Raw genomic sequence first — 72,089 nt, forward strand, 5'->3', positions numbered from 1 at the left:
CCAAATGAATGCTTGGTTTCTAATCCATTCAAATGTCAAGCAGAATTTGGGTTTTTTGTTTCCTTTTAGCAGGATATCTAACAAAACTATCTCCTCATGCCTCCCATCATTAGGACATCCAAAACCATAGATTTTTTTAAACTAAGGTTTTCTTTTAAAATATATATATATAAATAACCCTCAGTGATAGTCCTAAAGTCCCTTTCCTGTCTCCCTTACTTGCATTTCTCAGTTTCCCTAGGACAAACCTCAAAATATCTCTTACCCTCAGACAGCTGATATTATTTTGTCCCTTCCCCAACACCTCTCAACACTTGTCAAGGGGACTAACTTAACCCTCTGTCTCTACTTTTCAGCTATCCTCACTCTTTTCCTTCCTCAGATTTTTACATCATAAAAATCCCAGGTGTCAGCCAGAACAAGAGCTGGGCTCTCTTTGAAAAGCAGGGAAGTCTATGAACCCTCTCAAAATGAACCTCTCCCCCCTACAGAAGAAACGTTTGTGCCAGGCATCAAGCTAGACCTTTGAGATACAATAGATCTTGTTCTACTAGCGGAATGATTAAAGTGTTGTCATTATTACCTAGACCAGGGGTTGGCAAGCTATAGTCTGCAGTTCATATCCATGCCACCTGCTTTTCTGTGGCCTTCAAGCTAAGAATCATTTTTACCTTTAGAATGGTTGGGTGGGGGGATCAAAAGAAGAATACTTAGTGATGCAAAAATTACATTAAATTCAAACCTCAGAGTTTATAAATAAGGTTTTGCTGGAATACAGCCATACTCATTTGTTGACATGTTGCCTGTGCCCGCTTTCATGCTACAAGAGCAGAAATGAATAGCTGCCACAGACACCTTATGGCCTGAAAAGCCAAAGAAATTCTCTACCTAGGTCTTAACTGTAAAAGTGTGCTGGTGCCTGGTTCAGATGTTGAATGAGTGTTTTCAAGCACCTACAGTGTGCCAGGCACTAAAATTATAGAGAGGAAAGGCAATCAACAAGAAATCAAGAAAAAGAAATTTTAAATCGTGTTATTCTGAATCTTGCAGACGTGGGGTCCCATCTCAGTTCTATTGACCTTCAATATGATTCTTGACCTCATTTTCCTCATCTATAAAACAGGGCTGTGGATTGCCCACTTCACATGGATATGTGGATATTGAATGAGACAGCCCCTGCCAAGTGCCACAAAAAAGAGAAAGGAGATCCACAGATAGCGTTTCCTTTTTGACTCTCCATCTTTTGCCACGTACACCAGGAAAGCAGGCAAGAATGAGTGAGTGAGGTCATATCCTCCTTGTCTAAATGTTTTCTTGTTAGGAAACATCTTTCTTCTTAACATCCCTTCCTACATGAAAAATCCCCGTCAGAGGAATATTAAAAGGCCCTAACCTACAGTTAGATGGAAGGCAAGACTGTGATCTCACAGCTAAATCATTTCAGTCTGCTCTATACAGATCTAGTATCAGCCCCCCTCAAAAAAAAATAATAATAATATGAAAGTTGGAAAGTGGAAAACTTCATCCTCTGGAGTTTTCAAAAACTAATTCAGTTGTAATCACAAAAGATTGAAACGAGGATTCATGACACATTTCTCTTCCTCCTGGGCAGATGAATCTATGACTTGCATTTGATTTTAAATGTGATTCTCCTGCATCTTCAGTGGGTTTGATTGATAGAGCACACGAGGCCACTCAGTAAAATGATACAGTGGAGATCAGAGCATGAAAGATAATTTTCGCTGAAATGTCTGTAGCCGACGGTGAGTTATAAGCCTTTGTCTCCCACTTTATGGAACACAATTTCACTTAAAGCCGAAATCTGTCACTTCAGCATTGTTTATCGAAATGCATCCCATAACGTGGCCCCCTGAAGAACGGTGTCAAGTCAAAAGGTAGAAAATCAAATGGGTACAAACATCCCAGGACAAAATAAAGTAAGGGGAATGGCTTTCTATCTGCATAAATATTATCCACCAGTGATGCATCTGGGACAAGAAATGAAGTCATTCATCTGCAAGGTAAATACGTGGTATTGTCAGAGGTGCCTGACACAGCCCTATAAACACAGTGAGTTCTACTTGGCAGCTCATACATCTCTATTTGATAACTTCGCTTTATTCATGGGCCCACAAGGAGAGTCACAACTGGGTTTCTATCTCTGCCCAACTTTTTTTTTTTACCTTCCTTTTTGTTTTTTGTTTGTTTTCACGTTCATCCACACCTTTAGTGCATCGTGATTGAGGATCTACCCTGTAGAACGTACAAAGTTATCTGGAAGGCAAGAAAGCAGATGACCGGGACCTTCTTAAAGGAGGTCTTTGGTTCAAGTGCAAACACTCCTATTTTTCAGCAGTAGGACCTTGAATAAAAGACGCTTCACCTCTCTGTACTTCAGTTTCCCCATTACAAAACAGAGGGCAGATGAGACCACAGATGTGGAAGCACTTTGTATACCACTGAGTGCCTCACAAATGAAGGCCTAAGGACAGTCTCATTCTAGGCACTGCCACTGATTTAGGAGGCCTCAGTTGTCATTGATTCCATGAGGGTGTCTCTATAGCTAAAGGTTGCTGGTCTCAGCAGAAAGGATTTCATGAGAAAATGAGTCCATCCAAGTGCAACTCCTCAGCCACTGAATCTGTGACTATTGGGACAGTTGCTTTTGAGATTCCTGGGCTGCCTAGCTTGTTTAGAATGCCATATCCTGGAACCTTCCCAGCCTCTGGCCTCACCAGTCACCACCCCCCTCAAGCTTTTCCTTCATCTGTTAGATGCTGCTATTGCTTACCTAAGAAAGAGCCCCCTTCTTCTTTGTTAAAGGAACTCCAATTTTTAGGTGCTGAACAGTAACATGATTCAGGAGAAGTCAGGTTCTTTTTGTCCCCAGGGGGAAAATAGTGACTGATTCAAACCAGCCATGGAGTGACCTGTCTAGTGATAGCTTTAGGAATAGGCATGCCAACCACCTTGACCAATGAGAGCTGATGGGACGTGTGCTGGGAGCTTTGGGGAGATCTCTCTTTGCTGTTAAAAAGGAATAGAGTGGAGACACGCTTTCTCTTGTCTTTAGAACCGTTGTGTGAGGCTGTGTTGTCTGGCATTGTGGCAACCATCTTGTGAACATTAAGGACTAGGTCAGAGGCCACACTCTACCAGTCAGAGCAGAAAGATGGCAAGAGTCCAGGTCTTTGATGATGTAACTGAACTAGAATGTTGTACTATCCCAGAACTAACAACAGTGAGGAGTCATTCCCATCCCTAGACCTGAAGTCAAAGGAGAGGAAACAGTTATGGGGCTCAAGGGGAGGTGCTACAGCTGTCAGAGAGAGAGTTGTCTAATAGGAGCTGTATGGTCCTCAACAGAGAGAGGCAGCCAACCCACGGCAACTCAACTGGGAAGATCCCGAGGAATAAATACACCAACCTCTCTCTCCTCCCACCTTCCACTGTCCTATGAGGGTCCTCCATTGGCCAAGCCCAAACAGCCACAAGGAAGTGAGGGAGCCCAGGTGATACAGTCCATGGAGGGCAAGCTTCCTGGGGTACAGCAGGAGTAGGGACATGGAAAGTCAATCTGGAGAGGAAAATGTAAAACATCCAGCCCAGATACTATCCAGAGAGAGGATAGAGAGAGAGCTCCTAGACCTAAAGGAGATAAAACTCTTTGGAAAGTTAATCCCACCCCACTGCCACCAGCATCATCAACCAGCAGCAGGCTTACCCCAAACTCTAGGGTGTCTCCTCCATCTATACAAGTTTCCACCATTATTTTGCTCATAAGGGAAACTGGTCTCCAAAGCCCAGAGTAATCATAGAGCCTAGAAATCTTGGGGCCTTCTGGCTCTGAAGCAGATTCATATCAATGTCAGAAATCTGGACCCCAAACAGACAACATGGTAAGCTTCCCCAACAGAATTGGAGGGTCTCCTCCTTTTCACCCCCAGAAAAAGCAGCAAACACATTTATTATTCACTGTGGCCCCTTTGCTTCAAACTGGGAGGTAGCAATTACTTTTAAAAGTTTAGTGTCATCCAATATCACGGTCTCTTCTTTCTGCACAGGAATCAGAAGCTCATTCATTCATTTCTGGGCAGGAAACATGGACTCGAGCACCCCTTCTTCTCATTTTGTGTCCACTAAGCCCTTAGGAAGTCACTTATGGCTTGTCAATTTTTAAACAGTTCAAGGTGAGGAGAAAAATTTACAAGTGATATGGAGTAAAAATGCAATGTTTTTTATCGATGACATATGCAAGTAAAGTGCTTGACAGTGCCCAACATGGAAAAAAACATCCAATAAATGCCAGCCATCACTGTTTACTTTATAATTCTTGTTGATTGTGGCCATTTCTTGAGCATTTACTATGGGCTGGGTATGTTGTGGACACGATCCTCACTGTAACTCTGTTCCATATCTATGGTATTTTCTGCCTTGTCATCTCTTTTCTAAGGACTGCCTGACACCTGCCCTGACTGATTTGACCCACAGACAGACACATCACCCAAACTGGGCAAAGGAGTTCTGTGGGGTTTTGGACCTTAGAACCAAGAGAATGGGATCTATCTCCCTCCTGTCACTGAACCAATAAGTTATAACACTTTAAATTTGTTTCATGGAGAAATGTTGTTCTACACAAGAGATACAAAACAATCCTGGAGAAGTGTCAATCCTAAAGCCAGTGTTCCATGGCTTGGTGGCTGTCCTGCCCTTCTGTGGCCTCTTATTCTTATGCACTGCCCGTTATCCTCCCAATAAATTCCTCCTTTGCAGTTAAGATATCTTAAGTTAGGCTTTGGCACTTGCAACCACAAACATTCCAAATAAGTCAAACCTCTTGAGACAGGTATAAATATCCCTACTATGCAGATGAGAACATTAAGGCTCAAAAAAACAGTGAAATAAGTAATCTGTCCAAAATTTCCCAGGTAGTATATGATAAAAGCTAGCATCTAGATGGACCCAGGATTGTGTGGTTCCAGTGCAGACTCACTGTGCCCCATCATATCAGTTATCTTCAGAATGGACTGACTTAGCTATGCCTTTCCAGCATGAAATTTAAAAAAAAAAAAAAAACAAAGAGGTAAGGGAGAGGCACCCAGTATAGATAGGTTTGCACTCAACTGGGTTGAACTGAACAGAGTTAAATCGACTGTGTTTCCATGAATTTAAGCTATAGGCTTTTTCACATTCCATCATTTCTAAAACATATTCATCTTACAATCAATGTGAGCATTTAATGTAGTGTTCCCTTTTCCCCAAAGAGCTGTCATCAAATCAGTGATCTAACTTACAATCACTGGTACCTTATAAACAAATAACAAAACACTGTCACCTTGGGAAGGCACCCACTCATTCCAGTGATGCTGCCACTGTTGAAAATCCTCCTGGAATCCTTCGGGACTGCATTACTTACATGTTCCCATTGACTCAGCTCATTTTGCAGGGAAAGAGACTCCAGTGGCCAAGTGCCCATCTTGTTACCACTCTCTTCTTAAAAGAAAATTTGAATTTTGTAACCTTGGCAAACTCAAGCACACACTAGTCTCACTTATAAATACCAAATTTAAAAACCATTTAAATGTGGAAGGTTGCCTTAGTCCTAAGTAAAACAGTCCTTGGATGTGCACTTCATCAACTCATTGGAACTGAAGGATTTCACTTTTGAACCAGTTCAGGTTCAACCACCATTGGCCAACAACTCACACAGGCTGCTGCTGGTGGATTGGGGGATGGGCAGAAAACGTGGGACTTGGTACTATCCCTATGGAAGGGTATTTAACAATATCATCATCACAAATGTTTATACCCTTTGGACCAAGAAATTTCACCCTATAGAAATAGATGTTAAAAGTGTACTTGCACACATGTGTACAAGATTATTCACAAAAACACTGTACTATCAAAACACTGGAAATGCCATCAATAAGGAACTGGGTACACAAATTATAGTGTAGCCAGTCGATGGAATACTACTCAGCTGTAAAAACAAAAACAAAAACAAAAACAAAAAACAAAACAGAGAATTCTCTAGACTATTTTTTAGTTATCTCCAAAAAATATCATATTGGGGAAAGCAAGCTACAGAAGAGTATTGTAGCAGACTGTTTTGAGTAAAGGGGGAAAGAAGAATTTGTAATTCCATTTGCTGGCATTCACATATATAAATTTTAGAAAGAACCTAAGGAACTCTTGAGAGTGGAATATATTGGTTATCTATTGCTGTTGAACAAATTACCTACAACATTGCAATTGAAAACAACAAATGTTATCTAATGGTAGCTGTGGATCTGGAGCCACAAACAGCTGAGCTGGTGGTTCTGGCTCAGGGTCTCTTGTGAGGCTGCAGGTAAGATGTCGGCCAGGACTACAGTGATCTGAAGGTTGTCTGGGTCTGAGAGATAAGCTTCTGAGCTCACTCGTGGCTGTTGGCAGGTTGTAGTTCCTCACTGGCAATTAGCTGAACACCCTCAATTCCTCCCCACATGGGTCTCTGCCTAGGGTGCCTGAGTGTTCTCACAATATGGCAGCTGGCTTTCTCCAGAGCAATGGCTGAGAGAGAGAGAGAGAGAGAGAGAGAGAGAGATGAGGGGGAAGAAGGGAGGGAGAGAGAGCGACGAAGAGGGAGAAGGAAGGGAGAGATGGAAAGAGAGAGATGAGGAAAGAAAGGAAAGGGAGAGAGATGGAGGGAGGAGGGAAAGGGGAAGAAAGAGAGAGAGAGAGAGAGAGAGTCTGTCCAGAGAGAGAAGAAGACCTCAACACAGAAGGTGCAGTTTTTTATAGCCTAATAATCTTGGAAGTGACATGCCATCACTTCTGCAGCACTAGTTACAAACGCCAACCCTGTCACAATGTAAGAGAGGAAGACACAAGTGTGTGAATGCCAGTAGGCAGGGATCACTGAGGCCATCTTGGAAGCTGGCTCTCTCAGGGGAGCACTGAGCAGATGAGGGACAGGGATAGGAGACAGATTTTTACTGTACTTTTAATATCATTTTATTTTTAAATTTTAAACTGTATTTACTACTCATAACATTGGGATTTAAAAGTGCAGGGGAGGGGAAAGAATGCCCTCAGGCACAACCAGCAGCTGAGATCAGAGTTTGAGACTCCCTCTAAGAAAGCCATGTTTCTCAAACTGGGGCACAGGTACCCCCAGAGGTACCCTACTATATCCCTGGGACAAGCAAAGCTATGCAGTACAAACATGACCATCTTCCTAGAGCATCAGTATTCTTTACTCCGTAAGTAATTTAAAACAGGGCACAAGGTAGAATGCGGGATTCACAAATATCTAAGATAAAACATGAGACTTCAAAGGCATTTTCACCCTTGGTGAGATTGTTTCAGGCTATACTCCGCGGAGCTTGAATGCATTCTCCTTTCCTCTGAGGGGGAGTCTGTTAAAAGTTTTAAAAACACTGCTTTGGGCTAATTGCTCTCCAGAATAGCACAAGAAAATCACTCTCATTACCATGAGGTAAATTTCATTTCAACAGAAATTACAATAACAAGCTTCATCATCTGCCATTGTCACCTGAGTTGGCCACAAGTGACTTCCAACTGTTCTTTAAAAATCCAATCCACCCTCAGAGGACCAACATGCTCTTAATTCTACAGATTACAGGTAAAAGAGGTTGCCCATGTTCTTAGCTTCAGGGGCAGCATCAGTATAAGGCACATACTCCCAACAATGACTACTTGGAAGTGGCAATTCTCAAGTGAAGTCATCAGCTTTGCTTTATTTACTTAATACAGCTCATGCCCAGCAAATGGCATTTGGTTTCCTTGCTATTTCTCCATTTGGTACTTTTACTTCTCTCCCAGGCTCTCCCCCTCAAACTCAAAGTGAATCATGCTGTCCTCTGAACACATGGATGGTAAAGTGCTGAAGACCCTGGGGTCTGGTGTCTGATGGTCTGAGTCCAAACCCTAGCTTCCCTACTCAGTTCCTCTGTGACCTTGGGCAAGTCCTTACCCTCTCTGAGCATGTTTCTCCTCCACCAGGAGAAAAATGAAAATAAAAGTATGCATGAGATCCAGGCTGGACTCAGCATAGAGCAGCCATTCAATAAATATTAGCTATCATCATCATCATCATCACAGAGAAGACTCCTGATAAGTTAATTCTCATTAAGCAATTAATGTCAACAATAGTAATGACTTCTGACCAACCAGCCCAATGGCTGACAAGAGACTGATAAAACTTTACATTTTTTTTCTTTATAATTCCCTAGAATCCCAATTTTCTAGAGTAAACAAGTATTAACTTTTGTGAGCAGACAGAAAGCTTGCATTAGCTCTCTGCCTACTCATCCTGAATCCCAGCAATTGGCCACTGATTTTTGGTTTAGCTGTTCCACCTTTAGAACATGGCTGATTACTTCAACTAAAGACAGAATCTCTCATTTTTGTTTTGCCTTAATTTTATATGTAAAAAAAAAAAAAGTAAAGTGAATACATACCCTCCAGACAACATGTAACTTCCTATGCTCAAGAGAAAAGAATATTAGAAATGTTTCCTCTAATTCAAATTCTTCCACTGTCTCCCATCTGTCTACCCTGGGCTCCAACATTCTGGAGAAAAACCATAAGTACCTCACTTTGTGCTTTCCCTCTGGACAATCAAGAGCAGAAGTGGGGGAGGGGTAGCCCTGATAATGTCAAAGGATGGGAGAAATCAGGCTAAATTAAGGAAGTGTAAATTCTGGGGCACGTTTTACAATCCCATTAGTTATAAGCACATGAGGATTTCAAATCAAGAAGCATCCACATGCATACCCTCAGATTATTTAAGAGATAAGGCATATCCAAAATTAGCATATAGATCAGAGGCATGCAGTTGAGTGCTGCTAAAATGGACTATAAATGCTTGAAAAACAGTTGTTTTTCTCAAGAGAGCTTTACACCACTCCAAAATCTTGTTCAGGAAGTGTGAACTATGAGTCAGATGAACCCCACTCAAGTCCTGGTTTGGGCATCTGACTGTTGTGTCATCTTGGTTGGCAACCCCCCCAACCTCTCCAAATCTTTGTTTTCACCTCACAGGCCTACTGGAAGGATCAAAGGGGACACGGTGAGCAAATGCTCTCTAAACAGCAAAGTGCTGTGCAAATGCAAGACACCATTAATCCCTTCTTCTTACAGATTTATTTATATTCTGTCTTGTTACAAAATAGGACTTGGGGTAGATGTCAGTAAGGCTCTCTATTTTATCTTGAATTTCAAGAAAGAAAGAAGAATCTTTGTTTTCTGTAGGGGCATAAATACAATTTCCATGAAGACATACATATAATTACTTAACAACCCTTGCTCAGACATAATGGAAAGATAAACTCCCTCCTCAGTCTCATGGGGTTTGTTCACCTACATATTCCCAATTCACTGAACAAAAGTACTACTATGTGCAGTACCCAGCATAATGTCCAGCACTGGAACATACACCACAGACACTACCACCTTACACCATCATATGCATAAAACCACACATTTTCCAAATGGGAAGCATGTAGATTTTTGGAATCTCAGGGGTCTTAATGCAAACTGGCTCCCAGCCCTATCTTTTCTATATCTGTGACTCTGCTTAAGCCTTCTCTGAGCTGCCATTTGCTCAACAGAAACTCGAGAGCAACCATCCTCAAGGCCTCTCAGGATGACTGGAGATATGGAATATCAAGGACCTAGCAGGGTATTAACGTATTTTCAACAAATGGTAGCTACTATTACTTTTCATCACTGCATATTTTGGTACATTTTCTTAGAGTACTTCGGACCTTTTTTTTTTAAAGGCAACAAACTAGCATTCACTTTTCTTTTTATTTTAAACTAATATGGGTTCCCATTGTGTTTAGAAGAGAGATCACAATGATGAATGCTTGCTTCTGCCTCTCTTTTAAAAAATTTACAGTCCTAACATGTGACATTTAATGTAGTACTTCGTGTCATTCTACAGAGACTAAATTTAAATTGAAGGAGCAGAAACATGGGGAAACTCCTTGTTTGGGCTTAATTCGTACTTGAGTACAATAAAATCCTATCCTAGAAACTAAAGTCATAAAGCTAAAAGTCAGGAAGGAAAAGAATGGCTAATTAAGCGCCGAAACTAAAATTTCTTTTTTTTATCACTGTTTCGTTAAGACCTAACAATTGGTCAGGCACAGGGGCTTAGATGTGCCATTCTAGTTAATGGTCGGTTACAAATTTCCACCATAAACTCATCTTCCTTCCAGTGCCTTAAATCTCAGGCACTGGGAGCTAATAAGTAGAGAAAGCTCTTAGGCCCAGGGCAATCTCTCTCTCAATCCAATCTCACTGCCCCCACCTTTCCACTCTGCCATAACTGTTTGTAAGAGCTCTTGACTGCATGCCCGGAAATCCAACTCTAGCTAAATTAATCAAGAAAGGAATACATTGGGTTATCCAGCTGGGGTGGTAGTTTACATAAGGGAGGGATAAGAACCAGAGCTCCAGAGGCTAGCAACAAAACTCACACCCACCAAGACACAAACTTTCTCTCCATTCCTCTTCTTGTCTTTGCTCAGCCTTATTCTCCATCTCTCTGTGTGGGAGGAAAATTAGATGTTGACAGTCCATATTCACATCCTCTCTTCTTAGGACCACAAAAAATTAATCCCAGAGGGAGACTCTGATGGACCCTGCTCATGCTATACGCCACCCCATGGTTCGAGAGACAGACAGAGGAATCCCATCATAGCAGATGCTGGCAATGCCCATCTGTGTCCCCTGGGCCCTCATCATCTTCATACAAGCCAAAGGCATCCCATGGCAGATATCTGAGACTCTCCACCTAAGGACTTGTTCTTGGCCCAAGGAAGTCACAGGAAGTAGAAGTCCCTAGCAGTATTCCTCAGGCAATGTCAGACAGGAGATGGAAGATGGGTATCTCAATTTCCTTACCACTCAAGGGAGGACACTCTGAGGTGTGTTCCATACCATCAACCAGAGCTCACCAAAAGAAATGAGCCTCAGGTGCCCATAAAACTAGCTTGCTTGTTACCATACTTTATACTGGCTTAAATCCCCTTATCTCATTTCTCCCTGTAAAGGTTAATTTTATGTGTCTAAGAACTGACTAGGCCACAGGGTTTCCAGTGTTTGGTCGAATATTTTTCTGAATGTGTTCTGTGAGGGTGTTTTTGGATTAGATTAACATCTGAATTAGTAGACTGAGTACAGCAGATTGCTCTCCCTAATGTGGTAGGTCTCACCCAAACAGTTGAAGGACTGAATAGGACAAAAAAGGCCAACTCTCCCTCAGGTAAGAGAGTATTCCTCCTGTCTGCCTGCCTTTGAGCTGAAAAACCAGGTTTTTCTTGCCTTCAGACTTCAACAAAACATAAGCTCCTCCTAGCTCCTAAGCCTGCTGGCCTTTGGACTGGAAGTACACTATTGGCTCCCCTGGGTCTCCAGGGTGCTAACTCATCCTATAGGACTCAGCACTAGTCAGCCTCCATCACTGTGTTACCCAGTTCTGCATGCCAACTCCCTATAATAAATTAAATAAATATTACGTTTTATATTATAAATATGTACATAGGCCATATTATGTACTATTATGTTATAAATAAATATGTGGGGCAGCCCCGGTGGCCCAGTGGTTTGGCGCCACCTTCAGCCTGAGGTATGATCCTGGAGACCTGAGATCGAGTCCCGTGTCAGGCTCCCTGCATGGAGCCTGCTTCTCTCCCTCTCCCTGTGTCTCTGCCTCAGTCTCTCTGTCTGTCATGAATAAATAAATAAAATCTTTAAATAAATAAGTGTATGTTCACATATATCTCAATGGATCTCTTGCTCTGGAGAACCCTAATACACATTTATGCTCATTTATGCTTCCTAGAGTCACCTTATACATAACCACTTTCATGCAAATCCTCATCTCAAGGCCTGCTTCCGGGGGAGCCCAGCCTAAGACACCCAGGCTTTCAGAGCAGAGGAAGGATGCCTAGGACTGGCAATCTTGCTGACCCACACAGAAAGGAGGAGTGCTACCCAAACTAAAGGATGCAAGGCAAATACAAACCTAGATCTACTTTGGTCCTCATTGCTGGGCTGGAGGGGTGGGATGAAACACAGCTCTCGACAGCATCATATGCAGAAGGTGACACCTGTACCAACCCGACACGAGCAGGATATTTATGTGATCACACATCTGTGTCAACCACAGTTCCTCCAGGGGAATTGGTCCCTTTGCTCTCCACCTGGGCTCTTAGTGACTTCTCCAGCAAGCACACAAGCTCCCTGGCTATGCTCTGCTCTGTTCCTGTTTGGCCAATCTCTAGCCTTATCTACCAATCTCGAGCTTTGTTCTTTCCCATTCCATTCCATGGCTGAATGTGATTTTCGCATACGCTTCCACAGGCTGTCAAGTATGATGACCAAGTATGGCAGGGTTACTCCCTGAGAGACACAAGGTTCCTATCCCCAAAGATGGCTTGAGGACTCCCCTATGGTGACTGCATCCTAACTTCCTTCTCTCCTTCGCCAGAGGTCATGTGAGGCCTCTCTGGGGGCTCTCCCAGCCTTCTGGAATGCTCTGTCCCAGGCATTTCTCTTAACAAAAGTCATGCAGGTTTAATCCCACAGTAGAGTTTATTTCTCAGAGAAGCTAGACTAACAACAGTATCTTGTAAATTCTGCTTTCGATTCTCAGTTCACACTCACTTAAATCCTCCAAACTCTGGCTAGTTGGGTCTAATTCCCAGCTCCCCCACTGGATCCTAACCACCCCTCACTATAGGATTCCCACACTTACCACCCACTCACATCCCAGAGGGCTCCATGCAGGGGGATGAATCTGGCCCCTCTGCTGATCGCAAGAGGGTCACACACATAATCCTGGAATGACTCTAGTCCCCACATATAAGAACTTTTTCACCAAAGACATGATCTGAACTTTCCTGCCAATACTCCTTGAGAACAAGAGAGCCTTCATGACAGCCTGTTTCCATTTACTTTCCAAATCCCTTATCCCCAACACCCTATCTCTTGTGCAGAAACTGCGGGGAATATAAAGGCTAAAACATAAGCACAATGAATGAATAATGATGGCTATGGATATGGGGGGAGCTTTTGGGTGATAGAAATGTTCTAAAACTGGGGCTTTTTTCATAGTTACACAACTCTATATATGAACAACTGAAAATTATTGAATTGTACAGTTACAGTTGAGAAAAATTACAGTATGTACATTACACCTCAAAAAAGTGTTTAAAAAAAACAAATTATAAAAAGAATGATGGTGATCTTCTCTTAATCACTCCTTGCATTGGCCTCCCAGACTGTGTGATCTGGCCACACAGCAGTGATATTAGGGGATAAGTGGGGGACTTATCCCCTAATATCACTGCTTACTACCCTTTCTCACTCACTCTCCTCCAGCACACTGCCCTTTTTTCAGTCCCAGGTATATTCCTGCCTCAGGGCCTTTGCACTTTCTCTACTCTCTGCTCAGACATCTTTCCCCAGGTCATCACCTAGCTATCTGATTTCCTTCATTCAAGGGTCACCTCTTATTCTCATAGATGCCTTCCCTGATCTACCTACCCCATCTAAGGGCACTACCCACTCCTTACATTAGATATTCTACAACACAGTGTTGCATGTGTTGTTTTATTTGGAGTACTTCTTACCCTTGGAAATCTTTATATACTTGCTACTTTATTTTTGACCTTTCTAACTATTTTGTAAGCTCTTTGAGTGCAAAGAATGTGTCTGTCTCACCATTCTTGCATCACCAGCACTTAGAATAGTCCCTAGCACACAGAGGGAACTTAGCAGGTATTTGCTGAATGAGCATCAAGAAAAGATGTGAATCTGATATGCTAACAGATCAATATCACTCAGCTCAGTTTCCTCATCTGTCATAGGAAGATACCATCACCAGCTTCCCAGGCAGTGTTGTAAAAATTACATCAGCTGTTAAGGGACTCCATAAATGCTGGCAGCCTTTCCTCCCAAACTTTGCCATTTCTTTCATTCCTTTCTAAGACTAAAACAAATCACAACTAAACAAACTATTCTTTAGAATGAGATCAGCAGTAAATATTCAAACATAATCAACCAATTGCCAAATGACATCTTCTGATTAAATTTGCTATCATGGATGCTGCTGTTGCTTCCCTGGAGCAGCAGAAACATCGTGACCAGAAATAACAATCAAGGCAGGCATGGCCCAATCTCAAACCCCTGGGCATGAACCTGACAAAGCTTTGCAAGCATCCAATTTCAACTACGAGTGTACACACCTGGTTTAATAAAATGACTTCTTCCCACCCTGAGAACAAGCATAATTGACATGCAACAAAAGCTGACATTCTAAAGGAAAGCTAGAAGTCAGCAAGAAGAGTATCTTGCTCCTTACAAATCAAAAGACCAGGCACTCCGAAACCTCTAAAATAAAACTAACTAGCAGGCCTCTGGGCCAGCCCCTTTTATCACACTGTTAGAGAAACTGAGGCTCAGGGAGAATAATTGATGACAGTCACACAGCTGGTTTACACCAGAGCCAGGATTAGAGAGCCAGCTCTTGGGGATCCTTGGGTGGCTCAGCGATTTTGCGCCTGTCTTTGGCTCAGGGCGCGGTCCTGGAGTCCCGGGATCGAGTCCCACATTGGGCTCCCGGCATGGAGCCTGCTTCTCCCTCTGCCTGTGTCTCTGCCCCTGTCTCTCTCTCTCTCTTTCTCTCTCTCTCTCTCTCTCTCTCTCTATCATAAATAAATAAAAATAAATCTTTAAAAAAAAGATAGAGAGCGTGCCAGCTCTTCTGATGCCCTATGTAAAGTTCTTTCTAATATTCCAGGCTGGCTACAGATACAACTGTTACTTCTGCCCAATTAGCATCCTCTCCTTTGCTGGTAACAGCATTTTTGCTTTCTTTGGGGTAAAAAAAAAAAAAATCCTTCCTGCATTATTCATCCCTGTAGTTTGGATAGAATTAACACCATCCCCTGCCACTAAGTGTGAGCACATGACAAGTACTGGCCAATCACCATCTTCTACTTCCATGGCCACAATAATTGGTTTGGAGATGGTCACATGACTCTAAATGTCCAACAAGAGTTAACCCCAAAGCTTCTGTCAAGACCCTTGGTGATATAAGTTCTGGTTCTAAGTTTTTTACAAGCTGGTAAGAGGTAAGTCAGAGCTACTGATGACACAGAAAAGAACCTGATAATGAAGCCAACATGAATGAAAACAAAGCTGAAAGCTACAGATTAGAAAGAATCTAAAGTACATCACCTCAGTACCTGGACCCAGCCATATCTGAAGTCCAGTTCTATTTGTGGGCTTTGGAGTTGCAGAACAGGAGCAAGATCTAACTATAACAGTTTGGCTAATTCAGCACCTCACCTCTGGACCTTTGGTCCAGTTTCATGGAATATAAAAGACATTATCGATTAAAATTTATAAACAGCATTGATTTAAAAGCCCTGCTACTTCAAACACAGAATTTTTCTATTCTTTCACTATGTGGTCTATGGAAATTCCTACTCCAACTTTTATCTCTCTCAAATGGAGCATGTACAGTATACCTTGCTTGCCTTGGGGGGGGGGGGGAGGTCAGATTACCTTATCCAGGGAAGTACAGAGAAAGGCATAAAAATTTATAATTTTCCAAGAAATTCCAGTACATAAATCCAAGAATATGTGAACAAGTGTGCTAGAATCAGACTAGTGGATTCAGATTCCAGCAACATTGCTTATTTGTTGTGTGACCTTGGGCAAGTCGCCTACCCTCTCTGGCTCTCAGTTTCTTCACCTATAATAGGGAGGCCCCGGACAAATCTACTGCATAGGATAGTTTTAGAAAGCAACAGATCTATAAAGTGGTTAGTTCACTTAGTTCTGACACAGCATAAACACTCAAGATTTGGGTATATATATGACTGTTGCTGATGACTATTTATTTGTTACTATAATAAATGCAGGTGATCCTATAATGAATGTTGCTAATGTTACTGCTATTGAACCTTGTATCCTATCACAACCACAACTTCCTCTAGCCAAGAGGAAATTCTGTCCTACAATCCACCAGCCCCCTTAGCAGGTCCAGCCACATAGCGTGTTGGAGAAATGGCTTAAATTCTTCAAACAGGACAACTTCAAGGAAGAAAAATAAAACACAACCAGCCCAGCTTCAACTGCCATTCAGGAAAGTTTCCCAATTACCACAACACTTCTGCACATCAAATATGAATTACTTTAATTGCCCCATAAGAACGCACTGTTGAAACATTTGACTTGCCCAGAACTAATTGTCTGTCAAAAAGATATTTTGCAGCCAAGCAAATCGCTTAATTGGATATCTAATTTAACTGAAACCTTTTTTTTCCTGCTTATTTCATGCTTTCTTCCCTTGTTTTTGCCAAATCATGAATGCTAGGCACTGCTTTCAAAAATCATTTTATCTTGGGTTTTTTCCCTATTATAAAAGTAATACATGTTCATTAGAAAAAAAACTGAAAAAAAATTTATGCAAAAGGTGGGGAGAAGCACAATTGCCCCTGAACTCACTGCCCAGAGAAAGACTACTGAGATTTCAGCAAATTTCTCTCCCAATTATTTTCTATAATAAATTGTCCTACATAGTTAACAAAAACATATATTCTATTTCGTAGCCTAAACTTTCCAGTTTATATTTTAAGTTGAACATTTCCACTTGCCATTCCAAGATCTTCAGAACATTTTTAGAAACAGCAGCATATTTGCAACAACAGCCTGCTTAACCTCCCACTTAATGTTGGATCTTTTGGTTGTTTGTGAACAAGTTTTTGCTCGTGCTTTGAACTTCTTTTCCTTAGGAAAGATTCTCCTTATTGGAAGACAATTCTCCATGCATCTCTCATGTTGCTGCACATCTTGTATTAGCTTTTGTTCCCAACTCTCTTTACTAGGATGTCTGTATGGCTAAGTGTTGGAAAACAGATGTAATAGAGCAGAAAGCAGATCTGTTTGCTGACCAGGATTATAAAGGACATGACTCCCTCCAAAGCCAAGATTGAACAGCACCTTTATGAAAAGAATGGGATTCCTCAGCTGGGATGCAAACCCACTGTGTGCATGCCATCCACCTGAGTCTACCTTAGGGGCCCAAGGGACCTGGCACAAACATGAAGCACTTGCTTCTTGCCAAGCTAGGAATAATAAAGCCCTTTGTCTCTGACCCAGAAGCCTGCATCCACAAAAACAGTGGCGAAATAATTTGCTAGCTTGCATGTAGGGTAATATCTCCGACCTTCATGGCTCTTGATACTCCAGAGGTAAATTAGAGGGGTTAGGGGGCATAAACATTGCTAAAACCCTTCACGCCTATTTCCAATCAGCTTTCCAAACTTAAATGTGAATCACAGACCAAAATGTGTCTTGTCTTTAGGGAGAGATACACCTGCCTGCCTTGAGCTCAGGGGGCCTCTCCTCAGAAGCCCATGCCAGGCTCAGCGACCATTCCCCCTTCATGTCCTTAAAGATGTGTTTTCCTCACTACTGATATCCCTCAGACTTTCTTTTCTGGATTACTCTTTTGTGTAATAGACAATGGGCGTGAAGGTGAGAATAACAGGGAAAAGGGGGGAGTTTGTATAATTTCTACCCAGTGCCAGGCACAATGTGGAGAATGTTTCAATGAGATAGGAGGCATTCATTATTTGGGTCTACCAAGCAGCCCCTGCTCTAATAAGCTCTCCTGGAACCCACACTTTGGCCTCTGACCTAGCCACATGGGTGACCATGTGAACTAAGCTTAGCCACTGAGAGTCTTTCCCTGGCATTTTTTACACTGTAGCCATGTGAGGTCTCTTCCATCCCAAGACAGGCAGGTTACTGGAGCCATGGTTCTAGTTAAGTACAGGAAAACAATCTGAAACCACAAAGCCACCAGAGTGAAAACAGGTATGAGAGGCACAGGCAAAGGTTTGTTGCATTAGTTCCAGCTGCCTCTCCTGGTCAACCACACCTCTACCCTTCCCAGAGTTGGTTACTGGAGTCAATAAATTATTTTATTGTCTAAATGAATTCTAAAGAGTTTCTGTCCTTTGCAACCAAAATAATCCTATTAATAGTAGCTAGAATTCAGTGAGTGCTTCATGTGCTGTGCCCATTGATCCATCGAACCCTCTCTGCAATGTGGGAGGAAAGGTACTTATATTAATTCCCAATTTACAAAAGGGGAAACTTAGGTTAGTGAAGTGAAATTACTTGCCTAGGGTCACTCAGCTTAAACCCAGAGCCCGCACTCCTGCCTACTATGTGATGACACAGACACAGGACCTCTTCTCATAATGAGGGGAAGACAGAACCAGGGCCTGAAGGAGGAGAAGGAGCTCAGGGGACCACTAATTAGGGTGTCCTTCACAAAGTGCGAAGCGTGGGGAGTGGTAGCTCTGTTTGAGTCCAGCCCACTCTCACATGCTCAGAGGCAGGGTGGAACTCTCTCAGCCATGCATTATGGTGCTATGGACTGAACTATGTGTCTACCCCAAATGTCACACTGAAGTCCTAACCCCTTATACCTCAGAATGGGACTGTATTTGGAGACAGGGCACTTAAGGAGGTCAATTACAAGAAGGCTCTTTGGGTGGGACTCTAGTCCAATCTGACTGGTTGTCCTCATAAGGAGAAAAGGCCAGGACACACAGAGGGACCTCAGGGGCTCACACCCACAAAGGAAAGACCACGTGAAGATGCAGTAAGAAGGCAGCCACCTACAAGCCAAGGAGCGAGGCTTCAGAAGAAACAAAACCTGCCAACCCTTTGATCTCAGATTTCCAGCTTCTATAGGAAATAAACTTGTGTTGTTTGAGCCACCCAGCCTGTGCTGTTGGTTACAGTGGCCCCAGCAAACAAATATATGTGGTAACTCATGACTACTTCCATCACTTCCTGGCACATAGTAGGTATATACACACACACACACACACACACACACACACACACACACTCACTCACACAGAGACTTTTAGAATAGAGAATGAGTGTACACTGCTTCCACGCTGATAGCAGTGCATGAATAATTGATGTTCACTCAGGGAATCTGGTTTGTTTACAGTTTCCATCCCACCAGGCCCTCCATACCCACTGGGGAAACATTTCACATGAACACCCTGTCACTCTAACAATCTACACCTGATAGTCAGGAGAAGCTTCCAAATCAAATATAGACAGGGTATTTATCACCCAACACCCTATCTGTATTTTGATATGGAAAAAAATTCTATATCATATTTTAACTAGAGTCTTGGCAAAGGAGGGGGGAAAAAAAGAAACCAGCGTAAAAATGGAAAGATGTCAGGTAATGAAAAGAGATGTACTAAGATACTGGCAGAGAATTTGCCACCTTCTGATGGCAGGACTGCTGTGTGTGTGTGTGTGTGTGTGTGTGTGTGTGTGTGTGTGTGTGTGTAAGCACAAAATTACAAACCCTGGGGTCAGGCAAGATGATGGGGGGAAAGGTCAGGACAGAGTATTTTATGACTTTGGAAAATGATTTTATATTGTCTGAAAGGGAGCAACCCAAAGCTTCAAGCTCACCCCAAAGGAAAACTAGGCCAGCTTTCTGCACACATTTGGATCTCACAAACATAAACACACATATATATTTCTCAATATTCAGAGGAGACCTCTGTTTTCCACTTCTCTGGAGAGTAGAGGTGAATTTACCATGAGGCTAATGAAACTTAGGCTTCTGGACCTTTCTCTTGCATGGGTCCCTTTCCATGGCATACCTCTAGAGAGCTCTAGGTGGGAAGGGAAAGCCAGTTTGCAAGAATAAAGCACCTCTAGATTCACATTGCTGATTAATCACCTATAGAGATATCAGAAGAATGGGATGTAAAATCCAAAGGCTCCAAAAACTTTGCTTTATTTTCTCATTTTAAAAAGTATTCCCTTTTGTGTCTAATTTTATATTCATAATTTTGAATTCTTTTTCCTAAAGAGAGATATGTAAGCTTCAGGCCCCACAAAACCTAGATCCACTTCTGCCAAAGTTAATATGTTCTGTATGACATCTATAGAGAAATCCTAGTTATTTCTGAGCATCTGAGATTTTTGGATATCAAGACAGCTTTGACTTTGAATATCCCATTGTCTAACTTTAAAGACCCTCATGGGAAACTAAGTCATAATCAGGGCCATAAAAGCTCCAGGCTAGATGGATTTTTGGGAGAATGGGTTAGCAGGGATGCCCTAAAACAATCAATCACACTGAAAGGAAGAATGTAAGGTGAGTCTACAACATACAGGTGTCGTGGTCCTCAAGCTTGTAGTCTTTAGATAACTGTCCAATTCCAGCCATAAGTGGAGAGTAGTGAAGAATAAAGACCCCATCACTGTTTGCTTACCGAGTTTACTTAATTAAGTCACTCTATCCGTAATGGACAGATTTTTTTTAAAATAGCCAAAGTAAACTACTCTTTACTACAAAATAGCAAAAATAAGAGCTAACATTCATCATCATCTACTCTGTTACAGAATAATCCCATGAAGCATTTCTTATGGCTCCAATTGTACTGAAGAGAAAATAGAAGTTCAGAGAGGGTAAACAGTTTACCAGAGGTCACACAGCTAATGAATAGAAAGTTGAACTTGATCCTCAGATTTTAAAGTCTGTGATTATTTCCCTCTACGCCTTCCTCTCTGAACTCAGTGACCCCTTCCTACACGTGTAACAGCTTATAACTAGGATGGGCAAGCTCTGCTTCAGTAACAAACAACCTCTGATTAGCAATAGCTTAAAAGAGCAGAACTGTATTTCTCACTCATATTACCTGTTTTTTACAGGTCAGTTGCTGACCTCACTCCTAGACCCAAGCATACAGAGCAGCCACTATCTGGAATGCTGCCAGCATCTTCAGCAGAGAAAAGAGTATTTGGTGCCTCACCTAATGGCCCTTTAAGCTTCCACCAGAAAATGATAACCATCACCTCTATGCCTATGTCAATGGCCACAGCAAGTCACATGGTCATGTTCACCTCCATGTGCACAAAAGACAGAGAACTGGAAATGCTTGGTGAACAGCATTAATGACTACCCTGGGGCTCCAAAGACCTTACCAAATTTTACTCTCATCCAGATAACATCAGGTGTCTTTGTCTCTGGCTCCTGGTCACAAAGGTGGGGAGGGTAGACATGTAACTACCTACAGTTGTCCAGAAAGACATATTAAAAAGTCTGGGTTTAGGGTGCTTTCCTTCCAAGTGTTTCCCATTTGTCAGACTATTGTTTCAGAATATAATTCTGTCAAGACCTCTCAAAACCCAGGCTAAGATTTATCTATCCAGAATCCCCAAATTCCTCATTCAAAAGAAAAATGATTCTACAAATATCTCCAGCTTCATTTCCTTGAGCATGACCTATCTGACCCTCCAACATTCCCCAGTCAGGGCCAAGTATGCTGAGTCCTGAAGACTGAAGACACTAGGACCCTGAGATAATGGGACACAGGAGACAAAGGCTGCCCAAATAAACACTATTTTGATTAGCTATTGAATATTCTATATCTGGCAAGTTATATCTTTATACACTTATTCATTCAATCCACAACTATGTACTGAATTAATGTAGCACCGTAGTTACAAATGCAGCTCTGCAACAAGAGGACTTCTATTCAAATCCCAGCTCCCCTGCTTATTAGCTATATGACTTCTGAGTGCCTCAGTTTCCCTTTCTAGAAAAATAAAGAACATAATTAATAGTTGTCTGCTTCGTTGGGTTGAGAGGATTAAATGAGCTAATATGTGTCAGTCACTTAGAACACTATTCTCTCCTTACAAAATGCCATGTAAATATTTGCTATTACTATTATTATATACCAGGCATTGTTCTATATAATAAAGCAATAATAGAACAGAGAAGATCCCTGTTCTATGGAGCATACATTCTAGTGAGGGAAAGAGATTTTATTAAGCAAGAAACCCCTGATCCAGCCATACCTGAAGCTAATGCTACATCCATGAACTTTCCAACTTCTTGACCCATTCTTGAACTTTCCAACTTCTTGACCCATTGGGAAAGGAAAACTTTCCCAATTCCCTGAAGGATTAGGACTAGTTCAAGCTGGGTCTCCTGCATTTGTGAACAAAAGTGTCCTGACCAATGCAATAGCCCCAAAGCCTAAGCTCTTTCTAGTCTGCCTGTTGGCCTCTTTTCAGTTGAGGGTCTATCAGTTTGGACCTAAGGGTCTCTCTGAGGGTCTCTTTAACTTGTACCTAACACCATCAGTGTGTCAAATCTGTTAAACCACCTGGTGAGGCCCTTGAATATTCAAACCAGTCTTTAAAAGAGTTAGAAAACTATAAACAGTCAATTATAACAAGCATGAAATGGAAGCATGATGTGGATCATCACACAAGAGAGCAACAAGATCTGTCTTGCTGCCTACAAGTTTATGGGAACCAATACTATGCTTTAAAACCATATATATACATATATATACATACATATATATATGCGCATATATGTGTGTATATTTACACACATATATATATACACATACACACACATAATTTACTAAGCAAATTAGATTTCTTCATGTTTTATCTAATTAATGCAGCCTTAACATAAGGATAACTTCTTAATTGCCAGCTAATTTCATCAATAGAATGCATTTGTCTCACTTCTTTAGAGGTCCCTCCACATCCAGAGAATGTCTGCCACCCCAACAAGCAAAGAACAGGGAAGATGGGCATGTCCATGGGTGAAATATGCATGGCTCAGGAGTCTGATGGGCCTAGTTTTAAATCTGGCTCCATAATTTATTTATTTTATGCCAGAAACAGACCCTGAGACAAGAATGCAAGTGCATTTATTTGGGAGGAAAAGGAAACATGGTAGAGAAAATGAGACAGGTGAGGGAGGGCAGGGAGTGGAAGGCAAACCATCAAGTAAGTTACCACTCTGGACAACTGGAGCTGAACCCTGCAGAGAAAGCCTGGGAGACAGGGACAGGCTGAGACACAGCCAGCCATGCACTGGTTCATTGCAGTGACTGACTCTTCAAAGGAAAAAAGAAAAGAAAAGAAAAAGCCCTGATGTGTCATGTTTGCCCATTTCCATGGTGTAAATACTCCCACCAAGGCTGATTTCAAACTGATGACCTTGGGGAAAGACGCACATGCCCAGCCCTCACACAGTGTTGGTGCAAGCGAGTGGGGGGTGGAAGGGGGGTGATAGCTACTCATAGCACACAGCAGTCTCCAAGAGAGGCATGCTCCCCAGCAGAGGGGCAACTCCCCCAGACTCCCCTGTGTCACATGGTGGACAAAGAAGTTTAGAACCAGAGAAAGTCCTCAGGCAAAGAAACACAAAGGCACTTGGCTGGGCCAGCAGACACACTAGCACTAAGGGTCAGGATATGTAGGAGTACGGAAAGCACTTGTTGCCTTGTGTAATTGTGGAAGAGCTGTTTCTTGTCTACACCCTCAGCACTTCATCTGGAAAACAAGGACTCATCTACTTGTGCCAGATATTTTTGGAGCACTTACTACATGGTCGGCACTGTGGAGGACTTCGGGGATGTGACCTTGAGCAACACTCACAAAGTCACCATTACAGGACTTACATTCCAGCCTCTAACCATGCAAACCACCAAGTAACAAAGGCCATTGCAGAGTTGGAGAGGGTGACATGGCAAAGATCAACTCAGGGGAAGGGGCGTGAATGGGAAAATCCCCTGAAAGGGTCCCATTTAGGGTGCGTGAGAACCAACAGATGAGCATGAGTGTGTCTTGTGGAGGTCTGGGGAAGAGCATTCCAGGCACAAGGAGCCGTAGCTGCGAAAGCCTCCAGGTAGGAAAGAGAATGGAGCCAGTGTGGCTGGGTCAGAGCACATAGGTCAGAAGCTAACTGGGGACGAGAACAGAGCTACAGGGAGAATCATGCAGTGCCTGTGCAGCTTCACCAAAGGATATGGATGGGAATGCACTCTGGAAGATTTGTTATGAGGGTGAAGTGAGATCCTATGTGTTCACCAGGCATGACCCGTTCTGTTAGCCCAGGAAACAGTCATACCTCCAATTTTACCAATTAATTTCATGCCATCCTACAGGAGCCAGGAATCTAGTATTTCCATCTAGATTTTCCTTGCCATGGTCCAAAAATCCTGAAGATGTAGTTAGTCAAAAGGTAACTTCCGAACTCCAGATAGAGGGAAACCTGAGGCATCTGATCCACTGACTGGCCACCCCATATGGGTCCCCCTCATCCCCAGGGCTGCCACAAGGTGGTGCTGCTGATAGCCAGTTCCATACAGCTGGGCTGTCTGCCTACTTTGTGAGGATGCCCACAGGGTCCAGTCCCTACAAAGAACACAGCAGTCCTCCTCTACACTTTAGCTCCTGGGTTCCTGCTCTTTGAATTACATGCAAACACTCAAGACTTTCATCTTCCATTCCCCTCTAGGGCCATTAGGATCCTATCTTACAGACCTGAGTTGGCACCACCCAATCTATTCCTAGTCTAGTGTAAATTGGGTAATGGTTAGGCCACCTCCTTTTATCTAAGATAATTTTAGTTCTGGAGTTTTGTTTTCTTTCTCTACACTAGGCATTAGTTGGGAATATTCCATCTATCCAAATAGATCTCCAAACCCCATAAAGATATGGCTAGGAGAGGAATGAGTAATGAATGATTTGACGTATTTATTAAGCTTTTATTCCATGCCTGGCCCTATGTTGAGGAACATGAATGCATATTTAAATAAATATAAATAGTTTTAATCATCATCATCTCATCCCATTTGACAGATGAGGACATTGAGACACAGAAATATTGTTGCCCAATATCATATGCAAATAAGTCAAAGAAACACGATCTGAAGATAAGCAATCTGACAAGAGAGCCCAAGCTTTTAAGCATTATGCTAAAAATAAAAAATAAAAAATAAAATAAAATAAAAAAGCATTATGCTAGATAGTCTCTCTGGCCCACCTCCTACTAGAAAATTCTCTATGCAAATTGACGCACCTTTTCCCCAGCAATCCTTCTGGGCACCAGAGATCTTGAAACAGCAGGCTCGCTCAGGTCAGAAAAGGTCTGTTGAACCTTATTCCCAGAACAACTTGCAAAACAAAGAGGGTCGACACAAGTGACTGACCACGAGATAAAGCAATCTCAAGCATGTTTTCACCAAACATGCAACTCCAATTAATGAAAATCAATTTCTTGCAGTTTTCTGCTTTTTGAAGGCTCGGCTGAGATTGTCTATTATGACACTGAATCCTTGCACTATCCAGAAAAGACAGGTAACAGCTTTCTTGATGTCTGAATGATTCCGTTATAAAGGACTGGCCAATTTTAATTAATACAACTGGAAATTCGTTGCAATATCCTTGTGAATTTGAAGGTATAAAGACTGGCTGTGTGTCATAAGAACCGTGTCAAAAAAAAACATGTTTTTTTTTTCCTATTTCTTTGTGATAATCCCTAGTTTGGGAGAATGTCTGGGCTTACACTGTTCTGTTTGGAGTAATTTGATTATTGGACCCCCTCACCTCCAACCAGCCAGCTGAGCGGTGGTTCACTGTACACAGAGCATCTGCCACAACTAAGTTGTGCCACAGGAAGGCCAGACACACTGGATAAACCAGGCTAATTCCCCAATCCACTGAGCCTGCATTTTCTTTCTGTGAAACTGGATTAGTCATGTTTTCATTTTCTATATTTTATGATGCTTTGACACTGAGGGGGCCGTCTGGACCCAGGGAGGACCGCCCCTCCCAGGGTTAGCTATCCCCATAGACAGCAAACAATTTTCCTCTGAGCATGCCTTTGATAATATGAACCAACCAATCCCCAATCCACATCTCCCTGTCCATCTTCTTTTATCATATTCCCACCATCTGGGAGACTATCCCTCTGCCTTACATCCCACCAAGACCAGGGATCAGACAGGCACCTAAGCCCACAGCCTTCCAAGGTTATTCAAACTAGCTAGTCCCATGTTTGCGCAGTGTACCGACCCTGTCTTGCCCATGAAAGCACAATAAATGCTTGGGCCCATACTCTCTCTTTGTTCCTCCTGCCTTCTGACTGACCCTGGTGCTTCTCCACACAGCCCTAAGTAGCAGGAGGGCATGCTCCTACTATTGGGAACTATAGGTAACAAACTATCTTTTCAATGGCAATTGTCCTCTTAACTGTTGATCTCTCCCAACTGGAATAAAACCAAAATCCCAGGCACATTTTTAAAAATAAATGAATATCACAATGCCAGCTTATGGTATTATTTGCTTCTGAGTAGCTAAAAGTGCCTAAATAAAGGGCGTATCTCTTTCAAAGATGCTAATAAGGACAGGTAAGATGGTACAGGGGTAAAGTACTCTGGAAGGCAGCAGAAGATCGTAATTCTTACAACTCTGCCACTCATGGGCTGGGTCATCTTGGGTATGTCCCTCACCTCCAAGAAGGGAATCACAGTGTCTGCCCTACTCGTCCCACAGCGCCTCTGTGAGAACCACATGAGACCGAGATGTGAAAGTTCTTCATTACCTCAGAAACACCATCGGGACTCAAACTTCATTGGGTAGGAGCTCCCAGGAGGCAGTACAACGTGGTGTTTAGGGGCTGGAGCTCTTAAGTCAGGCTACTTGGGTTCGAATAACTTAATTCCTCTAAGGAATTAAGGAAATAACTTAATTAGAGGAATAACTTAATTCCTCTAAGGAAACTTAATTCCTCTAAGCCTCAGTGGCCCAACTTGTAACATGGGTATAATAATAGTACCTTTCCCACAGACGTGATTTGTGGATAGGGTATGGTGAGGCATGTTCACCAGAAACAAAGAGCAGGATTCGGCTCACTGAAAAAAAAAAAGATCCAGACCACATATCCCAGGAAGGCCAGACAAACTAAAGATCCAGAGAAGCAATGTGCCCCCACTCTAGCCTTCTAGAATTAAGACTCCAGTAATTTGTACTAGTGTTCTCCAGCCATTGTCACCCCTGGAGCTCATTCTCCACAGTATCTAACTCATGCTCAGTGCTCAGTAACCACGAAGCATGGATGGCACTGAGAAGCACAAGGTACTCAAGGTCTCACCTTCAGCCTCTTTCCTCACCAATGAGCAGAATCATGTGACCTTTACTCAGCAATTAGAAACGACAAATACCCACCATTTGCTTCAACATGGATGGAACTGGAGGGTATTATGCTGAGTGAAATAAGTCAATCGGAGAAGGACAAACAGTGTATGTTCTCATTCATTTGGGGAATATAAATAATAGTGAAAGGGAATATAAAGGAAGGGAAAAGAAATGTTGGGAAATATCAGGAAGGGAGACAGAACATAAAGACTCCTAACTCGGGGAAACGAACTAGGGGTGGTGGAAGGGGAGGAGGGCGGGTGTTGGAGGGGAATGGGTGACGGGCACTGAGGTGGACACTTGACGGGATGAGCACTGGGTGTTTTTCTGTATGTTGGTAAATTGAACACCAATAAAAATTAATTTAAAAAAAAAAAAGCTTGATCCACAGAGAGAAAAAAAAAAAAATCATGTGACCTGTCTACTGTCCTGGTAGTGACACCTGTTTCCAGAGCCTGTGATCCTAGAGACCTTCCCATCAGATGTCTGTTGGGTACATCAAACTCAACTTGTCCAAAAATGAATTTATTCCACCTCCCAAATAATTTTACTCTTACCTCTGGCCCCCTTTCTCATATCATCACCATTCACCCAGGTACCCAAGCCAAAAGCCTGAACGTGATCTCTGAGTCCTCCTCCCTCATACTCCACATTCAACCAATTGCCATGTTCTCTTTAACTTACTTCCTAAACCATGGGCTTAATTTGGGAACTCTCCTTTCTCATTTGGACTTGCCTACCTGATCCAATATGGCATCTGGAGATCCAGCCATCGCATACAAATCCCAGGCCAGCAACAGTAGGAATGGGCAAAAAAGGGTATGCCCTTTTCTCTGAGAAAATATCCATATACCCTTCTCTTTGCATTTCATTGGCCAAAGTTAAATCATAGAACCACAGCTAGTTTCATGACAAACTGGAAACGGGGGTTTTTGTTTTTGGGGTTTTTAGCAAGTCCATATTACACTAATTAAAATTGGATTTTGGCTTTTTTCCTTCCTCATTTATTCAGTCTTAAAGCCATTAAATGGAATCAAACAAGATCACCATCCATGACAGGGGACAGAGGCCCAGCATGAGCTGCTGAAGCCTGAAACAGGTATATAACCTGAATGTAATCATGAGAAAACAACACACAACCCCAAAATGAGAGACCTTATACAAAATAAATGGCCGGTACTCTTCAGAAGTACCAAGGTCAAGAAAGTAACAAGGAGACTAAAGAACTCATCCAGGATAACTAAATACTATACAGGACTCTGGCCTAGATCTTTTGTAAAATACATTATTGGGACAGTCAGCAGAATTGAATGGGGTTGTAGATTAGATGGTGACAATGTATCAGTATGAATGTCCGGCTTTTGATGGTTTTATTATAATTATATAGGATAAGATCCTTTATTGTAAGAAATACAAGTAAAGTACTGGAAAATGGTGGGCATTATGTCAGAAACTTATTCACAAATGATAGGGGTTGAGAAATTATTTGTACTGTAGTAACTTTTTTATACATTTAAGATCTTTTCAAAAAAAAAAGGAAAGAATTAGGGCTTTATTTCAGAGAAGAAAAGGAAAAGGGAATATGGATGTTTGGATATGCAGATAACAGGCTCCATCACAGATGGTACTTGAATACTATATCTGAAGAGGTAATTCCAAGGAAGTAATATTTAAAGCCAAAGCCAAAGATAAAAAGAGAGCCATCTATATGAGAGCAAGGAGAGAAACTTTTCAGGCAGCAGAAATAGTATGTGCAAGGCAGCTGAATTTGAGTTATAACCCCTGCACTGTAGTTGAAAATAACAAATAAATAGCAATGTGGTTGAAAATAAACTGTGATTGTTTCAGAAACATAGGTAAGGTCACACCAGTGAGAATGAAGAAAATTAACAAGACAGGAAACAAATGTTGGAGAGGATGTGGAGTAAGGGGAACCCTCTTGCACTGTTGGTGGGAATGTGAACTGGTGCAGCCACTTTGGAAAATTGTGTGGAGGTTCCTCAAAATTGTTAAAAATAGATCTGCCCTACAACCCAGCAATTGTACTGTTTGGGATTTATCCCAAAGATACAGATGCAGTGAAACACCGGGACACCTGCACCCCGATGTTTCTAGCAGCAATGTCCACAATAGCCAAACTGTGGAAGGGGCCTCGGTGTCCATCGAAAGATGAATGGATAAAGAAGATGTGGTTTATGTATACAATGGAATATTACTCAGCCATTAGAAATGACAAATACCCACCATTTGCTTCAAGGTAGATAGACCTGGAGGGTATTATACTGAGTGAAATAAGTCAATTGGAGAAGGACAAACATTATATGGTCTCATTAATTTGGGTAATATAAAAAATAGTGAAAAATAGTGAAAGGGAATAAAGGGGAAGGAGAGAAAATGAGTGGGAAAGATCAGAGAGGGTGACAGAACATGGGAGACTCCTAACTCTGGGAAACGAACAAGGGGTGGTGGAAAGGGAGGTGGATGGGGGGTTGGGGTGACTGGGTGACGGGCACTGAGGGGGGCACTTGATGGGATGAGCGCTGGGTGTTATACTATATGTTGGAAAATTGAACTCCAATAAAAAGAAATTTAAAAAAAAAGAAACATAGGTAAGGACCACCATAAGTAGACTCATGTATTAGTCAGCTACAGCCAAAATAATACTGCATAACAAACAGCTAAAAATTCTCAGCAAGTGTTTATTTCTCATTCATGCCTTTGTGGGTTATCTAGGGCAGCTTTGCTTGAGGCTGCTGGTTGGGAGTTATGCTGGAGTAACCTCCTTTTTCCAAGGCCAATAATTAAGTAAGACATGTTGTTCCTGTGGAGAAGGTAGAAGCACAAGAAGGCAAGCCTTATCATATGAGCACATTTCAGGCATTTGGTAGTTAGGTCTGCTCACATCACATTGGCCAAAGAAAGTCATGATCAATTCAGCAAAGGATGGAGAAGTAACCTACAGTCACCATCAGGGCAAAGTTACATGGCCTCCCCCCTACACCAGTGAGGTCAAGAGGTAGAGGATGAATATTTACTGAACAATAATCTAATCTACCATAAAGCACAAACACTTCATAAAAGAGCCACAGTTAGGAAAATCTTCTATATAATTTATTTTACTAGTGGGTGAGGGGGCGGGTAGATGACAAGGCCTTTATAAGAATTTTGTATACCCATAGACACACTTATTTTTGGAGGCCTCACCAGACGGCATTACAAACATATTACAAATTTACCTACATCTTACTTTAAATGGATTTTTTGCCATCAAATATTTTTTGAGAAAATTTCTAAATTTTGCTTCTGAAATTATTTGGCAATAAGTGACTTAATTTTTGATTGGATATGATTTCTTGGCAATTTGCATATTCAGAAGCTCTTGAAAGTGGGAAATGTTAATCTACCAGCGTTTTCAGACGTAATGAAATCTCTATGAACACTAAATTTAACAATTAGCAATATTGACAAAGTAGCACAGTTTGCAGTAAATTTTTTAAAATATTCATTAACTTCAACTTTGCTGTTTTCTTTCTGCATTTTGGAGCCAATAATTTTTGGGGGGAGGAGTCACAAACATTTTGGCAGACCCTTGAAAAACTCATAAATCCCAGAATAACAACATATATTTTGTGTGGAATCAGAGCTAATTGGGATTGGCAATGAAATACATACCCTCCAACTCCAAACTCCTAGCCACAGATAAGAGCTGCTAACTGCAATAGAACCCAACCCATCCAGAAGCCTCTCTGCCTGTGCAGGAGGGTGAATGGTTTGGGTTTGCTGATCTCAGAGCCCTTTATCACATTCACAATGCCATTCACACTGTATCCACTCCATTTGTAAGCCACATAAAAATGTCATCTTCCAATCTTGGCTCATTTCATCTTATATAAAAAGTCTCCCTTCCCAATGCCTTCATATCATTTCCCTGTTGTGATTAAAAAAACAAAGGTAATAAAAGTTGGCCTACCGGTTGGTCCTCCAAGGACCACAATGTGATTGAAGGAGCAATAATTTACCACAATGCCCCAAGGAAAGTGTGCTCGATAATGTAACAGAGCTCAAGTTAATAGTGGCGGAGCTAGTTTCACGGATACCATACCATAGACTGCTCACTTTCAATTAGTTATGCACATATTAAAGGGAGGGCAACATATATTTGCAGCAAACATTTGTATGGACATGAGATGTCACAAAAATTTAGCTCTCTGCCTCTTCTGGCAATTAGGTAACATGTGAACAATCACTAACCATGGAAGAGATCCTAGAAAAGTAATGAAAGCCAATCTCTGGGGTTGTCCTGCTTCAAGTGTCTGCTCCATGCCAAGCACTTTGCATGTGTAAATGGGATGATGTAAGTTCCAAATGAAGTCACATTTTTGTTCCCTACAGTCCCCATCCCCTAGTTCAGCACATGGTATGTGTCAGCCACTTAAGTAGTAGTTGGGTGAATAAATGAAAGATTTGCTTCAACCACGTAAGACTCTAATGTGGGTTAGGCCACCTATTTACCAACATTCCACTTATAAGAAGGGGCAAGGTGGGAAAAATAAAAAAAACAACACCTGACTAGCAGCAGCCCTATTCTCAAATAAAACTTTGTTTCTGAACGAGATGCCAATCTTACCACGGAGAGAAAGAGGTTCATCAGTGGAAACTCAGCATGCTCACTCTCTTCACAAATCCTAACAGTCCACTTCCCAGGTGCCAGGATCAAACCAGTTCTATCATACTATTTTCTATCTTGCAATGGTTTGTCTCTAGGCCCTTCTTAGAAAGTTTTATTTATTTACTTATTTTGAGAGAAAGAAAGTGCATGAGCAGGTGAGAGGGAGAGGGAGGGGGGAAAGAGAATATTAAGCGGGCTCCATGCTCAGTGCAGAGCCCCACACAGGGCTCAATCTCATGACCCTGAGGTCATGGCCTGAGTTAAAATCAAGATTTGAACGTTTAACTGACTGAATCACACAGGTGCCCCTGTCTCTAAGCCCTTCTTTCCTCAAGACTAGGACTTTATGATCCCAAGCAAATATCCCAACTGTACACATTCCTAAAAACAGTAAGTCACATATTTACCCATGCATTCAACAAATTATTTAGTGGATGCCCATTCCAGGCCAGTTGCTAGGTCAGGTGCTGGTGATGGTGCAGCAAGAAATACACACATTTGGTCCCCTGCCCTTGTGGAGCTCACAGTTCAGTGCAGGAATGAGACTTTGGTCAAATAAACACAGTAATGGATGTATAATCAGAAACCCAAGTAATTGCTCTGTAGATAAGGGATATAGTTTGATAACAGGGAGTTGTAGAAGACTTCCAAAGATAGCGTCTAGGTTCTGAAGAATGAATAGGAGTTAAATGAGCAGTTAATGTGGATTAAGGTGGTTCCACAAAAGCAGAAGCATGTTCAAGGGTCCTGTGGCAGTGTGTCAAACCAAAGGAGTGAGGAGAAGCAGGATATGAGGCTGGAGAGATGAACAAGGACCTAAACATACAGGAGCTTGTAAACATGTTGAGGATTTTTATCCCAAAATCAACACAAAGCCATCAGAGGGTAGCAAGGTGTGATTTGCCAAAACTTCCAATTAGCTATGTCCTTCTCTGCACTCACGTTTCAGGTAAAAGGAGCTAAGGAGTCAAAACATGAGGTGATGCAACTTCAGTTTAAATGATTTCCATGATCTACCTCAGGTCAGTCTATTTTTGGACCCATCTCATACATATTAATTGCTCCTACTGATCATTCATTGTGTGCCTGGCATGTGATGATGTACACTTTATACACATTATCACATTTAATCCTCACAGGATTAAATCCTATCACTATCCTCATTTTACAGATGAGGAAACTGAGGCTCACAGGTCAATAATTTGTCCCAAATGGCATAGCTAAAAAAGGGAGGAGCCAGGACTCACTCAAATGCATAGGATTCTTTTTTTTTTTTTTTTTTTTTTTTTTTTTTTTTTTTTTTTTACTTATGATAGTCACACAGAGAGAGAGAGGCAGAGACACAGGCAGAGGGAGAAGCAGGCTCCATGCACCGGGAGCCCGATGTGGGATTCGATCCCGGGTCTCCAGGATCGCGCCCTGGGTTAAAGGCAGGCGCCAAACCGCTGCGCCACCCAGGGATCCCCAGGATTCTTTCTCTAATAAGCAAAATGGGTGAAGAGGAGTGGGTGATAGAGGTTTCCAGTTAAAGAATGAATAAGTCACTGAGATGAGAGATGCAACATAGGGAATATAGTCAATGGTACTTGTGTGGCATGGCGATAGATGTGAGTTACACTTGTGGTGAGCAAAGCATAACATACAGAGAACTTGATCCTGACTACACCTGAAACTAATGTAACATTGTGTATCAACCATACTTCAATTAAAAAAAAAACATTAAAAACAGAAACTCTGCTCCTGCAGACTCCTTAAACATCAAAGGACGTCTGGTAAGAGGAAGAGATGTTGCAGCAAGTCACAGCAGGAAATAACATCTTTTTCAGACACAGGAACAGCGTGGAAGAGTGAACCTACCTGGTGCACCCATAAACATGGCAAGGGAAGAGGTCAGAGAAAGCGGGGACCTGGACAGGTTGGGCCAGGCAATGGTTGGTCCTGCATGTGCATTAAATAAAGCCTCAGTGACACGGGAGTTAGGCACAGTAAGGCAGTCACAAACACGTTTATATAAAACCACATTTTCGAGGTGTGGCTTGCTGGCAGATCACAGCAAGATGCTTTATTAAGCCTCTGCCTGCACTTGGGAGCTTAAAAATGACGCACTGTAGTCAATCGACTTTGATTTGGGAAAGAGACAGACACAAAGGGAGAGACACTTCACCTGCTTTTTAATATATGGGACCAGGGTAGAGAGCTGGCCGGCAGTGTCCAGTATCCTAAATCAGTGACAGGGACTACCATCGGCAGTGGCAAGGGAGACGATGGAACAAACAGGACACCAGCTGGAATAACAAGTAACACCTTCAGCAAGCCGGAAGAGTCATTTCTCTTCTTCTTCGTTGACTCTGAGCCCTGGAGAAATGCCACAGCAATTTATGGAAAGAACAGTTAAAGGTAGACAGTGCCTAGATATTATTTCTGCCAGCTCATGTTAGTTCGTTTGGTAAACATTTTGCATTTGCACGTTGACATAGTTTAATAATAACTGTCGATGCCAATGATAAATGCCATCGTGATGGCACAAATACTCTTCTGGGCTTGGGGAGGTGGCGAAGTAGGGGCTGACTTCCACATCTCCTGTCCTTTCGGTTGTTATTAATAACAATGATGGTAATTCACATTTGTGCAGCTTTCTGATTTCAGAGAGCTTCGTTCAGGCGTTCCAAGAGCCCCTACCTACTTTACTGCATCTCTTCTTCCCTCCACAGTATCCAGTATCTGTTCTGGCCCCCTCTGGAACTGAAAGTTTGACCATGTCTGAAAAGGCCATCTAACTAGCGGGATTTGCATAAAACAGGAACTACCTAAAATGGCTACAGAATACAGGCAGGTACATAAACAAAGAGGGAGGAATGAAGAGTAATAGGGAGTGCATGCCCCTTTGAAAGGTGGGTCAGCTGCTTCTTGACTTGTACCTGCCAGCTGCTTCCACTCCCAATGCAGCCAGGTCTTCCATATACTAAGAGGAACTAAAAGGTCAATACTATATAAATTTCCCAATTATTAAATGATTATAAATGGATTTTTTAAAACATCGTACCAAACAAAATACAGCTGAGGGCCAGAAATGGCCCTTAAGACCTCAGCTTGTGACCAGAGAAGTTCATTAAGTTGGAACTTTATGGAGTTGACAAAAGGGTTGATCGTGATAGACCAAGCCACATTTAAAAGCATAACTCTTTATAGTTTCACATGTATTGGGATTCACTAGGTTGCCATTAACAGGAATCCAACTCAAGGGACTTAAGCAACAACTGAGATTTAATAAAATGATAGTTAAAAGCAAAGTTAACCAACCAAACCATGGGGCAGGAAGAGAAAAGGTGGACTTCAGGCACAGCTGGAACCAGGGCCCTAGAGCTCACCAGGGCTCATATGACTCTGTCTTGCATGTCTGTTTCCCTCAGTACATCAGATTCATCTCTCCCACTGCAAAGTGGTCTCCTCTCCAACCACCAAAGTTCCCAAGATTGACATCATGGGCCTCTCATCCTCAAGGAAGTATGGATTAATATTCTGTCCTACACACAACTTCCCCCCACCAAGGAAAGACTTGTGACTGTACCAGCATAGTGCAAGTGCCCCTACTGCTCAATCACCAGTGGCCATAAAGACAGGTATCATAATGGGCCAGCTTCATTGAGATTCCCTCCCCTGAAGAAGGCAACTCTGGTGAGGAGGTTACCATGGGAGAATATAGCAGCCACCACTACAGTCTCACAGAGGGCAAAGCTGTTGCAGGAGAGCAGTACGGTCCTACACATACTTGGGTCCAGAGACCTACCACTAGTTCATTCTACATCACAGTGACATGGATGGAGAGTGACTATGGTGGTCACCCCACAGGGCTGCAGAGCTCATTCCCCAGCTGCCAGGAGGTTGGTTCCTGATGGCTCGCTGCTGAGTCTTCCTCAGAAACCACCCCTTGGCCAAAGGGAGCTGCCTCATCCAAGGGGGAAGTCCCCATCTCATGACTAATTAGTTGGGTACAAGGTTGAAGGCCTTTCCCAGCTTCAGAGCTCCAAGTGGGATCAGTTGAGGTTTCCACGGCCACCTCATCCCAGTCCAGCTTCTCTCTTCACTTCATCCTGCTTTCCTCACTCCTTCATAGGATGTCTCCTCAGTAAACTTCCTGCAGGCAAATCTCCACTTCAGAGTTTCACTCCAAAGAACACAACCTAGTAGCTGATATCAAGAAGGACCCTAAGAACCGGATTCTAAAATATGCTCTGGAGTGGGCTCACCCACTGCTTGCTGGCAGGCAGAGCCCCATGGTTGGGGGAAGGTGGAACAGTCATCTCTTTTGGAATGCTGTGCCAGTACAATTGTTAGCCTTCCTACTAGAGATGACCTGGGGTAGGGTTCCAGTGGGAGGGTGGGTGTGACAGCTCAGGAGTTTGAGAGGCTCAGGAGAGGTCATATCAGCTCTGGGACTGAAATACCTGGAAACAGAAAGAAAACAGATTCAACTCCAAATCCTTAAAAGAGGACCTGCCCAAAGAATGGGGCTCAGTCATTCATGCTGAGATATAGTCTCCCTTTTCAGGTTCAGTCTTCTTGCTTACAAAAGGGTTGTTTCTTCATAAAATCCCCTAAGTCTAAAGATGGTAGATTTGATGAAGACATGAATCAGATGGACAAACAGACTTGATAGACAGTAATACTCCTCACTTTCCCATCTCAATGGGACAGCCAGAGGGAGGGCAAGACCCATCAATACCTCCCATAGGCCCCAACAGAGAGAGTATGGCACCCACAAAATAGCTCTAATCATGCCATGATTAGTGGATGCCCCCAGAGAGGTAAAAGGATCAGACCAGGGAATGCCTCTGCCAAACCTGGGGTGAAGTGAGCATTACTCACTCCTGCCCAGGGCAGGCCAGAAGAGGCCTGGGGCCCCAGCCATGAGCCTACAAGCCCTGTTGACCCACTACCCACCCAAAACCCTTCTGTGGACCCCCAACAACACTCAGAAGACACAGTTGAATGTCTCCACCGATTACAAGGCACTCTCTCATCCATCATCGCCCAAGATCTTCACAAGAGCTACGTGAGGCATACCGGTGACTTCCCCCATTTTACTAATGAGGAGCCTAAGGCTCTGGTAACTCAGTGGCTTGCTCCAGGTCATGTAGCTGGAAAAGACAAGCAGGATTTTGAGCCCTAGCCTCTGGCTTTCATTCTTCTGCTCTTGAATGTATCCAAAGCCCACATGGTTGGAGAATATGTGTATGGAAGAAAAGCCAGATGCAGGGAAGCATTCAAGTTCCTATCTCCACCCAGTGGGTTCCTACTTGACTCATTGTCTTCACCCAATCCAGCTTCTACACCCCATTCCCACCCCAATCTTAGGCCTTACCCGGGCCCTTCCAGCCCATAAACATACACCCAACTTCTTCCTCACACATCCAACCCCTAGAGTTCCTTCCTTGAGGCTCCATTGGAAGCTAACCTCTGCCCCAGTGGTCCTCCCAGATTCCTGCCTCCCTCCATGAGTTTGGCCTCTGATTCCTCACAACCTAGGCTCTCAGGCTTAGATCAAACAACCTCTACAAGGCCCATAATCCTTGGGTGGATATTTTAGGGAGCTTTCCTCAGACTTCATTAAGGCATAAAAGCTCCTGGCAAGACTGGCAACTCCTTGCACAGGGGGCAGGGCTGTGTTATAAATCTGTGGTATGGACGGAATATGCCCCCTCCCCAAAATTCATATGTTGAAGCCTTAACCCCCAATGTTATATTAGGAGATGAGGCTGCTGGAGATTAGGAATAGATGAGATCATAAGGGAAAGGGCTCTCATGATGGGATTAATAACCTTGTAAGAAAAGGAAGAGATCTCTCTCTCTCTCTCTCTCTCTCTCTCTCTCTCTCTCTCTCTCTTAGCCATGTGAAGACACAGCAACCAGATGGACATCTGCAAGCCAAGAAGAGTTCTCACTAGGAACCAAATTGGCCAGCACCTAGATCTTGGACTTCCAGAGTATGGAACCATAAGAAATCAACATTTGTTGTTTAAGCTACCAGGTCGATAGTATTCTGTTACAGCAGCCCCATCAGGCTAAGACAGGCTGCTTTCACTCTTTGAATGATGCCCAGTATAGTGCACAGCCAAACTAGACTTTGTTCAACACCACATCCTTGTACTGCCTGTGGGAGTCTCAGGCCAGAGAGATGCAGATTGCGGATGGTGGAGTAAGAGGAGGAAGGATCAAACAAAAGCTGTCTAGATACAGCCTCCTGGCAAAGGCCCTGAAAGCCCTGAGAGCAGTTGGCCACGCCTCTCTGGCACGCTCTGCACCTGCTCCCATCCCGCCAACTCCAAACCCAACAACCACCCAACTCTCCACTCGCTCTTCCTTCAGACACTATCGAGGTGGGAACTACTTCCCTCACACGCCCAGAAGAGCCAGATGGCACCTGCCAGCAGCCCAGTAACCAGACTTCACCAACCTAGATCCCAAGGGCTGTCTGATCTCAGCCCAATCCACAAATCAGGTCCTCAAGAGAGAGAAAAATTGAGCTTCCTTGCCAGTTGGCCATATGGTAGCCCCTGGATGTTCAAATGTCCTAGAACATGGGAAAGAGCTGTGATCAGGCCTTGAGGAGACACAGGCCAGCTCTCTCTGTTCCATCCACATTTCCCATAACAAGCCAGGGAAGGACCCTTGCAGGTCTGAGGGAAGAGGCTAAGGAAAGAAATTAATGAGAAAGCAGGCGTGAGGAGACCAATATGAAAAATATATGTTCATTATCACTCATATGCCTCGTGCTTTGGTAACCTTGTTTCAAGAAAGTAAATTACTTGGCCTACTCCCTAATCTTTCTGGATTTGCATGGGGTCTTTTTTTTTTTTTTTTTGTAAATTTATTTTTTATTGGTGTTCAATTTGCCAACATATAGAATAACACCCAGTGCTCATCCCATCAAGTGCCTCCCTCAGTGCCCATCACCCAGTCACCCCCACCCTCCCACCCCCCTTCCATTCCCCCACCTCTAGTTCATTTCTCAGAGTTAGGAGTCTCCCATGTTCTGTCTCCCTTTCTGATATTTCGCATGGGGTCTTTTTAAGAGTAGTTCACCTGGATATGAAAGTCAGCTCTGTATCCATGGAGCTGTGGCCATATTTATTTAGTTGGAGATTTGCACAGCAAGGGAGTTTATGTTTCTGGGAGAAATAGCAATTTGGTAGTGGAACCCCAAATTTGGCTCCACAAATGTCACCTTATTTAACTCTTTTTATTCTGGTCAAATGTAATTTTTTTAAAGATTTTATTTATTTATTCATTAAAGACACAGAGAGAGAGAGAGGGAGAGGCATAGACACAGGCAGAGGGAGAAGCAGGCTCCATGCAGGGAGCCCGATGTGGGACTCAATCCCAGGACTCCGGGATCATGCCCTGAGTGGAAGGCAGACTCTCAACTGCTGAGCAACCCAGGCGTCCCTCAAATGTAATTTTTATATTGAAATACATTGATATATAACATTGTGTAAGTTTAGGTATACAAAGCGTTGATTTGATACACTAGAAGTTATAATGCTTACACTTCCATTACATTATGTAACTCCTCACAATTTGCTTGACCTTTCTCAGGATACATGCTAAAGTGAGGCTGTTGGTTCATTCTTAAATCCCACCACCCACCCTTTTTTTAAGCAAATTCCATGCCAGTACTCTGCCAGGTGAAAGTTCATATGAAGATGGTAAGGTCAACACTCTAGGTCAATGGTAAGCTCCAGATAACTCAGGAGATGATGAAATCAATATCCTCTCAATCAGGATGCAGATCTTTAGTGAGAATGTGTTATGTTCAGAACTCTTCGCTTTGACATGGGTGTTTAAACCAATTCTCTTGACTGGTGGCGATGACTAGTTATTCAACAAAACAATGCCTGCAACAATGATTATCTATAGTGGGCTCAGCAGGTCAGTCCTTGGCCAACCAACAGCAAGTGAGTAATTAGTGTAGGCTGCAGGAAAAAGAAACACTAACTTATCCTTGAAAATTTTATGCCTGTGTAGGACAAAAAGAAGCCAGTGCTTGAGGAGGTGGTTCTTAGCAACAGAGCTATTCAGGTAAATCTTGGGGAATGAGACTGAGAAAGATAAAGAAATGTCTCTTTTCCCAGGCTGATATAGAAAGCCTCCTCGATGCTACCTGGAGACACAAGCACTAGTAGACAACCAAGGATACCTGGACTGCCAGTGATGGACATGGAATTCCATTTAGGATATGTCCAATGCCCCCACTTTTTAGACTTCCTGTTGCCAGCATCGGTTGACATTTAGGGTTTGAAAACTGATGTATAGTTAAGGAAGCCTTTAATAGATCAGTGACCAAAAAAAAAAAAAAAAAAAAGATCAGTGACCAGATCTGTCCAGCTGCCCAAGCAGTTACAAATTCAGATTTGGATAACCAACTACCATTAGGGCCAGCATTCAGAGTTAAGCAGGTGTGTGACTGCTTGAGCACCCACTGAGACTAAAGGCCCACGGCAGTGATCCTGCAGGCAGGGGTCTTCTAGAGTAAGGGTGCTTCTTCCTTGGCTCCATTCTCTCCATGCCTTCCTATCACTACACTCATCTGAGATCCACCCAGTTAGTTAGTTTGATCCTGCTGATCAGACTAGTGCCAACCTACCTCCAGCCTCACTGCCTGCCATCCCCATTAGATGTGGAAGGAAGAGACACTGTCTGTGACAGTGCATCTCAGTGGCGTGGACAATGTGGGCTTTGGAGACATGTCTAGGGCTAAATCCCAGCTATCAGTCTGTGCATTTTTATAAGTTAACCTCCCTGGATCTAAGTTTCCTTATCTGTAAAACAGAACTTCAGTGGCAAGGAGCAGTGAGGAGCTCCCCCAAGCCTCTTGAGTCAGGGCATTAATCCACTCACAAGGGCTCTATCCTCATGAACTAATCTCTTCCCAGAGATCTCACCTCCCAAAACCATCACAACATATGAGGGAGGGGAGGAGATGCAAACATTCAGTCAACAAGAGCAGACAAGGCTTGGAAGACGGGGCCCAGGTGGCAACAAAGTAGTGGCAGAGGGAATACAGTGCAGGGTTGGGGATGGGGGGAGGACAGACAGTCCTGGCTTCATGTTCCTACTCGACCACTTACTGTCCATGGGATCTCTAGTTAGCCCCTCAACCTCTCTGAGCCTCCACTTCCTCAACTGCAAAATGGAGATAGTAACTCGTGAGTGTCTGTGAAGATATGATGAGGTTTCTGCTTGTGGCACAAACCCAGGGACACATTCAGAGTAAATTCAGAGATCTTTCCTTGCTATAAAAACTGACCTTTTAGAAAAAAAAAGAAAATGGGCTTGCCTAGCCATTACAGACTACTGCTTTTCTCATAACCTGACATGATACAGAGACATCTGATGAAGAAGCCAGCGGGCACTGAAATATCAATTTTAAGATAATTAGTAATCACTGAAAGTCCAGCCTTTTCCCAAGGAAGCCCCTGCATGGCCATTCCGGGCCTCCAAGCCAGGCTCCCAGAGCACAGCCTTCTGCTTTGGCTGATGCTGGGGCTCTGTCTCCTGGGGAAAGGAGTTTGATACAAGAAAGAACTTTCATTATCTTTGCCTGGGAGCACCAGCAACTGCCTACAAAGAACAGAGTTAGGAATGAAGGGGGGTGAGAAATTATTGCATTTCCTCCCTGGTGGTTAGTCCATATAGAAGTGCATAGTTTCAGAGAAGTGTGTCTTTGCCTATTCCCTCTATTTCCATGATCTCAGGGATGAACAGGTGACTAACCCATCCAACAGCCAGCCCCTGTCACACATGGGGGGTGGGGGGCGGGCACAGGCTATGTTGGACCACGTTCAAATGCAGGAACGTGTTTCCACCAGGCCCCTTACAAGCAGGAGAAGCTGAGGGCTTAGATGAGTCCATTGGGAGTCGGAGTGTTCCTCCCAACACCTCACAATCTTGCAGCTCTGCAAGTCTATGATTCTTTGAATCTGGAATTCAGTGTAGCACATTTGTTCACTTACTTAGTATTTATTAAGCACTTATAATGTGCCAGGATCAGGCTGAGCAGAGAGGACTCAGAAGTGACAAAGAGGGCAGCCTGGGTGGCTCAGCGGTTTAGTGGCGCCTTCAGCCCAGGGCCTGATCCTGGAGACCTGGGATTGAGTCCCATGTCAGGCTCCCTGCATGGAGCCTGCTTCTCCCTCTGCCTGTGTCTCTGTCTCTGTCTCTGTCTCTCTCTCTTTCCCTGTGTGTGTGTGTGTGTGTCATGAATAAATAAAAAGATAAAATCTTAAAAAAAAAAAAAAGTGACAAAGAAAGCACGATCCTTGCCCTCAAAGAACTTGTTCTAATACGGGGGTTCTCAAACTAATCACTAATCACTAAGCACTAATCACATTTTAGGTCAGATCATCCTTTGTGGGGGTTCCTGCACACTATAGGATAGTGACTGGCATCTCTGGCCTCTACTCACTAAATGCCAATAGCACCCCCAGTGGTGACAACCAAAAATGTCTCTAAACATTGCCAAAAGCCCCCTGTGGGTCATAGTCTCCACTGCCTCCCCACAGTTGAGAATCACTGTTTTGATAGTATAGACAAAAGACTGAAAGCTTTGGAGCTATATGGACCTGGGTTCTCCCGCCTTATTTGCTGTGTGACCTAAGAGGGATTACTTACTTCTGGGAAACACAGTTTCTTTATTTGCAAATTATGGGTAGTCAGCAAACTTTTACAAGGTTGTTAGAGATAAAAATGTAAAAATACTGCAGCAGACGTTGTCAATAGGCACCCAAAAGCCATCTTGTCCACCCTAATTCTTCTTGTTAATTAAAAGAACTCCACCCAGTTCAGTTCAGAAAGTCTTCTCTCAGGAATGGTGGATTAGTCCCTTGTGGGTGGGAATGGAACCCAGAGCTAGCTGCTAAGACAGAAGGGGCATCTGAAGGAGGGGGGCCCCTGGGAAAGATCTTCCCCTTCTGGTAAGAGATGGGTTGATAAGGAGTGCTGTGATTTTAAAATATGTACACAAGTTCTCCAATGCACCTCCCTTCAAAAGATATCTAACTCCCCTCTTCCTGAGTGTGGGCTATGTTTAGTGGCTCACTTGCAATGAACACAACACGGCAGAGGTGACAATGTGTGACTTCCAAGATTAGAACATGAGAGCCATTGCAACTTCCTTCTTGTGCTCTCTCGATCACTCACTCTGGGGGACGTGGCTGCCACACTGTGAGGAGCCAGCGCTCACATGCTCTGTGGAGAGGCCCACATACAGAGGAGAGAGGTCTGCAGCGGACAGCTAGCACCAACTTGCCAGCCACATGTGTGAGGCGTCTTGGAGCATATCCTGCCACCCCAGTCAAGCCTTCTGAAGACTGCGGCCCTGGCCAACATCTTGACTGAACCCTCACAAGACACCCAGAACAAGAACCACCCGGCTAAACTGCTTCTGAGTCCTGACTGCCACAGATATTGAATGTCTGTTCTTTTAAGAACAGCTGGATTTTGGAGTAATTTGTTAATGCAGCAATCTGATTGCTTCTCCTTGCCTCCACTCACTCAATCACCTCCCTATCCTGCCCGTTGACCTCACTGGATGAAGACATGAGGTAAGCACCACAGCAGCCATCTTAAGGCCTCAAGAGGAAGGCCAGGAGTCTCAGGGATGCTAACCAGAGCCACAGAAACAACCCCAAGTGCCCCATTTCCAGACATCTTGTGAATAGAAGAAAAACACCCCTGTGCCTTAAACCATAGTTTCCTGGAACCTGTAGCCTCGTGCCTCAAGTACAGAAAGTTCTAGGGAGACAGCCATTACCTATGATGCTCTGTTTGCTCTAACTTCCCAAGGCTCCTCTCATGAATTCCAATCTTTCTCATCTCCACATCAGGAGCACCCCATATCTGGAGAAGCTGGCGGTGATGAGGGGTGGAGGGTACAGAACTAGGCAGCTTTGACCTTGTCACCTTTCACCCTTTTATCTGAGAGGTGACATTTCCAGCAGGGCCAGACTCCCATGCTCTTACTCATCTTGGGCCACCACAATAAAAATACTACAGACTGGCTCAAACAACAGAGGTCTGTTTCCTCACAGCTCTGAAGGCTGCAAGTCCAAGATCAGGGCACCAGCATGGCCAGCTTCTGTGGAGAGCTCTCTTCCTGGCTTACAAATGGCCATCTTCTCACTGTACCCTCACATGGTAGAAAAAGAGAGGGTTCTGGTCTCTCTTACTATATTATAAGGGCACTAATCCCCTCATGGCCTCATCAAAATCTAATTATTTCCCAAAGGCTTCACCTCCAAATACCTTTATGCTAGGGGTCAGGGCTTCGAGGGGACACAATTCAGTCCATGGCATGTGCCAAATCCCAGAAACTTCAATTCTCTATTCTGTGACCCAGAGAGGAAAACAACATAGTGTTCCCCTTTCCCGTCTATCGTCTTAATATAGACAGGGCTCTGTAGAGCTGGTTCAAAAATTTAAAGGTATATTTCTTTAAAAGAAGTACGAGACATCAAGTAGTCAGGCAAAAAGCAAAAAAAGAAAAATTAAACCATTATGTCCAAGTGCAAAAGACCCAGAGCAGGGGGCAGGGGGGGTGGAGAATGGCAGAGTTAAAGTGGTCTCCATATTCATTACTGCAAATTTAATTTAATTTTGTTTAAATTCAATTAACATATAGAATATTTGTTTCAGAGGTAGAGGTCAGTGATTCATCAGTCTTATATAATACCCACTGCTCATCATGCCCTCCTTAATATCCATCACCCAGTTACTCCATATCCCCCACCCTACCCCTCCAGCAACCCTCAGTTTGTTTCCTATGATTATGAGTCCCTGATGGTTTGTCTCCCTCTGATTTCATCTTATGTTCCCTTCCCCTCCCCTATGCTCCTCTGTTTTGTTTCCTAAATTTTACATATGGATTAAGTCATAAGATAACTATCTTTCTCTGAATGACTTATTTCCCTTCTAATTTAATAACAGGCCTCCTCCTACTAATTAATCAGGCTTGGGCTCTGGGGCCCATGGGTAGCCACCCACTCACTGGTGGTGACCGTGGCTTACTTCACCTCTAGGTGCCTTGGTTTCTTTACCTGTAATGCAGATCTACATTCAAGGAGGTAATGTATATGAACAGCTTAGGATGGCATCTGGAAGATGGCATTTAATCACATGTTGGCAATTTATGATTATTGCTGCCATGTTCACTATCTTTTCCTAAGGAAAGGGGGAGGTCAGTGACCCCCCAAAGAGCAGCCCAAAGAACTGGCATAAAGTAGCAGAAAAGGGGAAGTGTCATGCAGCTCTAGATGCCGGACATCTAACCTCCTTTATACCTGCTTGCTCATTTGCCCACCTACAAAAGTACAGTCAGATTTCCATCTCAGAGGATCACAAAGTACGTGTGAGAAGCTTGAAACAGTGTCCCGAACACATGTACTGCTACCTTTCCAGGCTCTGATGCCACCTGGGAAGAGGAGATGCAGTTTCAGATACAAAAATGGATTATGTCTAGGCTTTTAAGGACAGGAAAGACTGTCTTCACTAAACATGTGAAAAATCTGCCTAAGAAATAAAACTAAGTCAAGACTTTATATATTTTTTAATTTTTCATTTATTTACGATAGTCACACAGAGAGAGAGAGAGAGGCAGAGACATAGGCAGAGGGAGAAACAGGCTCCATGCACCGGGAGCCCGACGTGGGATTCGATCCCGGGTCTCCAGGATCGCGCCCTGGGCCAAAGGCAGGCGCCAAACCGCTGCGCCACCCAGGGATCCCCCTAAGTCAAGACTTTAAAAGCAAGATATTAAGTTGGCTCTTGCCAGGAATGGTTCTGCTGACCAATACTGGGAGCCCTACTATGGCAAACACTGCAAGGGAACACACAAGAACTACATGGCCCTTCTTCCATATAAATCAAATTCCAGCTTCCTTAAGAAACGGGCTCTCTGTGTTTCAAAAGAAGGAAGGCCCTCCCCAGTTTCAGGAGTTGAATCTCAATCAGTTTTAGTCATGGCCTGTAGGCTAAACCTGGACAGCCATCTGCTTTTCTGTGGTCCAGGAGCTGAAAATGACTTGTACATTTTTGAGCAGTTGGAAAAGATCAAAAGTATAATATTTCCTAAAATTTAAAAGTTAAATTTAAAAGTCATATATATATGTATTTTATATATATACATATATATATTAAATTCAAGCCTCAGTGTCCATAAATAGGCTTGTTCACTTATGTACTATATATGGCTGCTTTTGAATTACAACAGCAGAGCTGAGTAGTTACTACAAGCTGTGGCTGCAAGGCTAAAATATTTACTATCTGGTTCTTCACAGGAAAAGATCTCCGGTTCAAGCCAGAGTTTTAAAAACTCTGTGTCCATCAGAATTACCTGGAGGACTTTTTCAAATACAGATTGTGGGCCTCAGCTCAGAGTTTCCTGGGGGGGGGGGGGGGGGGGGGAGCAGTGGCAGAGAATGTGCATTTCTAACCAGCTCCCAGGTAAAGCTGATGATGTTGGTGGTGGTCCCCATATAGTTGGGGACCACACTATCACACTTTGAGAACTGTTGGTCTAAGCCAGTCATGATAAATTCCACTGTCCCTACCAGTGATTGGCTGAGAAAAGGACATGTGATACAGTTCTGACCAATAAGACTCAAGGAGGAGGCCACAGGGAGCTTGTGGGGCAGTGATCAGAAACCAGGGAAGTGGGGGTCCCTGGGTGGCTCAGTGGTTTAGCACCTGCCTTCAGCCCAGGGCATGACCCTGGAGTCCCAGAATCAAGTCCCACGTCAGGCTCCTTGCATGGAGCCTGTGTCTCCGCCCCTCTCTCTCTCTCTGTCTCTAATGAATAAATAAATAAATTTAAAAAGAAAAAAGGGGCAGGTGAAAGAGTGGCACCCTCTTCTCCCCTTTCTATATCATCTTGAGACTGTGAAGATAAGAGCAACCTGTTACAGATAGTAGAAAGAATGGGAAATGGTAGAAAGAGAGTGGATCCACCATTACATAACTAATGTTGTATACCACTAGGTTCACGAACCACAGGATCACCTTCTGTGAAACTATAATTGCCATTGTGTAAGCCTCTTCAAGCTGGGTTTGTAGTAGGTGGAAGCCAAACTGTCCTACGTGATATTTACACTCCGTGCAGCCTCACTCAGGGCTCTAACTCCACTCCCCACCATTGCAAGGACACCACCAATCCCAGGACACAAGGGCTGGGGTCAGCATATGGGCCAATGGATAGGGCAGACCCAGGATAAAAAGAAGAGCACTGTTTTAGAGCCATAAAACCCCAGGGCAGAGCCTGAATTCCACCACTGTGTAACTGTGTGCCCATTCACCCCATACACCAAGAAGGGATTTACACATGCCTAGTTGACTGAAGCAGCCCTGACTGTGGGTCTGGGCAAGGTCTTTCTCTGGTCCCTTATTCACCACTAGAGCTAACATTTGGCAAACATCACCAGGTCCCAGGCACGGGACTAAGTTTTTCACCTACATAATCTCACTGAATCCTCAAAACAACTCTAGGAAATGAGCACCATCATTTCCCCCATCTTATGGCTGAAGAAACAGAGGCTCCAGGAGGTGATGTGGCTTGCCCAAGGTTGTAAAACTTATAAGTGCAGAGACAGGATTCCAACTCAGATCTGTCTGGCTCAAGAACCCACGTGTTTAAGTTCGATATTGTAACACCAGAAGACAGAGGAGAGGGTAAGTTTGAGAGCCCTCAGTGCACACAGGGGCTCAGGAAACACTCTTGCATCTAAGCATCTGACACAAGGTCTCATTCCTCTCCTTACTCACTTGCTCATTCTAGAAAAGTGGGTGGGAAGTTAACTCTTTTCAAAAGCTTGCCAGCTCTGACCAGTCAGGCAGAGTAAAGCCGACATGAGCATCAAGGGAGATACTGCAAGATCACTCAAGATGTGGACAATGAGACGGTGCCCCCTGAGAACCATGGCAGCAGCATGATGGCCAGCATCTGGGCCTGCCTGGCATCTCGTCGGCTTTGGTTCCTGGGCCACAGCCCGGCCTTACCTGCCAGCTTGCATGCCTGGCTGAGCATCCCCCGCCGCCCCCTCTGGCATCCAGCTGTCTCATCAGCCCTGCCGATTCAGCCCTGGAGAACTCGGATGTTTGCCTTGCCCCTCTGGAGGGCAGGCAGAGGCAATGGATCGGGCAGCAATTCCAGAGCCGTCACAACTTCTGGCTGAAACCAAACATGACAGATTTACCATTGGGCAGGCTGTTCCATTTATTATTTAACGCTTGCAATAAATATTTGCATGACCCAGCGCTGGAGGGAACGCTCTGTGATAACTCACTGCGTTTCCCTGCCAAACAGGCGCTGCAATCGGATTCCAAAGCTGCGGCAGAGAATATTTTATACTATTCTAAGGAGCCAGGTGATGGCCCTCTGGTAGGAAACATTTTCTTGCCTGTCTCCAAGGAGGGAAGGGACCAAGGAGACTGTAGTTCCAAGAAGCAATTAGGAGGAGGAAGAGGAGGATGAAGATGGCAGCTACAATTTACCTCCAGCCTGCTGGGTGCCAGGCTCTGGGCCAAGAACTTCCCATTCATTCACTTAACACGTGTCTTTGAAGGCAGGGCTGCCACAATGGGCAAATACAGGACATCCAGTTAAATTTGAAATTCAGATACACAATCAATAAGAATCCCATGCAATACTAGAAAATTTTTGGTGTTTACCCAAAATTCAAACTTACCTGGGTACCCTGTTTTTCTCCAGTAACCCTAACTGAGGTTATGCCCATGACTCAACAGCAGAGGGGAATTATTTTCAACTGGGGGTCAGGGGAGGGACCTCTAAGAAGGTAACACTTGGACAGAGATGTCAATGAAGGGGATAACCATGACAAAAGGTGGTAGAGTTCTAGGCAGCGAGAGCATGCAAATGCCCTGGGGTGTAAAGAATATTGGAAGGTTTCTGCAGATGGACATGGCCAGAGTGGGTTCTGAACTTCTGCTGCCTGGATTTCTGAATCCAGATGTGATACAGAGGAGGAACAAGAAAAGGAGAAACTGCTTTAGACAAGAGCTGGTCAGGTCTTGCAGAAAACACACCCGCAGTAACAAACCAGCTGCCTCAACAGAAACCTCCACCTCTTCCCCAAGTTGTTCCCCTAGGCAGGCAGCCGGAGGGAGGGGGGCTCCCGCGGTGACAATGCTATCAATTTCCATTTTGCTTTCGCCAAATACAGAAAAGGACATTTCAAAGATTTTTAAAAATAACTTCCAAACAACTCAAGGGTGGGCAGAAAAGAGAAAGAAATTACACTTGGCTTGCTCAAGAGCAATGATAATGACAATAAGTAATACAGATACAAAGAAGTGCATTTTCATATATGTTATACCACTTACTCCTTAACATTCTATAAGGCACGCAGGGCAGATCGTGATATCCCCAAATCACAGCCAGGGAAATGTAAAAATTAGAGTCCAACTAGGAAATGGCCAGGTAGGGTTTGAGGCTATGTTTGGCTCCAAAGCTCATGCTCCCAAAAGCCCCCTGTGGTCTTGCTAGGGACTGAATTATGTTCTCCCAAAATTCATATGCTGAAGCCCTAATCCCCAGTGTGACTCTATCTGGAAAAAGAATTTAGGAGGTAATTAAGGTTAATGAGGTCATAAAGGTGAGGGCCTAATCAAATAGGACTGTGTCCTTGTCAGAAAAGGAAGAGATCCCTCCCTCCCCCCCTTTCGCTCCACCATGTGAGGACACAGCAAGAAGGCAGCCATTTGCAAGCCAGAAACAGAGTTCTCACTAGCACCTGACCATGCTGCTACCCTGATCTTGGGCTTCCAGCCTCTAGAGCTGTGAACACTAAATGTCTACTCAGTCTACGGTATTGTGTCATGGTAGCCTGAGCTAAGAGAGCTGATGTGAAACCAACCAGAGCCCAGCCCTTGGCCAATTCATCCTGCTAGCCCAGCTATATGGAGCAAGATCCTTTCTCCTACCTCTCCCTCGGCCTTTCTGCCTGGCTGATGCAGAAAGGGTGTTCCCACCTGGGGCAAGCCCATCCCTTCATCCCTTCACATGCCTCAGTGAACATCAAACAAGTCCTGGCAGTAGAGGAGGACTCCTCCTCTGCAAAGAAACACAGCAGACGAGTGAAGAGATCCCAGCTTTGGCACTGAAAAACCTGAACCCAGATCCCAGCTCAATACTAACTAGTTGGGTGGCTTTGAGAAGAAAGTCCTGAGCCTCTTCTGAAGAATGGGGATAACACGACCCACCCTCCTGGGATCACTGGGGGAATTGGATGAGATGTTAAACGTAAAACATCAGCATGGTGCCTGGCACATAGTCAGTGCCCGGTAAACAGTAGCTGTTAATAATAATTACAACAATGACAACACTCAAATCATGGGACTGAACTGAATGTCCCTTCATTCAGCAAATTTTTATTTTTTTTATTTTTTTTTTAATTTATTTATGATAGGCACACAGTGAGAGAGAGAGAGAGGCAGAGACACAGGCAGAGGGAGAAGCAGGCTCCATGCACCGGGAGCCGGACGTGGGATTCGATCCCGGGTCTCCAGGACCGCGCCCTGGGCCAAAGGCAGGCGCCAAACCGCTGCGCCACCCAGGGATCCCCATTCAGCAAATTTTTAATGAGCACCTATGTGTTAGGCACATAGGCATATAGCAAGACATAAGACACACATGATTCTGCCTCCATGAAGCAGATAATATAATGGAAAAAACAGACTTATGGCAGAACAAAAGGAATAGATTTGTAAAAAAAAAAAAAAAATCACATATAAAAAATTTTAAAGTGGTTGAAGAGTTCTGTGAAGGAAGAAGGTTTCTGTGAGATACTCATCTACTTGAGCATCAGAGAAGGCCCCAAAGGATATGTCAGCCAAGATCCAGGGTATGAAGGAGGCAGCCAAGCAAAGAGCAGGAGGGATAAGCCTTCCTGGTATAGAGAGCACCAGTATGTGCAAACGTAGAAAGGCTAGGGACGACTGGGCTTGTCCTGGGGCGGCGGGTTGTTGAAGTGAGGCCAGTTCGGCTGGAGGAAGCAAGGGAGATGCCGCCAGGATCATGGCATGCCGCGTCTGCTAAGCCATTTCTAACTTATTCTGAAATGAAAGAGCAGCAGGCACTCAAGCTAAGCACATAGCACGATGGCTGGTACAGAGTAAGAGCTCAAAAGATGTGAGCTCACTTCCCTACCTTGGAATGGCCCAAATAAATTAAAATGGCCCCTCTGCTTTGAATTTCTGGATTTGATTTTGCCTTGCAACTGTTTCTTTAAAAAGCGTCTATAGACCAAGGGGAGATGAGATAGAAACAGGGATATGAGGGAATGGCTCAAAATCAAACATGCCAGAAACTCCTGGCTGGAAATGTTCTCTCTAGATCTCTGCAGGAAGGCCCATATTGGTGCCACTGCAGAAGAAAGAATTGAAGTCAGGAAGGCTTAGAATTCTTTCTCCAACCAAGCCCCAGATGCCAGGCAGGTAGTAAAGTTGTCTCCAATCCACCTCCACCCGTACAGTCTGACGATGGAGTTGGCCTGATGATGGAGTTGGCCGACACCTCCCCCGCTCCCCAGCCCCAGAATAACTCCTCAGAGCCATTCAAGGCTGAAGCTATCAGCCCGGGCCACTTCGATGCCAGGAGAGCAAAATGTATTGTTGGCTAAGGCTAAAGAAAAAGAAAAAAGAAAGAAAGAAAAAATTGGCAATTGGTTAGGAGGGAGCCCCATCCTGAGTCTATGACAATCATCCAGTGTGAAGCTTGGCATGTGACTCAGGCCCTTCCTGGAATTTTAAAATTCATTACATTTTATTTATTCATTCGCTACCCACACAGAACTCACAGTAGACTCCAAGAAGATATATGACAAAATTACTAAATATGAATTTTAAATCTGGACTTGGAGAAAAAGAATTTAAAATAAGGGGTCTAAAGACAGGAAAAGTAGGGGACGGAAGGTAGAAAAAAGATTTATAGGTCAGCAGGCCAGTTACTAGGTCTGAAAATGTGGCTCTGAGTTCCCCGAAGGCCAAGTCAAAAACAACAGAAGCTGTTCTTGTGGTCTACAAGGAAAAAGACACCTGATTCACTGTCCTGCCACGTGGCCTCATGTGGTTTAACCTCTACTTGGGCTCCGTCTCCAAAAAGGAATCAGAAACTATTCAATCTTTGTGACTCCCTCTATAGGTAATAAAAAAATCAAGCTATAGTGAAAACCAAAAACAGCTGATCTTCCAGTCTACACTCTGAGATAAGATTCCCAAACTCAAAAGTCTGTAAGGGTTAGTCACTAGCAGAAATGAAGGGAGCAGTCTGGGCATAACACCATAAAGAGTAGTGGCCAACCAAACAGCCCATGTTCTAGCTAAAGGGGGCAGCTGCTTCTCACCTCCAACTGATTACTGCCCTACACAAATGCAGGTCCACAGTCTGATTTTTTTTCCACAGTCTGATGTTTAAGAGGAGCTCAAAATCGGGATTTTTAATGTAAACTCTTCTAACATGTAAATGTTTGCTTTTAATTCAAATATACTTAAAACAGTGGTCAAACACAGAAAGCCCAATTTCAGAAAGGAACAGCAAATCTCTCTAGTGTCTTACAAATGGGTTTTTCTACCTTCGGGTGAATTTGCAGTCCCCAGACCCTATCTTCCCCCAGATAAGCGTCTCAGGGAAACATTTCCCCACAAATATACAATTCTATTTTCAATCCCATTCCACACACATTGTTGGGTTCCTACTGCACTTTAGGGACAGTGGAGGATACACCAATGTGATAAACAAGTCTCCACCAAGTAGCCAGACAGGCCTGGCTGTGTGCTCCATCAAGACGCTGGCTGGCTCCCAGGAAGTTCTCAAGGTTTGGTGATGTCTGCAGAAACCAGCCTTTTTATCAACAAGTTCAAAGCATATTGATGGATTTATTTCTACCAGGAGCCAGAAAACACCCATTCCTCTCCAAATCCTTTTCCCTCTGTCCAGCCTCCTGGATGAGGTTTTCTTCATGGAGCACAGCCACTGTGTCCAATGCCAATTCAAGCTGCTGCCAAATGCCCAATGGATACCGGTACTGTGCTAAGAGTTGGGAGAGACAAGACCAATAATATGAGACCACTCATCCACATTCCAAGTCTGAGATATAAATGCAACTGAACTTATCCTAGAGAATACTTTAACCAACAAACAGCTGAAGGATAAAAACAAAAGTGAATTAACTTGACCTGGGTTTGAGTTAGAATTCTCTCATCCACTAGCTAGGTTATCTTGGGCAAGTTGCCTACCCTCTCTGTGTCTATTCCTTCATCTATTAAAAAAATTAAAAAAAAAGGGGTAGGGGATATAACATCACCTAACTTACAGTCCATTGGAAATGGGACTAGCCCATATTGCAGCAGAGGTTGTACACTGCACAATTCCAAGGGGTGCTAGTCACAGACTGTGCTGCAGATGGTTCCCCCTGCAGTTGTGCAGTACCCAATATGGACAGCTGTGCAAGGCAGCCCTGGTTAGAAGGAGTAAAATATCCATAGGAAAGAGAGTGTCTAGTACACTGTAGGGGCTCAACAAATGAAACTCTTGCATATACAGAAACCGGAAAATAAAACTTCATCTTCTTAACTTCTCGCTTCTACCATCCTTTCAACAAGAACCTCACCACGTAAAACGAAGCACCGCTGAATGATCAGGGTCCCTCAGACTCAAGCGGAGCCCTTCTCATCCATCAAGCGCTGCACTTTCCTCCTCCAAGGAAACACAGCTACCCGTCCTCAAGCCTTGATTTATGCCACTGCCATTCCTGACTGTCAGTCTGCGGTCCCTCCTTCCCCACCTGGGCCAGTCCTGCTCTGGATCCAGACTGCTGACTGCAGCTTGGCCGCCCACAGTCTTCCCCGGTTCAGGTGGAGACTGTCCAGGAGGTGTGCTCAGAGTCTGCAGCCCTGTGGTTTTCTTTTCCTTTTAAGCTTCGAATGGATTGCCCCAGATCCTTAAATCCAGCTGGCTCTTGCCTGCTTCTTCTGGAGGTAGTATAGACCAGGGTCTCTTCTCTTTGCATCACAAAGAGAAACGCAACTATAATCAGTTCAGCCGAGGGCGGGGGTCACTGTTTACCGTGTGTTCAGCAGTCCAGGTGCAGAGCTACATTCAGGGACAGCAGCAGGCTTCCAGAGCCCAAACAACAACGTGGGAATCTGCTTCTCATCGTTTTGGCTCCGCTCCCCTCCCCGGTACAGCCATGTGAGCTATAAATGCAACTGAACTTATAAATACTACTGCTCCCACGTGGTGGCTCCTGGCGACCCCAGGTGTGAAACGCAGAGGAGAGGCCTCCAGCCAGGAGGGAAGAAAAGGAGAGAAAAAAAAAAAAAAAAAAAAAGCAAACGGAAAGGATATGGAGCAAAGCCTCCAGGAGTGCAGCCTTCAGTGCCCGCCGGCCTCTTCTCTTCATCTGGCCAGCTCGGCCCTGCAGCGGGCTCGCTTCTCATCCTCTGGCTACAGCTTGTTGTTCGAGGCCACGGAGAAGCGGAGACAGCCGGCCGGGCCTAACGGCAGACTGCTCAGCCGTCCCGGGTCCCGGGGGTGCCCTCCACCCACTCTTCCTGCCCTTCGGAGGATGCAGCCTGGGAAGGGCATCGTGCCGCGGGTACCACGTGGGGCAAGCACGTGACCAAACGCCCCGCCCCCAGGCTTCTGCGCAAACTCCGAAGGCACCGGGCCGCAGCTGCCCAGGCCAAGCCTCCTCAGTAGGTTCCGTCGCCTTTTAAAACCGCCACCTATCCCTCTGGAGCGGCCTGCCTCTTCCTTCTGCTTCGCCTTGCCTTCAGGGGCCACTTCCGAACTTCACTGTGGAAACCGCCAGAGTTTTGGGTCCAAAGCGCGCGCGAGGCTCAGCCGCAGCTCCACCTTCGCCTGCCCACAGGAAGCCACCTCATCTTCCGCCCACCGCTCAGGCAGAAGCCCCGCCTCTTCCTGTTTCCAGGCCCCGGGGCTCACTTCCTGCCCAAAAGGATGCCGTCAGCCCTCGGGCCATTGGTGGAGCATATTTGACTGTCAGAACCCGCAGCCAATGAGTGACCGACTTGCTACCAGTACCAACCCCACCGACTTCTGAAAGACTCATCTCTCCGGAGTCTCTCGATGTTTTTTTGTTTGTTTGTTTGTTTTAATTTTTTTTATTGGAGTTCAATTTGCCAACATATAGCATAACACCCAGTGCTCATCCAGCCAAGTGCCCGCCCTCGATGGTTTTTTTGTTGTTGCAAGGGATAGAAGCTCGATACGGAAGAATCTGTAATTAGGTAGGTAGGATACCGAATTATTACTGTTATTAGTAATTATTACTATTATTAATTACTACTATTACCACCTTAATGGTTACTGTTATTATTAGATGTAACATTGGTTATTACCGATATAATAGTATTAGTGGTAGTACGTTATTAGATTATTATTAGATAAAATAACATAGTACTGTTGCTTCGATGAGACGTAATAACATTATATCGGCTCCAGCATCAGCCCCAGCAAATTCTTTCAAAGGACTCTCATCTTTGGAGAGCCTCTCAATGCTTTTTTGTTGCCGGTGATAGAAGCACAACTGGCTGGTAGGATAGTGAAGAATCTTCTGTTTAGGTAGGGCTGCACGCCCAGCGTGGAGTCCAACATGGGGCTTGAACTCACCACCCTGAGACCCAGACCTGAGCTGAGATGTTATAATAACAACATCAATATTGTTATTATTATTGTCACTATTATTATTAGGAGAGAGAGGGGAAAGAAGAAAAGACATTTATGAAGCATGTATTACCTCCCAGGTGCTATTCTAAGCACTTTGCTTGTATCTCTTTTCTTCCTCACAAATCACCCTATAAGGTAGGTATTCCCATTGATGCGGTTTTACAGACGACAAACAACTGCTGTCACACACCTAGTCTGCACGCCAGGATTTGAACCTGCGTTGTCTGGCTGCAGAGGCTGCGCCCATCACCACTAGACTATAATCAAAGGGAAAAGTAACCAGGAAAGCAGAAGTACGGGTATAATTGAAATCCAACATGTGAATTTCAACAGTACCTACTCTTCAGCTCTACTTCTGTCATTTTTTTTCTTCTTAGAGGGGAGGTGCTTCTGTCCTGTTGGCAGGAGATGAGGCTCCCTACAACTCCCAGCCTCATGACTCCCAGCCTCCTCTACAGAGAAGGACTGACTGACACTCTATTTCCAAGGTCAGAATCCCAAGAAAGGTTCTGATTGCCCCAGCGTGAGTCATGTGCCAACCTCCAGGCCAGTCGCCTGTGGCCGGGGCGGGGGGGGGGGGGGGGGGGGGGGGGGGGGGGGGGCAGAGCGCTATAGTTTCAGGACTTTGGTGTCAGATCAGTCAATGGCAGATGGAGGTAGGAACCCACTAGGGGGTCAAAGTGTCAGGGATGAGAAAGGGTAAAAGCCATTATCATGAGAAAGGAGATGTGCTGGGAACACTAGCATTTATTTCATCCCTAGAGCAAGGGAAGCATGCAAGCAAGGAAGCTTCACTGGGAAAAAGTCAGTTAGTTAAGTGAGGCCCTCCCAGCTGTGGTCCTTCTGACATCCGGTCCAGATGCTGGCCATCATTCCTTCAGAAGTGCACATGCCCCGTTAATGAGGATCTAAGGAGAACCATCCTCCCGGACTCCCAGGAAGGGGCATTAGCATGCATGATCATCCTGCTCTGTCTGCCTGCATGAAATATGAAGGAGGTCTTTGAAGACACATCCAAAGTGTTTAGCAAACACTCCAGAACTGCTCATCTGAAAACACCCCAAATGAACGCAGGACCCATCATGTAATCTGTTATGTTTCACAGTTGCAGTTTGGCAGGAAGTGAGCTAAATTGACATTGACTTCCACATCATCCTATGTGTTAGTTCTGCTGCCTTCCAACCCCACTTCCTCAATCCTGATTTACATCTTAAAACACCCCCACCCCCCCGACCAGGGCTTGTGGGGCAAGAAAGCAAGCTCCATGACATTGAGCAGAAGTGGGTTTAAATCATGGCATTGCCACTTGCCAGCTTGGGTGATCTTGGGCCAGCTCTTCAACCTCTCTGAACTTGTTTTCTGATAAGTAGACCTAGGAATGTCCGCCTTGTACGGCAGTTAAGAGAACTATAGATAACATAGGGAAAGTTCTAGATTGGTCGGGATAGAGTGACTATGGGGCAGTGTTGGATAAATCCCCAGATGTCAGCAGCTTAGTGCCACAAAGGTTTTTTTTCTCATTCATTCTCATCCATGAGAGGAGCCTGTCTGTGGTAGGTTAAAATAAGCCCAAGTCACAAAGAGCTGTGAACTCCAACAGAGGAGAGATGGACAGATTTATAAAGCATCTTGGTGTCACTGAGTCCCTAGTCTCTGGTGCATACAGCAACTCCTTCCATTCCATGAGCCACTTTGATCTAGCTTTGCTTCAGCATGCTTTGGGTAGGTTTGGTCACGTGTAAGTGAAGGAGCTGCAACCAGTCAGATGAGCCATAGGGGATGCTAACAGACCCCTTACTGAGGGCTTCCTATGTACCAGGCACTATCAATCATGCTTCCTGGGCACACCCCAGGCGCTGTTCTAAGCACTTGAAAGTAGACCAATTTCTGCTCAAGCTTCACACTTCCCTTGTGCTGAGTTAACCTTCACCCCTGCCTGTGAGTCGATCATCAATACTCCAGGTCTAAATTAGGAAACTGAAGCCCAGAGAGGTTAAATCATATGCACTCTTAGTTGGGGGCTCCCCCAGAAGCAGACATGGGGCAAGGATTCAACTACAAGTAGTTGATTTGGGAGGTGCAGAAGATACCTATAGGGAAGCAGGGACGTGACCCAGGGAAGAGAGGCAGCTAACTAAAGCCTGTTCTCAAGACACCCCTGGTTGTACGCTCTACAGCTTAATCGTGTTGGAAAACACTGTATGTCAGTGAGAGACACACATCTCAGAGTCCTCCCAGCCACGAGGCAAGGGAGCCAGGTATTTACACACCTGTCAGTCACTGGCTGGGTGATGCTCTCAGGAACATTAATTCCCAGATACTGCCATCCTGCCCTCTGCAAGGATGGAGTAGCATTCCACAGCTTTGCAGAAAGCCCTCAGACAAGGAGAGGCAGATATACCAGTAACTGGAAGTTGACCAACGCTTACGGATGTAGCAAGGCTAGAGCAGTCGTGTGGTGGTCAGTGTTTAACAACTGGTTCTCCAGATTGGGGAGGAGGAGGAGCCTGGATTTGTAATGTTTGCTGATTCCTGTGGTATAAATACTCCCAGGATGGCCAATCTCAAGCCACCAATGTGATGTCAGTTGGCTTGCAATGTTCCTGAAAATGTTTGCAAAATTCCTGAAAATTTACCAGTTGATTCTTGGGAGCTAATACTAGCCTACTTCAGCATACGGCTAAACTGGAGGGATGTGGGTAAGGCAACAGGAGTGTCTGCTACACACGCCCAAGACGCACAGCTATCGAGAGGACACCTGGAATACTTCAACACGGTAGGGCATGACCCCAAACCCATGGTCTTTACATTCTACCATGGTGGGTATTGTTTATCCTTATTCTTCTCAGCCTGAGGCTGGGCATAGATGGTGGTGATGAACAAGCATTGGGGAAGAGAAAGGAGAAGCTGGTGCTAAAAAGAGAGAGTCAGAGCTATGCATTAATACTGAGAGGGACTTTCAGAATCATCCAGTCTGACCTCACGTTGAATGCCAGGCTCTTCCTGATAGCATCCCTGCTCGGGGATTGTCCAGCCTCTCCTTGCACAACTCCTATGATGGGGAGCTCACCACTCCTCCACAAAGGACCAGCCTTTGAAGAGTCCAACATCACCAGACCCAGATGGGATTCAAGCAGCCAACTGCCTGTTAAGGAGAAGTCATTTCACTGTGTCCAAGGCAATGGATGGACTCGGCGCTCGAGGAAGGCACTTGAAGAATGAGCAAGCTGCTGGATCGGACACATACGGCAGATGAAGTGCCTGGTCCCCGACCAACTTAAGCAATGGCTCCTTTTGTCAAAGCCACTCACCAAAAGGGAGACTATTACATGATAAATGCTGGCCTGGGTCAGACCAATGAAGCATCACATGCAGGGTTCTATCTCTGACAGGGATCCGTGACTTCCCCCACGCTGAGAAATGAAGGCAAGGCTCAAATTTTCCTGTGCATGAGAATGATCAGGAAGCTTCCTGGGCCCCACCCCACAGATTCCAATCACTCAGTAGGTCTGGGACAGGACCTGAGAGTCCACATGTCACACAGGCTCCCAAGGGGCCAGGAGCCATCGCTGGCCTGCCAACCCCAGTTAGCCCTGGAGCCCTAGCCCACCCCATGCCTAAATGCTGTGGGGAAAAGAAAAAGCAAAGATCCCAAGCTCCAAGCAAACAAGCTTCTCCTGAGTGTTAATGTGAATGTAGCTCAAACAGTTCCACCTACATTTACTGAGGCCCTACTGTGTGCCGGGAACTGGACTAGGTGCTGGGGAGGGATAGAATACAATGGTTACTGGGTTCATGAGGGCTTCCTTTGGGGATTTTTCAAAGATTTGAGGATCTTACCTTCAGCCTCTATGTGCCTGGCAATGCGTTGGGGGCTGGGCATGCAATGTTGAACAAAAAACCAGGCTCTGCTCTGGGACCGCTCAAACCCTCAAGAAGGAGGAAGACTCCTCCACCCCCAACCCAAGCTTGGAAATAAAGCTGAACTGAGTTAACAGTAAAAACTGACACCTAATGGATCAGACACAACAGAGATGTTCCAAAGTCACAGAAAGACCTTTAAAAATATGAGACGGGGATCCCTGGGTGGCGCAGCGGTTTGGCGCCTGCCTTTGGTCCAGGGCGCGATCCTGGAGACCCGGGATCGAATCCCACGTCGGGCTCCCGGTGCATGGAGCCTGCTTCTCCCTCTGCCTGTGTCTCTGCCTCTCTCTCTATCTCTCTGTGACTATCGTAAATAAATAAAAATTAAAAAAAAAAAAAATATGAGACGGCAAGATGGAGCAGTAGGCTCTGAGGGGGTGCCATCTTTGAAGGAAACATCAACAAGAAGAATTTTTAGTATCAAGAGCTGCCTGCCATTTGTGAGTGAGTCCTAGGGCTGGGGATGACCTGGTCCTCCCAACACCAGAGGTGGGACTCTCTGCTGACTCTGGTTTATAGTTAAGGAAACAGGCCCAGAGCTAAGGGTGACCTGCCCAAGGTTACACCACCAGAAAGTAGTGGGGCTTAGGGCCATGTGGCCCCCAAGTCACACTGAGGCTGCACACCTGCTGGCAGACAGCCTGGACAACCCCGAGGATCAGCCACAGGTTGGACAGGGTGGGAGTCCACTCCAGAGCTGGGAGGTGGCATAGCATCATGGCTATGACTGAAGTCAAATCCTTGTCACCCCTTAGCTTGACTCAGACCAGTTACTTGGTCTTCAGTGATGGAGTGACCACGTTTCAAGCACCTGATTAGCCCCCGTCAAAGGCTGTAATGTTAAACCTCTCCATACTTTCCTGACTCTTCTCCAGAGTCATCTATGAAAAACAGAAGGGTTCCCCAGGCAGAGCAGTTCATGTCAATTCAGCCTCCATAACACATCCCATATCATCTCCTCTGCATTTCCGCCTCCATCACTGTGGTCCAAGCCGCCATCACGTGTCTCCTCTGGTTTAATCCAGTGGCCTCCAGGCTGGTCTCCCTGCCTGGGTTCTTAATCTCCTACAGCAGAGATCAGCCAACTATGGCCCTTAGATCAAATCTGGCCAGCCACCTGTTTTTGAAAATACATGTTTATTTTGGGAAAAAAAACCACATCTGTTCATGTATAGACCATCTAGGGCTGATTCCCCACCACAACGGCAGAGCTGAGTAGTTGCCATAGAGACCATACGTGGGGCATGAGGCCTAAAGTATTTTTGATCTGGCCTTTTGCAGACAAGTTTTCCAATATCTGCCCTGCAGTCCTTTCTGCCCACAGCCATCCTTCTGAAATGGCAATCAGATCATTTTCCTCCCTGGCTTACAGTCCTCCAGCAGTTTTCAGGGGCCATTAGAAAATGTGTCAATTCTCTATTCCATCTGCAAAGTCATAGGTGATTCATCCTTGTTGAGGTCACTGGTCCTGTCTCTTACTACTCCCCCCTCATTCGTGCCCACCAGATTGTCCCAACTGCTATTTCTTGACCACCTCCCCCTTCTTATTCCTACCCTGGGGCCTCTGCATGTGCTGTCCTGGAATGTTCTTCCCTCTGCTCTTTAGATGGCTGGCTCCTTCTCATCACATAGGGCTCAGGTTTGAATTCCACTTTCTCAGAAAGGCCTCCTCTGAATACCACTCCCATTTTGGGATAGCCCCAGTCTCTATCCCATCACCCAGTCCTGTTTTCCTCTTGGCGCTTCTCACTAACTAAAATGGTTTCATTTATCTCTGTGTTACTTGACCAATGTCTGTCTTCCCACCAGAATATAAAGTCCCATGAGGATGAGGTCTTTGTCTTTTTTTTTGATTCACCACATGCCCAGGGCCTGGACTTAGGTATTCCCTAAGTTTTTGTTGACTGAATAAATAGTTTTGTCACTCCCAAAGGTAAAAGAAAAGGCTAAAATTACAGCAGGTATGACTTAGGCCAAATACACACACACCAACACTTCCTGCCCAGTGGCTGAGACCTAGAAAAGGCAATAATAAACTAAAGAACCATTTCACAGCAACTAAATGAGAAAAAACTGCCGCACCCAGTGCTGGCAGCACTGCAGGTATCATTGTAGATGTCTATGAGCCCTATGGAGAGCAATAAGGTGATCAGTGTCAAAAGCCATAAAAATGCTCAGTCATTCGACTTGGTATCCTCACTCCTGGGAATTAAAAAAAATAATAATTCAATAGTACCAAAGGTTTTCTGCATAAAAGTGTTTACTGTTTTATTATCTGAAAAAAACCTAGAACAAGTTAACTGTCCAACAATTGGTGTACACAGACCATAACCATGGTCATTAGGAAACTCAACGGAGCCACACAGAAAAAGGATTATGATAAATGAAAGAAATAAAACTAGAATATATGTTATGGCTCTGAGTACAAAAACTACTTATGAACAAGGACTAGAAGAGAGCAAGAAATGGTGGTAATACTTATTCTGTGTGGCAGAGACTATAGGCTGCCCATCAGATATGGTCCTTCCCTTTCTCTTGGGTACACAGCTAATCAGATTTCCCAGAAACTCTTGCATCTAGGTGGGGCCACACAACTGAATTCAAGACAGTGGAAAGGGAATAGAACCAATGTGCCACTTCCTGTTCTGGTCCATAAAATTCCACCACGTGTACTCCACCATGCTGTGTCTCCAAGGTGATCTCAGAACCCACATATTGGAGATGGCACAACTCTGTGAGCGTGTGCCCTGAACAGCTTTTTGTAACACGGGCCAAGCCCTCTCCGTTCACCTGGGACCATCTTGACCTGTAACACGAGTCAGAAAGAAACTTCTGTTGGGTGTGTGCCATTCAGTTTGGGTCTATTTGTTACAGCAGTTTAGCCAACCTTAACTAATACCCTGATACGATGCTTGGTGGCTAATAGCTCAGGCTTTGGGGTCAGTGGCACCACTTATGATGATTTCTGTGACCTTGGGAGGTCACTTTACTACTCTGAAACTCAGTTCTCTCACCAGTGTGAGAATCAAATGAGAAAAATACTATAAACTTCTTAGTTCTGTGCCTAAAATAAAGAAGGAGCTCAGTCATTGGTTCCAAGTGTTCCATCTAGAAGTACAACAACATCCTGCCCTTCAAGTTTGGAGACATTCGCTTAAGCTAGGTCAAGCTGGGTTTCTAACCCTTGCAAACATGAGTGCTGAGTAATACAACACTGCTCCAAACGTTAATGTCTTCCCCCACCCATTCCCCAGGAGGAAGTGGTCCAGACTGGGCAAACCCAAAGAGAGGCTAGCTCTCTCCTAGTCAGTCTTAGAATGGAGCCAGTGGCCAGTAATGGACACAATCTCCTCTGCACCTTATTGGCAGCACCAGGTCCAGAAACCGGTTGACCACAAAGCAGCCTCTCCCAAGACGTGGCCCCATCCCAGTGCTCACTCAGGTTAGGCTTTGCTGTTTTCCTGGATGGAGGAGTCACAGATCAGCAGGCAGTGGTCAGTGGGCTGTGCCCAGGCTGAGAACATTTCCCAGACCAGATGGCATCTCTGGCAGGTGCTCAAAGCCAGCAGAGGCCAAGTTGTGCCCAAAAGACCAAGAGGCCCAATATGGTGGGGATGGTCAAGAGTCCCAATGAAAAAGGCATCCCAGCACCCTCCTTCTTTGCCAGCTGGCCATCACCTGAGGGTTGCAGAGCAGCAGACAGGCTGGGCCAGCCCAGGCAGATGCACAGGGCCAGAAGTGGGGCTCACAGGCTCAGTTTCATGTGCACACACACACATACACAGGGCCCCACACATAAATACATGCACACACACATAGTTGCACCCACATATCACACATACAAATACACTCATTCCAAACTCACAGCCTTCCGACAGCACAAAGACAACAGGGCCATGGTATGGTGTGGAGGAAATCCTGGAGTCTGATCCCAGATTTTTTTTTTTTTTTTTTGCATATGTCAAGGGACAAAGATATTGACAAAAACCCTTGAGTCACATCTCCCACAGGGGCCCTGCCTACCTGCAGACTCCACCAAAGCAGCTCCATGCACATGACCCCTCAAACCCTTCCTCACTAGGACCCCAGGGATGGACCATTGTTCTGGCAGAAAGATGTAAGAGCCAGATTTCCTAGAAGCAGAGCTGCAAATGGACTTGGGCAGATGTGGGTTTTTAAAAGAGAGCTGTCAAGAGAAGGGAAGTGAAGGCCCCAAGAAGCAGAAGGGGAAAGAGCCGAGAGAAAACGTGGTCTGTACGGCCTTGCCTTGGTGCGATCCCACGGCGAGCTCTGGGGCACAAACTGCACCACCATGCAGCCTCTACTGCTCTATCAGTTAGTCCCCGGAGCATGGCATCCCCTCTGGGGTAAGGTGGCTCCCATCTGGAGAGGGCAGTTCTCTGGAACAGGGGACAGCTGTGAGCTCGCAGCAGCCAGCACTCACAGCAGCTAGGGAAAGGTGGCCAGGTAAAGGGGAGCTGGGCAGGGCTCCAACCGGTGTCTGCACTAGTGTAGACCAATGAAATTGAAACTCTGAAAGGAGAAGTTGTCTCTACGTAGGAGTGATTTCTCAAATATTGAACATCTGTCATGCCATGGGCACTGACCAATCAACTCCAATGGCTGGTTGTAAAACACGGGCACAGTTACACCAGCACATACAGCTGTCATCCCTCTGTGAAGGGATGGTACCATGCAGCAAGCCCTGTAGCAGGTGCTCTGTGAGCATCGCTTCACCAAATCCTCAGAAGCACCCTGTACTGCAACCATCATCCCCATTTTACAATGGGATGGCCTAAGACTCCGAGACATGAGGCAGCTCACCCAAAATCAAACAACCCAGGAAATAACAGCCACAGGATTTGCACTCACATCTGTGTGGCTCCAACGCCAGTAAAATTTTTCTACCCTGCCTCACTGGCTTGAAAGAGATTTAAAAAGAAAGCAAGCAAAAGGAGCCCTGCTTCCAAGAGACGCGAGGGTCCCTCAGTGATGCTGGGATCATGATTTTATTATGTTCAGAGGGGAATGAAAGGGACAGGAAACAAGCAATGTGTGATCTCCTGTCATGTCAGGAGATGTTTTTTCCAGAGAAATGTACATTCCGCAGAATCAATATGCTCCCAAGCCTCAGAAAGCCAATGAAGACATACAGCCCCGACCTCTGCACGTGGGAGCTCTGTTACAACAGTTGGGAGAAATTAAATTGAATCATCTGGAGCAAGAAGGTTGTAAACATTCAATATTAATGATCCATTTCAGTCCCAAAGAACCTTGGGCTTTGCCCAGCTGTGTGTTGTGTTGTTAAAAGACCGACTTGTCCCGAGATGGGGATTCCTCACCCTTCCTGCTAAGGATGATGACAGAGCCTGTGTCCTTTATGCAGGACTGGACAGATAGTAAATATTTTGTGGGCCCTCCGATCTCTGTTGTAACTACTCAGTTCTGCAGTGTCACTCAAAAGAAGCCACAGACAATACATAAGTGAGTGAGCAGGCTGTGTTCCAATAAAACTTTATTGGCAGCCAGATGGATTTGGCCCCTGGGCTATAGGTTGTTGACCTCTGACTATCTTCTTCTTGGCATTTTCAGGCAGACCGATGTGTGTGGTCTGCATGCTGGGCCATTTCCTGACTTGGGTCATTTTGTCTCTTACCATTGGCCATGAGAGGATCAACTAGCAGAGTTCAGATGGCACAAAACAAATTCATGCTCCCAAACAAAACCAGGTAAGACATGTACTAGGTCAAGTATATGACACTGCTGGTGTTCAACTTTTTTTTTCTTCAGCTAAGACAGCAGAAGAGATGATTTATTGTACACATGTTAACATTCAGCCATAAATGAAAATGGAATTAGTCCCCAAAGTCACAGGTCCAGAGCTAAGGGCTATAAGGGACTGTTTTGGTATGAGCAAGGTGGGTGTCTCAAAGGTGGTCTTTGCAGGAGGCCTGGTTAGTGGTTAAGTTAGTCGGTTAAGTGTCTGACTCTTGATCTCAGCTCAGGTCTTGATCTCAGCGTCAAGCCCCACATTGGGCTCCACGCCCAGCATGGACTTAGGAAAAAAAAAGTTATCATTGCCATCAGATGGTGATGGATGTTCTGATCCATTGAATCAAGTTCTAGAAAGTAAGCACTCAGTCCAACAATTTCTACTGGCATCCCTGCCCCTGGCTTTCCTTATTTCTGCTCCTGTGGCTTCCATGGGTGCACAAGCTAGTGCTTTGCTTGGATCTCTGCCTCTGCTTTCTTCTTTTTCAATTCAGCCTGTGCTTTTTCCTCTACTTGGCTCTCATGATGTGGAGGTTTCCAAGAAGATGGCTCTAGGGCTGAGAGCTCAACATTTTTTTTTTTTAATAAATGTTTAAACCATTTTGCAATGGTTTCAGGAAAATGGTGAAGATAGTACACAGAGTTCCCATGTGCCCCACATATTAATGTATTGTTATTAACTAAAGTCCATATTTATTCAGACTTCCTTAGTTTTTACTTAATGTCCTTTTTTTTTTTCTGTGCCAGGATACCACATTGACGACCTTGATACTTTTGAGGAATACTGGCCAGGTGTTTTGTTAGAATGTCCCAAGATTGGGATTTGTCTGATATTTTTTTCATTTGATGAGACTTGTGTGTTTTGAGAAGAAAGATCATAGAGGACATCTCATTGACATCACTTCATATCAAGGGTATGCACTCTCGGGATGACTTATTGCTGTTGACATTGACCTTGATCACTTGGTTGAGGTTGTGTCAGGTTAGGTTTCTTCACTACAAAGTTACTCTTTTTCCCCCTTTTTCACACAGTCCCGTTTGGAAGGAAGTCATTACAAGAAGCACTTGAGGAGGAAGGGTTATCCTCCATCTTCTGGAGGGTGGAGGAGCTACATCAATTTGGAGTTCTATTACAAGACAGATTTGTCTCTTCTCCACCATTTATTTGCTCATTCAATCATTTGTTTATGTCAATGCAGAATCATAGTACCGATTTTATACTTTGGATTATAATCCAGTGCTACTTTATCTTGTTGTTCAGACAGTTCCAGCTTTGACCATTGGGACCTCTTTCAGTTGGCTCTTGTGTCCTGGTGAGATACCCATCAATGTGGTGTTCTGCGTTGTTTTGTTTAGCACTTCCAAGCACAAAAGGTCAGAAAGCACCTACTTTTTAACCCTGCAAGATGCTCCCAGCTCATCTTATGTATTTCCTACCCCCATCCTAGAATTAGACTTTTCCCAAGGAGCCCCCATTCCTTTTATCAGAGGAGTGGTATTTATTAGAGAATGAAGATCCAGGTGCTAGGTGTTGTTACTACCGGAGTGTCATTCCTTCTAGCACCTTCCCCTGCCTCAGCTGAAAGAGCAGGGATCTAACCTGTATGTCTGCACACAGGTATAAGTATTTCTACATGCAGCCATCTGTATATATATGAAAGTAAACATCAGTTCGTACTGTGTGTCCAACTCTGATCCATTCCCACATGGATCATTCTAGCTCTCTTTGGAGCTGATCCATCACTTTCTACTCCAACAGTGAGAAACCTAGCTCCTGCCATCCGCACTCCATTTACTTGCTTAATCTCAGTATACATGTATGGTGGGTTGGTAATTCGACCGTTTTTGAGCGTAAAAATGGTAGTTTCATATGGTTCATCCCAAAGAGAAGACAAGCATGAGTTGCTGACATGGCCTCCATGAGTCCATGTGGATTGATCATGACCAATATTCCTACTAATGAGTATTCATCACCGAGTGGGTAGAGCACCAATCATTCACCCACCATCCACCCCTGGAATTCCCCCACCTCAGGGGCCACTTCTTCTTGCTTTCTTTAGCAGTTCCTTCCTCCTGTCCATCCTCTGAAGATTTAACTATCCCGGGGCATGGCCTCTCTGCTGTTCCTCAAACTCATGAAGCTCATTTCCTTTTTAAGTCCTTTACAATAACTGCCCCTCCACCTGGGCAGCACTTCCTGTAGATCGTGGCATAACTAGCTTCTCTTCTTCAGGACTCAGCTGAAATGTCACCTCCTCAGAGTGGCCTTCCCTGAGACCTCTACCACATCACCTGTTCCACTTTTTTAATTTTTTTTTTTTTTTATGATAGTCACAGAAAGAGAGAGAGAGAGGCAGAGACACAGGCAGAGGGAGAAGCAGGCTCCATGCACCGGGAGCCCGACGTGGGATTCGATCCCGGGTCTCCAGGATCGCGCCCTGGGTCAAAGGCAGGTGCCAAACCGCTGCGCCACCCAGGGATCCCTGTTCCACTTTTTTAAATAACACTTATCATTATCCAAGAAATCTCATTTGCTTGTTGATTGTCCCTCCCTCCATCAGCATTATGCCTCAGGAGAACTGAGGAGGCCTGATTGCCCCTTCTCACCCCTAATTTCCCAGCATACAGAGGAGTGCCAGGCACAGGCTAGATGCTCAGTTAATACATGCTGAACAAATTAATGAATTAATGACCCACCCAAAGATCAAACTTTACAAAGCGCCCGCTAGACTAGAAGTCAGCAAACCTTTCCTAGAAAGGGCCAGATAATAAGTATTTTAGGCTTTGTAGGCCATACAGTCTTTGTGACAACTACTCACCTCTACCATTGTAGGGCAAAAAAAAAAAAAAAAAAAAAAAGCCAGGAACAATCTGTAAATGAACAGGGATGGCTGTGTTCCCATGACACTTTATTTACAAACACAGGTGGTAAACCAGATTTGGCCTGAGGGCCATAGTTTGCTGACCCCTGCACTCAAACCAATCCAGGTCTTAGACCTCATCTTTTTATGTGAACAGATCTTTGCCATTATAACCGACTATCCATCATCACTTAGATGAGGCATTCTTGCAAGTATATAAGGAAAGAGGCATTTTTATAGGCAGTAAACAGTTCTTTGTCCCTATTCCTGCCCACCCTATCCATGAAAAGGAGGCAAGAGAGGCCCATCCCAAGTTGGACCACTCAGGGGTGTTGGCCACCTCTTCCTCGTAGCTCAAAGGGCCCTAACAGGGTAAAAATGCAGCAGCTGCGGGATCCTTCCTCTTGCTAACACCTCCCCAGGTGAGGTGAGAGCCATCAGTCTCCGGAGGCACAGATTCTGCACCGACCCGGGGACCACCTGTTCCGATGCATTCATCTATTTTATAAAATCTTCACATTCCAAAAACCAAATGCAAGTTAGGCTGCTGTTTTCATCTACACAGTGGAACAGTGAAAAAAATTCACTCATCCAAAAGGATATGAAAACGGGTAGCATCTTAAACAACCCCAGGCATACATTACAGCAAGAGTGTAGTTAGTATGTTCATGACCCAACCATTATCCTATCATTGTATCACGAAGCATAAACACCTCCTCCCACTGAGAGGGGGGGCAGGAAGGGGCCACATTCTACCTTCCTCAGCTCCACTCAAATTCCAGGGTTGGCCAGGAGCTTCCCAGCGCTAGCACATGGCAGGCCCACAACCGGATTAATTTCTCCCTCCTGTGTGTCATAAGGTCATGGTCACTGTGCTAATGAAAAGCTAAAGCCAAATATGGTAGCTGACTTCAACCAGGCCTTGTCATCAAGTCTTAAAGAAAGTGGAGCTGGCTTCTCTCGGTTTTGCTCACTCCACACCGCCTCCTTCTCTGGGTAATGCAGCATCCCGGTCACGGCAGCTACCGATGGCATGGTGTAGGTGTGCCTCAGGTCTGCCCCAGCGGTTCTGCAGTTTGCCCCTTCCCCAGGACGGACACGTGTTGCCTCAAAATGAAGTTCTCTTCCTGTCGGGCCTACAAATTGGGATGACGTAAGGCCGGACACTGCTGGGTGAACGTCTTCCATAGAAGCACAATGGACCGGTGGAAGCCAAAGGCCAGTTTCCCAGACTCCACTCACCGTCAACTATTGTCCTGTGTGCCTGGCGCCTGCCCCTGCCTCAGCAAGACCAGTGAGTGAGCAAACAGCCTGGGGCCTGGTTTAAATGTCCATCGGTTTCTACAGAGGGGTCTATCAGACTCCACCATAGAGAGCTGCCCTTAGAGCCTTGATGGAGCCAATAGCAAAGATCAACACACAAAGGGAAGCAGACCCTGGAGACTCAGACAGACCCTGGATCCAGCCACACACAAAGCCTGATTTCTTCATTATGTGATCAGTGACACGGCCCATTTTGCTTAAGCTAGTTGGAGTTGGGTTTCTATTACTTGAAACCAAAAGAGAGTGGATGAACACACAAGCAGAAATGCCTCAATTTGCTGGGAGTCTCTCAGTCACTGACCACTCGTGTGACAGTTCTGGTTATGTAAGGTTGCAGAACAAGTTACCCCAAAACCTGCAGGCCTAATACAATTGTGTACAGTACTCACAGCTTCTGTGGGATAGGATTTGGGAGGAGCTCGACTGGGCCGCACTCATCTGGGGTCTCTAAGAGGGCCTTGCGGATGTCGCCTGGGGCTGCATCATACAAAGGCTTGACTGGGGCAGGAGGGTCACTTCTAAGGTGCCTGACGCAGGTGGCTGGGACGCTGGATGGGCTATAGGCCACAGGGCTCAGCTCCTCTCCACAGGACTGCATGAGGACCCTCCCGCGAGGCAGGCAGGCTGGCTGCACCCACAGCCAAAGGAGGAGGTGTGCCCTTTCCTGACCTAGCCTGAGAAGCCACACATCACCTCCTCCCCCCACGCCCCTGCTTCTGCCCTATTCCATGGGCCACACCAGGCCAGCCCCAGTTGAGCAATGGCAGGGGACCACAGAGGGCAGTGTGGGTCACTGGGGCCCCTCTTGAGGCTGGTTCCTGTCTCAAGCTCCAACCACGTGCCAGGTGACTAAGACGTGGCTCTCACCTCTCATCAGCACCCGGCCTCAGGCTCAACAGAATACCATCATTTTCTCCCCCAAATCCTTACCAAGGCTTCCCTTCTGGATGCTCCAGCTCCAAAGGAAACGGAAATCCTATGAAGGGACTGGATTTAAATATCTAGTCCTAGAGTTCTTTGGTCCCAGACACCAGGCTGAGGGTCGCTCCGTGACCTGACCCTCCGTTGCAAACACTGCTACATGTCACCAGGCCCTGACTTTACCACAGGTATGCCCCCATCTCCCACACACAGCCTTCCTTCTCTAAATCCCCAAACTAGTCCCTAACAACCCCCCATGGAACCGCACGATTGCATTTTGTATAGCGGGGACAACTCTTGGGCCTGGGTTCGAATCTCAGCTCTGCCATTTAATAGCTGTGAGATCCTTGAGTCTCCACATCCTCTTCTGTAAAATAGGACTGAAACATGTATGCTTCATGAAGGTCATGGAGATCCAGCGAACCACACACATGGGACACACGGTGGCCACGCATGGAAGGCTAGTGTTTCCCACTGGTGCTCTTCCCCTGGGATGGCCATCACTCACCTTGGCCTACTCTCATGAATATTCCTTCCTCACAGGGAGACCGTGAAGAGTTAACACAGGGCTGCCTCTTCTTCTTCAGTGCACCTTCAGCCCTTCTCATCCCCCCATGCCCAACGATCCCCACTGCTTGCTTGGCGAAACTCAAAACAAGAAAACCCAGAAGGGGGGGGGGCACCTGGGTGGCTCAGTGGTTGAGTATCTGCCTTCAGCGCAGTCATGATCCTGGATCCCAGGATCCAGTCCCACATCGGGCTCCCTGCATGGAGCCTGCTTCTCCCTCTGCCTGTGTCTCCACCTCTCTGTCTCTCATGAATAAATAAGTAAAATCTTTAAAAATAAAGTATTTGTTTAAAAAAAAAAAAGAAAAAAAGGAAAGGAAACAGAAAACTCAAAACCAAGTCCAGCCAGCATGTGAGAATGACACTTCCCTGAAAGTCTCTGGGGTGTCCTCAGTCAAGTGTTACGGCCGCTTTAATAAGCAAAAAAACGCGCAAGCAGTGGGAGTGAAGAACCCACTGTGTCGGACATTTAAAAAATTTCCCGGGATAAGGAACAATTTCTCATGTAACTGCGGCCCCATTCAAAATCCTAACACCATTCACCTGTCCACCTCCCAGGGGGGATCAGAGGAATTCTGTCCTGAGAGTGCCAGAAAATGAGAAAATTACAGACCACAGAGGAAGCCCACCTTTCAAATGGACTAGAAATGCATCCACTTCATCCCCCCACCAGGAGCAGAGCCCTTTAGCAGTGACGGCGGCACCCCAGGTGACCCACAGGCCAGTGGCGGGGGAACGCTGCCACCTGCTGGCGGTGGCCGGGACTGGCTGAGATGTATTGACATTTAGTTGTATCTTCCACAAGCTCTTAACCTTTACACCATGTCAATAAAAAGCCCCATTAACATTTAAAAGGGATGTTTCTGGGTGTCCACTTGGAATAAGAGTTAGAAAACACTCCAAGAATTGTATTATGTATCTCATCTGTCCCAGATCTCTGAGAGATTACTTCCTGCCACGGTAAAAGAGCAAACCCAAGAGGGGCGCCTAGGTGGCTCCGTGGGTTGAGCATCCAACTCCTGATTTCAGCTCAGGGCATGATCTCGGGGTCATGAGATTGACCCCCGAGTTCAGCTCCACACTGAGTAAGAAGCCTGCCTGAGATTCAATCCTGGGGTCTCCCTCTGTCCCGTCTTCCCTTTTCCTCCAACCCACAACCCCTTGCTTGCGGGCTAAAAAAAAAAAAAGTAAACCCATG

General features: G+C 44.9%; 1 long non-coding RNA gene across 1 annotated transcript; it reads right to left on the reverse strand.

The window, feature by feature from the left end:
* Positions 1 to 33,919: 33,919 nt before the first annotated feature.
* On the reverse strand, positions 33,920 to 54,753 carry LOC140598135 (uncharacterized). The gene is made up of 3 exons (XR_012000259.1): positions 53,443 to 54,753; positions 47,813 to 47,984; positions 33,920 to 36,210 (listed from the first exon to the last, which is right to left on the reverse strand). It is a non-coding gene; the product is annotated as an uncharacterized lncRNA (long non-coding RNA).
* Between the last annotated feature and the right edge of the window lie 17,336 nt (positions 54,754 to 72,089).

The sequence above is a fragment of the Vulpes vulpes genome, chromosome 3, assembly GCF_048418805.1.
Source record: "Vulpes vulpes isolate BD-2025 chromosome 3, VulVul3, whole genome shotgun sequence".
Taxonomy (NCBI): Eukaryota; Metazoa; Chordata; class Mammalia; order Carnivora; family Canidae; genus Vulpes; species Vulpes vulpes.